Source organism: Haliotis rufescens, unplaced genomic scaffold, assembly GCF_023055435.1.
Source record: "Haliotis rufescens isolate VD_foot unplaced genomic scaffold, xgHalRufe1.0.p SCAF_20, whole genome shotgun sequence".
In the NCBI taxonomy this organism is placed as follows: domain Eukaryota; kingdom Metazoa; phylum Mollusca; class Gastropoda; order Lepetellida; family Haliotidae; genus Haliotis; species Haliotis rufescens.
The window spans coordinates 5,026,744-5,098,832 of NW_025963891.1; the positions used below are offsets into that span (position 1 = coordinate 5,026,744).

Below are 72,089 nucleotides of genomic sequence, written 5' to 3' on the forward strand. Positions count from 1 at the left end.
ATCAACATAGTGATGCTGTGGAAAAGGGTGGATAATTCAGATGTTGTATTTCATAACTACCCTATTTGACATAATAAGCGCCCAGGGCGCTCTCAAAATTAGAAATCGGGGGCTCTTATTAGAATATTATTTTGGTGAAAAAAAGAGAGTTGAAAGATAAATTTTGTGGTTTATGCTGACAGCCTGAAATGTTTATATGCGACAGATATATTTTTCCAGAATTTAATTGCCCATAATGAAGGGTGCATATAACACACGAGTGCGTATTATACACGAATAAATAAGTCTTTTGTACATTGATCAATCGGAAGGGCTTCCAATTGGGATTGTTCACTGGCCAATATATTAGCAAATATCGCCAAGATCGCTTATTAGAGCGGGGCACTTATTACTTCGAATACGGTAAGTGTCTTTCTCTAATAAATAAAACTGCAGGTGATCCCGTGGCATTTCATCAACTAACCAAGCAATTGGTTATGGGCAAAGCTGAAAATAAATTAGGCCACACCCACTGACTACTGTTTCTTGATTGGTTGATAATAGAATTGTCGGGGCTTGTGTTGCATTATTGTGCTGAACGTTGTCGCCGATTTCATATTGTTGTCTACAGTTTTGTGTGTTAATGATTGAATAAGCAGTCTGGGAAGTTATAACTGACATATTTATTTGTAAGAATTGACTTCAATATGATTTTGTGTTTAGGGAGTTACATTCGGAAATAACTGTGTGCATACTTTGTAAATTCACGTCAGCTCTTAAATATTCATAAATTAGCATCTATGCTATTTCCACTTAGACATACACCTACTGTGAGCCTGATGGTAATACCACTGAGTTAAAACTGAGCCTCCCTTATACAGAACTGTCCGGGTGATGGCTCTAGTTCAGTTGAAGTAGAATACTCTTCAGAAGTCGAGCCTCGAAAGCTACGGTGTTTCTCCCAGGATGCATCGGTTCTTCCTCCAAAGGCTGCTCTATAACAGCTTTCACGTCACGCCCATACACTGCAACAACAAATGTCACATTCACCATTCACCTATAAGCAGTCAACCACGTAGTGGAAACAATATTCATTAGTAAACAAATATAATGCAATGGTTCAATTGTTGGTCCTACTACACATTATATTTAATGGATCGCTGTGTCAGAGGCTATCAGTATGATCAGGCAGCACAACAATGGCACATTAGCAGGCCTAACATTATTATTGTTGTGGTTATTATATTATACATTTACATATCGTAGGTATCCAAGTACTAGTACCTGCTCAAATACGATTTTAATTGTTCCCCAACCAGTGAATCAGTTCGCATGCCAGTTATCATTCTCAACTCCCTGGGGAGTATACAACCCAAGCTGCCTAGGGGCGCTAGGAGGATTTAACATCCACTTCACAATGCCATGATTACTTCTAAACCCTATCCTGATGATGGTTAAAGAGGCAATCAGTATACATTTAATTGGGATAGTCCTCCAACTGATACTATGGACTTAGTGATGTGACGGACCAGTACTTACATTCACAACACTCCAGGAACTGGATGCACTCCTGAATGACCGAGTCCCGGATCATGATCATGTGTTTGGTCATGTTTTCTATGAGGGAGAGGAAGCAGCGTTTAGCGTAGAACCAAGTGTCTGTGCCCAGCTTCTTGTTGTAGGGCTCCAGGCTCTTGATGACACGAGAGATGCCGAACTCATAGTTGCCCTTGGCACAGTACAGAGTTCTGTAGGCAAGAAACGTTTCAGATTGTACATGTTGAACTTTCTATTGCTAGATCATCAATTGTTCAAACTCAAATGGAAAGACTGCAAATAATAGTTTTCCTCATCATGTACTTCTTAAGAAAATTAGCATAAGAAATTAGCATAATTAGGTAAGAAAAACTACAAACATATTTTACATGTTTTATCTGCTTGTCCTAATGTGACAAATCAGGCCCAGTTTCACAAAGCAATCGTAGCACTATGACATTCCTTTAACACAGACTTATAATAACAAGCACTGCCAGAGCTCTGTGACAGTCCTTTAACACAGGCTTATAACAAGCACAGCCGTAGCACCACGAGAGTCCTTTAACACAGGCTTATAACAATCACTGCAGCCCTTTTAAACCGACTTATAACAAGCACTGCCATAGCACCATGACAGTCCTTTAACACCGACTTATAACAAGCACTGCCATAGGACCATGACAGTCCTTTAACACCGACTTATAACAAGCACTGCCATAGGACCATGACATGATCAGGGTGGGATGATGTTTATAACTTCCTTGAGGACCATGACAGTCCTTTGACACCGACTTATAACAAGCACTGCCATAGGACCATAACATGATCAGGGTGGTATGATGTTTATAACTTCCTTGAGGACCATGACAGTCCTTTGACACCGACTTATAACAATCACTGCAGCCCTATTACACTGACTTATAACAAGCACTGCCATAGGACCATAACATGATCAGGGTGGTATGATGTTTATAACTTCCTTGAGGACCATGACAGTCCTTTGACACCGACTTATAACAATCACTGCAGCCCTATTACACTGACTTATAACAAGCACTGCCATAGGACCATGACATGATCAGGGTGGGATGATGTTTATAACTTCCTTGAGGACCATGACAGTCCTTTGACACCGACTTATAACAAGCACTGCCATAGGACCATAACATGATCAGGGTGGTATGATGTTTATAACTTCCTTAAGGGCCATGACAGTCCTTTAACACTGACTTATAACAATCACTGCAGCCCTATTACACTGACTTATAACAAGCACTGCCATAGGACCATGACATGATCAGGGTGGTATGATGTTTATAACTTCCTTGAGGACCATGACAGTCCTTTGACACCGACTTATAACAATCACTGCAGCCCTATTACACTGACTTATAACAAGCACTGCCATAGGACCATGACATGATCAGGGTGGGATGATGTTTATAACTTCCTTGAGGACCATGACAGTCCTTTGACACCGACTTATAACAAGCACTGCAGCCCTATTACACTGACTTATAACAAGCACTGCCATAGGACCATGACATGATCAGGGTGGGATGATGTTTATAACTTCCTTGAGGACCATGACAGTCCTTTGACACCGACTTATAACAAGCACTGCCATAGGACCATAACATGATCAGGGTGGTATGATGTTTATAACTTCCTTAAGGGCCATGACAGTCCTTTAACACTGACTTATAACAATCACTGCAGCCCTATTACACTGACTTATAACAAGCACTGCCATAGGACCATGACATGATCAGGGTGGGATGATGTTTATAACTTCCTTGAGGACCATGACAGTCCTTTGACACCGACTTATAACAAGCACTGCCATAGGACCATAACATGATCAGGGTGGTATGATGTTTATAACTTCCTTAAGGGCCATGACAGTCCTTTAACACTGACTTATAACAATCACTGCAGCCCTATTACACTGACTTATAACAAGCACTGCCATAGGACCATGACATGATCAGGGTGGGATGATGTTTATAACTTCCTTGAGGACCATGACAGTCCTTTGACACCGACTTATAACAAGCACTGCCATAGGACCATAACATGATCAGGGTGGTATGATGTTTATAACTTCCTTAAGGGCCATGACAGTCCTTTAACACTGACTTATAACAAGCACTGCCATAGGACCATAACATGATCAGGGTGGTATGATGTTTATAACTTCCTTAAGGGCCATGACAGTCCTTTGACACCGACTTATAACAAGCACTGCCATAGGACCATAACATGATCAGGGTGGTATGATGTTTATAACTTCCTTAAGGGCCATGACAGTCCTTTAACACTGACTTATAACAATCACTGCAGCCCTATTACACTGACTTATAACAAGCACTGCCATAGGACCATGACATGATCAGGGTGGTATGATGTTTATAACTTCCTTAAGGGCCATGACAGTCCTTTAACACTGACTTATAACAAGCACTGCCATAGGACCATAACATGATCAGGGTGGTATGATGTTTATAACTTCCTTAAGGGCCATGACAGTCCTTTGACACCGACTTATAACAAGCACTGCCATAGGACCATAACATGATCAGGGTGGTATGATGTTTATAACTTCCTTAAGGGCCATGACAGTCCTTTAACACTGACTTATAACAATCACTGCAGCCCTATTACACTGACTTATAACAAGCACTGCCATAGGACCATGACATGATCAGGGTGGGATGATGTTTATAACTTCCTTGAGGACCATGACAGTCCTTTGACACCGACTTATAACAAGCACTGCCATAGGACCATAACATGATCAGGGTGGTATGATGTTTATAACTTCCTTAAGGGCCATGACAGTCCTTTAACACTGACTTATAACAATCACTGCAGCCCTATTACACTGACTTATAACAAGCACTGCCATAGGACCATGACATGATCAGGGTGGTATGATGTTTATAACTTCCTTGAGGACCATGACAGTCCTTTAACACAGGCTTATAACAAGGACGGACGTAGCACCATGACAGTCCTTTAACACCGACTTATAACAAGCACTGCAGCCCTTTTACACTGACTTATAACAAGCACTGCCATAGGACCATGATATGATCAAGGTGGTATGAAGTTAATAACTTCCTTGAGGACCTGCCCAGTGGAAATGACAGAGATGTGGGTTTAGGATATGGGAGCAGTTGCTATGGAGACTTGCTTACCCTATAACAAGGTTGACAATACACAGGTGGTAGATCTTCTTCTCCGGATCTTCATACGCGACCTGCTCCTCTTCCTTCTCGATCTTCCGCATTAGTTCCTCCGCCTGCAGACAGGGGATTAGACAGACGTGAGGAACAAGGACCACTGTAAACAGGGCTATAGACACAAACAGGTGAGGTGTGGCAGACCTGGGATGTCTGGATCAGCTAACAGGCGACAACTTACACAGGTGCTTTGGATGAACTGATCATACTTATGACAGCAATAAAAAGGGTGGTGCCATATTATATATCTGTCTGATACATCTCACACAAATATGTCCCAGACATGGGGGTCTGGTGTGTTGTACTCACATATATTATCTCTTTGTACTCCTGTTTTGTATATGAGTACAATAAAACCTCTTGATCTTGATCTTGACACATCAGGTATGCTGTCTTACCTCCTCGTTCTGGCTAGTCATGATGTAGGACACGCACAGGTACACTGTCTTACCTCCTCGTTCTGGCTAGTCATGATGTAGGACACGCACAGGTACGCTGTCTTACCTCCTCGTTCTGGCTAGTCATGATGTAGGACACGCACAGGTACACTGTCTTACCTCCTCGTTCTGGCTAGGTGTGATGTAGGACACACACAGGTACACTGTCTTACCTCCTCGTTCTGGCTAGTCATGATGTAGGACACGCACAGGTACGCTGTCTTACCTCCTCGTTCTGGCTAGTCATGATGTAGGACACACACAGGTACGCTGTCTTACCTCCTCGTTCTGGCTAGATGTGATGTAGGACACACACAGGTACGCTGTCTTACCTCCTCGTTCTGGCTAGTCATGATGTAGGACACACACAGGTACGTTGTCTTATCTCCTTGTTCTGGCTAGTCATGATGTAGGACACACACAGGTACACTGTCTTACCTCCTCGTTCTGGCTAGTCATGATGTAGGACACGCACAGGTACGCGGTCTTACCTCCTCGTTCTGGCTAGGTGTGATGTAGGACACACACAGGTACACTGTCTTACCTCCTCGTTCTGGCTAGTCATGATGTAGGACACGCACAGGTACGTTGTCTTACCTCCTCGTTCTGGCTAGGTGTGATGTAGGACACACACAGGTACGCTGTCTTACCTCCTCGTTCTGGCTAGGTGTGATGTAGGACACACACAGGTACGCTGTCTTACCTCCTCGTTCTGGCTAGTCATGATGTAGGACACGCACAGGTACGCTGTCTTACCTCCTCGTTCTGGCTAGGTGTGATGTAGGACACACACAGGTACGCTGTCTTACCTCCTCGTTCTGGCTAGGTGTGATGTAGGACACACACAGGTACGCTGTCTTACCTCCTCGTTCTGGCTGGTCATGATGTAGGACACGCTCGGGTACGTTGTCTTACCTCCTCGTTCTGGCTAGTCATGATGTAGGACACACACAGGTACGCTGTCTTACCTCCTCGTTCTGGCTGGTCATGATGTAGGACACGCACAGGTACGCGGTCTTACCTCCTTGTTCTGGCTAGTCATGATGTAGGACACGCACAGGTACGTTGTCTTACCTCCTCGTTCTGGCTAGTCATGATGTAGGACACACACAGGTACGTTGTCTTATCTCCTCGTTCTAGCTAGTCATGATGTAGGACACGCTCGGGTACGTTGTCTTACCTCCTCGTTCTGGCTAGTCATGATGTAGGACACGCTCGGGTACGTTGTCTTACCTCCTCGTTCTGGCTAGTCATGATGTAGGACACACACAGGTACGTTGTCTTATCTCCTTGTTCTGGCTAGGTGTGATGTAGGACACACACAGGTACGCTGTCTTACCTCCTCGTTCTGGCTAGTCATGATGTAGGACACACACAGGTACGCTGTCTTACCTCCTCGTTCTGGCTAGGTGTGATGTAGGACACACACAGGTACGCTGTCTTACCTCCTCGTTCTGGCTAGGTGTGATGTAGGACACACACAGGTACACTGTCTTACCTCCTCGTTCTGGCTAGGTGTGATGTAGGACACACACAGGTACGCTGTCTTACCTCCTCGTTCTGGCTAGTCATGATGTAGGACACGCACAGGTACGTTGTCTTACCTCCTCGTTCTGGCTAGTCATGATGTAGGACACACACAGGTACGCTGTCTTACCTCCTCGTTCTGGCTGGTCATGATGTAGGACACGCACAGGTACGCGGTCTTACCTCCTTGTTCTGGCTAGTCATGATGTAGGACACGCACAGGTACGTTGTCTTACCTCCTCGTTCTGGCTAGTCATGATGTAGGACACACACAGGTACGTTGTCTTATCTCCTCGTTCTAGCTAGTCATGATGTAGGACACGCTCGGGTACGTTGTCTTACCTCCTCGTTCTGGCTAGTCATGATGTAGGACACGCTCGGGTACGTTGTCTTACCTCCTCGTTCTGGCTAGTCATGATGTAGGACACACACAGGTACGTTGTCTTATCTCCTTGTTCTGGCTAGGTGTGATGTAGGACACACACAGGTACGCTGTCTTACCTCCTCGTTCTGGCTAGTCATGATGTAGGACACACACAGGTACGCTGTCTTACCTCCTCGTTCTGGCTAGTCATGATGTAGGACACGCACAGGTACACTGTCTTACCTCCTCGTTCTGGCTAGTCATGATGTAGGACACACACAGGTACGCTGTCTTATCTCCTCGTTCTGGCTAGTCATGATGTAGGACACACACAGGTACACTGTCTTACCTCCTCGTTCTGGCTAGTCATGATGTAGGACACGCACAGGTACGCTGTCTTACCTCCTCGTTCTGGCTAGGTGTGATGTAGGACACGCACAGGTACGCTGTCTTATCTCCTTGTTCTGGCTAGTCATGATGTAGGACACACACAGGTACACTGTCTTACCTCCTCGTTCTGGCTAGTCATGATGTAGGACACACACAGGTACGTTGTCTTATCTCCTTGTTCTGGCTAGTCATGATGTAGGACACACACAGGTACGTTGTCTTACCTCCTCGTTCTGGCTAGATGTGATGTAGGACACACACAGGTACACTGTCTTACCTCCTCGTTCTGGCTGGTCATGATGTAGGACACGCACAGGTACGCGGTCTTACCTCCTTGTTCTGGCTAGTCATGATGTAGGACACGCACAGGTACGTTGTCTTACCTCCTCGTTCTGGCTAGTCATGATGTAGGACACACACAGGTACGTTGTCTTATCTCCTCGTTCTGGCTAGTCATGATGTAGGACACGCTCGGGTACGTTGTCTTACCTCCTCGTTCTGGCTAGTCATGATGTAGGACACGCTCGGGTACGTTGTCTTACCTCCTCGTTCTGGCTAGTCATGATGTAGGACACGCACAGGTACACTGTCTTACCTCCTCGTTCTGGCTAGTCATGATGTAGGACACACACAGGTACGTTGTCTTATCTCCTCGTTCTGGCTGGTCATGATGTAGGACACACACAGGTACACTGTCTTACCTCCTCGTTCTGGCTAGTCATGATGTAGGACACGCACAGGTACACTGTCTTACCTCCTCATTCTGGCTAGTCATGATGTAGGACACACACAGGTACGTTGTCTTATCTCCTCGTTCTGGCTAGTCATGATGTAGGACACGCACAGGTACGTTGTCTTACCTCCTCGTTCTGGCTAGTCATGATGTAGGACACGCACAGGTACACTGTCTTACCTCCTCGTTCTGGCTGGTCATGATGTAGGACACGCACAGGTACACTGTCTTACCTCCTCGTTCTGGCTAGTCATGATGTAGGACACGCACAGGTACGTTGTCTTACCTCCTCGTTCTGGCTGGTCATGATGTAGGACACGCACAGGTTGGCGAGGACAATGGCGCTCACACTCAGCAGCTGCAACAGGGAGGAACACAAATTCAGCTAGATATCCATGAACAGTGAACAGATGTCAGTGAACAAAGGTCAAGGAGGAACTCGCAACTCATCAATAACTTACACATAAAGGGTAGAAATGTTTGATGAAGTGAACTGTTAAGAAAGAAAGATAACAGCGACAGTTGTCAGTGACTCAGTGATGTATTTGGACATGTTGGAGGAGGATTCACTCACATTGTCGTAGTTCTTCTTGACAATGGGCTCATAGAAGCCTGTAGCCTCCTTGTATTTGTTCTCCTGCATGAAGAGCACATGCGCCACATTGAGCTTCCAGGCATCGTGTTCATTACAGAACTCCACTGACTTGCGGAATATCTTCTCCACCTGCTGGTAGTTCTCCATGTCCCAGTAGATCTTGGCCTGCTGCATCAGGATGGGAATGTACCTGCAACACCACCATCGGGATAACACACACACCATCGGGTAACACACACACCATCAGGGTAACACACACACCATCGGGATAACACACACACACACCATCGGGGTGATATACACACGCACCATCGGCATAACACACACACACACCATCGGGATAACACACACACACACCATCGGGGTGATATACACACACACCATCGGGATAACACACGCACACACACCATGGGGATAACACACACACACACCATCGGGGTGATATACACACGCACCATCGGCATAACATACACACACACCATCGGGATAACACACACACACACCATCGGGGTGATATACACACACACCATCGGGATAACACACACACACACACCATCGGGATAACACACACACACACCATCGGGATAACACACACACACACCATCGGGGTAACACACACACAAACACCATCGGGATCTCTCACACACACACACACACACACACACACACACACACACACACACACACACACACACACACACACACACACACACACACACACACACACACACACACCATCACACACACCATCACACACACACCATCACACACACACCATCACACACACACCATCACACACACACCCCATCTCAAACACACACACACACCATCACACACACACCATCGGGGTAACACACACACACCATCAGGATAACACACACACACACCATCGGGATAACACACACACACACACCATCGGCATAACACACACAATCGGCATAACACACACACACACACACCATCGGGGTAACACACACACATACACACACCATCTGCATAACACACACCATCGGGGTAACACACACACACCATCGGGGTAACACACACACCATCCGGATAACACACACACCATCAGGATAACACACACACCATCGGGATAACATACACATCATCAGCATAACACACACACCATCGGGGTAACACACACACACATATACACACACCATCGGGATAAAACACACACACACACACACACACCATCGGGGTAACACACACACACACACCATCGCCATAACACACACACCATCGGGGTAACACACACATACACACCATCGCCATAACACACACACACACACACCATCTGGATAACATACACACGATCGGCATAACACACACACCATCGGGATAACACACACACACACCATCGGGGTAACACACACACCATCGGGATAACACACACACCATCAGGATAACACACACACCATCGGGATAACACACACACCATCGGGATAACAAGCACACATACCATCAGGATAACACACACCATCAGGACAACACACATACCATAGGGACAATACACACACACACCATCTGGATAACACACACACCATCAGGGTAACACACACACCATCGGGATAACACACACACACCATCGGGGTAACATACACACATCATCAGGATAACACACACATCATCAGGATAACACACACATCATCAGGGTAACACACACACCATCGGGATAACACACACACCATCGGGGTAACACACACACACCATCGGGGTAACATACACACATCATCAGGGTAACACACACATCATCAGGATAACACACACATCATCGGGATAACACAAACCATCAGGATAACACATACATCATCAGGATAACACACACCATCGGGATAACACACACCATCAGGATAACACACATCATCAGGATAACACACACACATCATCAGGATAACACAAACCATTAGGATAACACACACCATCACGATAACACACACCATCAGGATAACACACATCATCAGGATAACACACACCATCAGGATAACACACATCATCAGGATAACACACACCATCAGGATAACACACATCATCAGGATAACACACACCATCAGGATAACACACACCATCAGGATAACACACATCATCAGGATGACACACACACATCATCAGGATAACACACACCATCGGGATAACACACACACCATCAGGATAACACACACACATCATCAGGATAACACACACCATCGGGATAACACACACACCATCAGGATAACACACACACATCATCAGGATAACACACACACACACACACATCATCAGGATAACACACACAAATCATCAGGATAACACACACACCATCAGGATAACACACACCATCAGGATAACACACACCATCAGGATAACACACACACATCATCAGGATAACACACACACATCATCAGGATAACACACACACATCATCAGCATAACACACACACACCATCAGGATAACACACACACATCATCAGGATAACACACACACATCATCAGGATAACACACACCATCAGGATAACACACACCATCAGGATAACACACATCATCAGGATAACACACACACACCATCAGGATAACACACACACATCATCAGGATAACACACACCATCGGGATAACACACACACCATCAGGATAACACACACACATCATCAGGATAACACACACACACATCATCAGGATAACACACACACATCATCAGGATAACACACACACCATCAGGATAACACACACCATCAGGATAACACACACCATCAGGATAACACACACACATCATCAGGATAACACACACACATCATCAGGATAACACACACACATCATCAGCATATCACACACACACCATCAGGATAACACACACACATCATCAGGATAACACACACACATCATCAGGATAACACACACCATCAGGATAACACACACCATCAGGATAACACACATCATCAGGATAACACACACACACCATCAGGATAACACACACACATCATCAGGATAACACACACACATCATCAGGATAACACACACCATCAGGATAACACACACACACCATCAGGATAACACACACACATCAGGATAACACACATCATCAGGATAACACACACACACCATCAGGATAACACACACACACCATCAGGATAACACACATCATCAGGATAACACACACCATCAGGATAACACACATCATCAGGATAACACACACCATCAGGATAACACACACCATCAGGATAACACACACACATCATCAGGATAACACACACCATCGGGATAACACACACACCATCAGGATAACACACACACATCATCAGGATAACACACACACATCATCAGGATAACACACACACATCATCAGGATAACACACACACCATCAGGATAACACACACCATCAGGATAAAACACACCATCAGGATAACACACACACATCATCAGGATAACACACACACATCATCAGGATAACACACACACATCATCAGCATAACACACACACACCATCAGGATAACACACACACATCATCAGGATAACACACACACATCATCAGGATAACACACACCATCAGGATAACACACACCATCAGGATAACACACATCATCAGGATAACACACACACACCATCAGGATAACACACACACATCATCAGGATAACACACACACATCATCAGGATAACACACACCATCAGGATAACACACACACACCATCAGGATAACACACACACACCATCAGGATAACACACACACATCATCAGGATAACACACATCATCAGGATAACACACACACACCATCAGGATAACACACACACATCATCAGGATAACACACACACATCATCAGGATAACACACATCATCAGGATAACACACACACATCATCAGGATAACACAAACACACCATCAGGATAACACACACCATCAGGATAACACAGACACATCATCAGGATAACACACACCATCGGGATAACACACACACCATCAGGATAACACACACACATCATCAGGATAACACACATCATCAGGATAACACACATCATCGGGATAACACACATCATCAGGATAACACACACACATCATCAGGATAACACACATCATCAGGATAACACACACACATCATCAGGATAACACACACCATCGGGATAACACACACACCATCAGGATAACACACACACATCATCAGGATAACACACACCATCAGGATAACACACACCATCAGGATAACACACACACACCATCAGGATAACACACACACATCATCAGGATAACACACACCATCGGGATAACACACACACCATCAGGATAACACACACACATCATCAGGATAACACACACCATCAGGATAACACACACCATCAGGATAACACACACCATCAGGATAACACACACCATCAGGATAACACACATCATCAGGATAACACACACCATCAGGATAACACACACCATCAGGATAACACACACCATCAGGATAACACACACACATCATAAGGATAACACACATCATCAGGATAACACACATCATCAGGATAACACAAACCATTAGGATAACACACACACATCATCAGGATAACACACACCATCAGGATAACACAAACCATCAGGATAACACACACCATCAGGATAACACACACACACCATCAGGATAACACACACACATCATCAGGATAACACACACCATCAGGATAACACACACACATCATCAGGATAACACACATCATCAGGATGACACACACACATCATCAGGATAACACACACACATCATCAGGATAACACACACCATCAGGATAACACACACACATCATCAGGATAACACACACACATCATCAGGATAACACACATCATCAGGATAACACACACCATCAGGATAACACACATCATCAGGATAACACACACACACCATCAGGATAACACACACCATCAGGATAACACACACACGTCATCAGGATAACACACATCATCAGGATAACACACATCATCAGGATAACACAAACCATTAGGATAACACACACACATCATCAGGATAACACACACCATCAGGATAACACACACCATCAGGATAACACACACACATCAGGATAACACACACACATCATCAGGATAACACACACCATCAGGATAACACACACACATCATCAGGATAACACACACCATCAGGATAACACACACCATCACGATAACACACACCATCACGATAACACACACACATCAGGATAACACACACCATCACGATAACACAAACCATCAGGATAACACACACCATCACGATAACACAAACCATCAGGATAACACATACACATCAGGATAACACACACCATCACGATAACACAAACCATCAGGATAACACACACCATCAGGATAACACACACACACCATCAGGATAACACACACCATCACAATAACACACATCATCAGGATAACACACACACACCATCAGGATAACACACACACATCATCAGGATAACACACACCATCAGGATAACACACACACATCATCAGGATAACACACATCATCAGGATAACACACACACATCATCAGGATAACACACACACATCATCAGGATAACACACTGTCAGGATAACACACACACATCATCAGGATAACACACACCATCAGGATAACACACATCATCAGGATAACACACATCATCAGGATGACACACACACATCATCAGGATAACACACATCATCAGGATAACACACATCATCAGGATAACACACATCATCAGGATGACACACACACATCATCAGGATAACACACATCATCAGGATAACACACACACACCATCAGGATAACACACACACATCACCAGGATAACACACACCATCAGGATGACACACACACACCATCAGGATAACACACACACACCATCAGGATAACACACATCATCAGGATAACACACACCATCAGGATAACACACATCATCAGGATAACACACACACATCATCAGGATAACACACACACATCATCAGGATAACACACATCATCAGGATAACACACATCATCAGGATGACACACACACATCATCAGGATAACACACATCATCAGGATAACACACACACACCATCAGGATAACACACACTCATCATCAGGATAACACACACCATCAGGATGACACACACACACCATCAGGATAACACACACACACCATCAGGATAACACACATCATCAGGATGACACACACACACCATCAGGATAACACACACACATCATCAGGATAACACACACCATCAGGATAACACACATCATCAGGATAACACACATCATCAGGATAACACACACACACCATCAGGATAACACACACACATCATCAGGATAACACACACACATCATCAGGATAACACACACACATCATCAGGATAACACACACACATCATCAGGATAACACACACACATCATCAGGATAACACACATCATCAGGATAACACACATCATCAGGATGACACACACACATCATCAGGATAACACACATCATCAGGATGACAGACACACATCATCAGGATAACACACACGTATCATCAGGATAACACACACCATCACGATAACACACACACACACCATCAGGATAACACACATCATCAGGATAACAAACACGTATCATCAGGATAACACACACACATCATCAGGATAACACACACCATCAGGATAACACACATCATCAGGATAACACACACACATCATCAGGATAACACACACACATCATCAGGATAACACACACCATCAGGATAACACACATCATCAGGATAACACAGATCATCAGGATGACACACACACATCATCAGGATAACACACATCATCAGGATGACAGACACACATCATCAGGATAACACACACCATCAGGATAACACACACACATCATCAGGATAACACACACACATCATCAGGATAACACACACACATCATCAGGATAACACACATCATCAGGATAACACACACGTATCATCAGGATAACACACACACATCATCAGGATAACACACACCATCAGGATAACACACATCATCAGGATAACACACACACACCATCAGGATAACACACACACATCATCAGGATAACACACACACATCATCAGGATAACACACACCATCAGGATAACACACACACATCATCAGGATAACACACATCATCAGGATAACACACACACATCATCAGGATAACACACACACATCATAAGGATAACACACTGTCAGGATAACACACACACATCATCAGGATAACACACACCATCAGGATGACACACACACATCATCAGGATAACACACATCATCAGGATGACAGACACACATCATCAGGATAACACACACCATCAGGATAACACACACACATCATCAGGATAACACACATCATCAGGATAACACACACGTATCATCAGGATAACACACACACATCATAAGGATAACACACTGTCAGGATAACACACACACATCATCAGGATAACACACACCATCAGGATAACACACACACATCATCAGGATAACACACACACATCATCAGGATAACACACTGTCAGGATAACACACACACATCATCAGGATAACACACACCATCAGGATAACACACACCATCAGGATAACACACACGTATCATCAGGATAACACACACACATCATAAGGATAACACACTGTCAGGATAACACACACACATCATCAGGATAACACACACCATCAGGATAACACACACGTATCATCAGGATAACACACACACATCATAAGGATAACACACTGTCAGGATAACACACACACATCATCAGGATAACACACTGTCAGGATAACACACACCATCAGGATAACACACACACATCATCAGGATAACACACACACATCATAAGGATAACACACTGTCAGGATAACACACACACATCATCAGGATAACACACACCATCAGGATAACACACACACATCATCAGGATAACACACACCATCAGGATAACACACACGTATCATCAGGATAACACACACACATCATAAGGATAACACACTGTCAGGATAACACACACACATCATCAGGATAACACACACACATCATCAGGATAACACAAACCATTAGGATAACACACATCATCAGGATAACACACATCATCAGGATAACACACATCATCAGGATAACACACACCATCAGGATAACACACACACACCATCAGGATAACACACACACATCATCAGGATAACACACATCATCAGGATAACACACATCATCAGGATAACACACACACACCATCAGGATAACACACACACATCATCAGGATAACACACACACATCATCAGGATAACACACACACATCATCAGGATAACACACATCATCAGGATAACACACACACATCATCAGGATAACACACACACATCATCAGGATAACACACATCATCAGGATAACACACACACACCATCAGGATAACACACACCATCAGGATAACACACACACATCATCAGGATAACACACATCATCAGGATAACACACACACATCATCAGGATAACACACATCATCAGGATAACACACACACATCATCAGGATAACACACATCATCAGGATAACACACACGTATCATCAGGATAACACACACACATCATAAGGATAACACACTGTCAGGATAACACACACACATCATCAGGATAACACACACCATCAGGATAACACACACACATCATCAGGATAACACACACACATCATAAGGATAACACACTGTCAGGATAACACACACACATCATCAGGATAACACACACCATCAGGATAACACACACCATCAGGATAACACACACGTATCATCAGGATAACACACACACATCATAAGGATAACACACTGTCAGGATAACACACACACATCATCAGGATAACACACACCATCAGGATAACACACACGTATCATCAGGATAACACACACACATCATAAGGATAACACACTGTCAGGATAACACACACACATCATCAGGATAACACACTGTCAGGATAACACACACCATCAGGATAACACACACACATCATCAGGATAACACACACACATCATAAGGATAACACACTGTCAGGATAACACACACACATCATCAGGATAACACACACCATCAGGATAACACACACACATCATCAGGATAACACACACCATCAGGATAACACACACGTATCATCAGGATAACACACACACATCATAAGGATAACACACTGTCAGGATAACACACACACATCATCAGGATAACACACACACATCATCAGGATAACACAAACCATTAGGATAACACACATCATCAGGATAACACACATCATCAGGATAACACACATCATCAGGATAACACACACCATCAGGATAACACACACACACCATCAGGATAACACACACACATCATCAGGATAACACACATCATCAGGATAACACACATCATCAGGATAACACACACACACCATCAGGATAACACACACACATCATCAGGATAACACACACACATCATCAGGATAACACACACACATCATCAGGATAACACACATCATCAGGATAACACACACACATCATCAGGATAACACACACACATCATCAGGATAACACACATCATCAGGATAACACACACACACCATCAGGATAACACACACCATCAGGATAACACACACACATCATCAGGATAACACACATCATCAGGATAACACACACACATCATCAGGATAACACACATCATCAGGATAACACACACACATCATCAGGATAACACACACCATCAGGATAACACACATCATCATGATGACACACACCATCAGGATGACACACACACGATCAAGATAACAAACACCCCATCAGGATAACACACACACCATCATCAGGATAACACACATCATCAGGATAACACACATCATCAGGATAACACACATCATCAGGATAACACAAACCATCAGGATAACACACACCATTAGGATAACACACATCATCAGGATAACACACACCATCAGGATAACACACACCATCAGGATAACACACACACATCATCAGGATAACACACATCATCACGATAACACACACCATCAGGATAACACACATCATCAGGATAACACACATCATCAGGATAACACACATCATCAGGATAACACACATCATCAGGATAACACACATCATCAGGATAACACACATCATCAGGATAACACAAACCATCAGGATAACACACACCATTAGGATAACACACATCATCAGGATAACACACACCATCAGGATAACACACACCATCAGGATAACACACACACATCATCAGGATAACACACACCATCACGATAACACACACCATCAGGATAACACACATCATCAGGATAACACACACACATCATCAGGATAACACACATCATCAGGATGACAGACACACATCATCAGGATAACACACACCATCAGGATAACACACACACATCATCAGGATAACACACACCATCACGATAACACACACACATCATCAGGATAACACACACCATCACGATAACACACACACATCATCAGGATGACAGACACACATCATCACGATAACACACACCATCAGGATAACACAAACCATCAGGATAACACACACCATTAGGATAACACACATCATCAGGATAACACAAACCATCAGGATAACACACACCATCAGGATAACACACACACATCATCAGGATAACACACATCATCAGGATAACACACACACATCATCAGGATAACACACACCATCACGATAACACACACACATCATCAGGATGACAGACACACATCATCACGATAACACACACCATCAGGATAACACAAACCATCAGGATAACACACACCATTAGGATAACACACATCATCAGGATAACACAAACCATCAGGATAACACACACCATTAGGATAACACACATCATCAGGATAACACACATCATCAGGATAACACACACCATCAGGATAACACACACCATCAGGATAACACACACACATCATCAGGATAACACACATCATCACGATAACACACATCATCAGGATAACACACACACATCAGGATAACACACATCATCAGGATAACACACATCATCAGGATAACACACATCATCAGGATAACACACACACATCATCAGGATAACACACACCATCAGGATAACACACACCATCAGGATGACACACACACGATCAAGATAACAAACACCCCATCGGGATAACACACACACACCATCGGGATAACACACACACCATCAGGATAACAACACATGCCATCAAGATAACATACACACACCATCAGGATAACACACACACACACCATCAGCATAACACACACACACCATCAGGATAACCATTAGATCAGCTACAAACTTAGTTATCTCACCTCTCCAGGGCCTCGTCGTACTCATTAACAGCTCGCTTGACTGCATCGTCGTCGTGATTCTGTCTTGCTTCCTGCACCTACATAACACAACATTCAACTCAGTGCCATCATACACATAACAAAGATTTCTTATAACTTTTCCATTTGTTTTAAAAAAAACAATAAAATCCTAAAAAAGAATTTGAACAAAATTAGTCATCATTAGGAGAAACATGCATGCCAAGGTTTAGCTTCCTCAGTCTGGCAGTTTCATAGGAGAAAACATATATACAGCCACAAAGGCAGTTCTCATGCATTCATTCTCTAGGACCTTCGACACATGTCAAGTTACTGTGCCTCTAACTTTGCCGCTCATTCTCTAGGACCTTCGACACATGTCAAGTTACTGTGCCTCTAACTTTACCATTCATTCTCCGGGACCTTCGACATATGTCAAGTTACTGTGCCTCTAACTTTGCCATTCATTCTCCGGGACCTTCGACACATGTCAAGTTACTGTGCCTCTAACTTTACCATTCATTCTCCGGGACCTTCGACACATGTCAAGTTACTGTGCCTCTAACTTTACCATTCATTCTCTAGGACCTTCGACACATGTCACGCTACTGAGCCTCTGACGTTCATGATAAGTATGTGTTATTCTAACAGAAAGGAAACTGATTCCTGATTTCGGGCTTTATTCCTGTTGTTACCTGTTTAGTTAGTTTGCGAAGTGTTTCCGTTTGTTTGGAGGCCATCTCGTCCAGCTTGCGATACGCCTCCTCCGGAGACGTCTGCCGTGTGATGACCGCCTCCAGGAAGTCATACAGGTACTAGCAGACAAATAATAAGTCAGGGAGTTCAATCTTAACATTGCACCCACAATCTTTAAGCTAAATAATAACATGGTTCATTACAGACTACGTATGACTCGTCTACACTACACGATACACAAGGAGCAGACAGCACTACACATCACATACAATACACATGGGACTATGCTTCTGTGAAACCATAGAAGCACATACGTACAAATGTCATGTGCATTACACAATATGATTGGTTTACGGGTGAGGTATTGTATGCGAGATGGACATTCTTGGCCATTACAAGACATATTTGTGATATGGGTGCTCTTAGCCACTATGAGACATGTACATGAGACAGACGTTCCCGGCTCGTATAAGGAAGAAGGACTTACCGGAGTGAGGTACTTGTACGTGAGATGGGCGTTCTCAGCCAAGACATCAGCTGCTAGATCATAGTACTGAAAGAAAAGATCATACTGCTGGTACACAGGGAGACAACATAGTACTGAAAGCTTTACAGCAGCACATTGATGAAGCATGTATTTACATACTCCCAGACATCATGTCTGCGGCACACAGTTGACACCACTGCAGTCTATCAATATCAGTCTTTTCCTGAAACTTGTAGAATTTTCCTATTCGGAATATTCTATAAGTAATACGTTACCACTGTTATACCGAGGCTGTTGTCTCCCACAACTGCTGCTATAGCGAAATCTACCACAGAGATCTCAATTACCTCATGCAGCACGTGCGTAGCCACCTAGCTGCCATGTGACACCCTTCACTCTTGTCTCTTGCGAGAGCAAGTGCTCGGGGGACGGACGGGCGGGCAGCAGCCCAGTGGTAACGTATTACTTATAGAATATTCCGAATAGGAAAATTCTACAAATTACATTAAGTAATACGTTACCACTGTTATACCACCGTTACCACAGTAAGCGGTGGGGAGCACCTACAACCCGAATCCTGACTGCTAGCGTTCCTTCCGACCAGCGGAAGTAAACACCAAGGCGGAAGCACTCGATGCGCATGCACCTAGCTAGGCGTTACCCTATAGGAATACCAAAGCACTGTCAAGCGCATACCGTAAGGCTCAATCGTCATTGCCAAAACGATTGGTGACTCCAAACGGCCCCACTGGATAGGTATTTCATCGCCGCAGCGGATGAGAACACTGTATCCGCGTGAGCTAAATACTAGATCAGGTTAAACAGTCGAAAAGAGGGAAATTAATTTCATTCGGACCGTATATCCCAGAGCAAGCCTACTGAAAGTATGCATTAGGCGCGTGACCTAATTCCAGTATTTCTAAGCATGCATCACAAGGTTGGGATACACGACAGACAATTAAATACATAATTGTGAAAATACAAATAAGGACAAAGCACACAAAAATCCGCCCTCACCTGTGGTGTGAGTGCGCTGGTTTGCGGGACCCCAACTCCTGTACCCACGGCAGTGGGAACATTGGAGTCGACCCAGATTGACCACCATGCAAGGTCTGACGCCTGAGGAGTTCGGAATTGCGCTGGGCACACCCCTTAGGCCCCGCGATCAGCGGCCCAAGATGGTGCACACTCCCAACGTCGTCATCAGCGACCTGTTTGAGGTAATGATTGGCAGAAACCAAGTCAGAACGCCAGTAACAACCTCGTAATATTCTGCGAACAGAGATATTCGAGTGTAGGGCAAATGTTGCCGCTAGCGCCCTGATCTCGTGCGGGTTTGACCCCGCTACCAGTAACCCCCGAGATCGGTACGCCAGATTGACGACAGAACGAAGCCATAACGCAATCGAGTTGCGAGTTATGTCAACAGTGCGATTAGGGTTACACGATATGAACAGATGGTCACGCCCTTGTCTGCGTTCATTCGAAGCCTTAAGATAATACTTAAGGGCCCTAACCGGACACAGCGATCTGTCCTCAGTATCAGCAGGATGTAAGATTTCCTTGAGTGATCTTACAGTGAATTCTCTCTCCGTTTGGCCCATGTCAAAGGAGAGGAGAAATGCTGTTTACCAAGTCACATGCCGGAATGAAGCACTACTCAAGGGTTCATACGGAGCTTCCGTAAGTGATTTCAACACTAAGGAAAGATCCCAGGCCGGTGCCCGAAGGCGGCCTTTCTGAAGATCTTGCTGTTTGAAACCCTTGATAATACCCTGAATCACCGGCTCTTATGAGAGACTGGTACCCATAGCAACGTCCCCTACCGTAGCAACGGAAGATACATAGTTGGCAATGGAACCCCCAGAGAGTTTCCGGGTCTTTCGTAAGTAAGACATGAAACGAGCAATATCCTGCACAGATACCTTATCTGGCGAATGAATGTGATGTTTGCAACACCACTTCGTGAAAATAACCCAACGTGCATTATACACCTTCTGGGTAGAATCACATGCATACTAACGTATGCTCGAGACACCCGACGAGAAAAACCTTTACTCCTCAGACGCTCGGTGACAACATCCACGCGTGCAGATTGAACTGCCCTGCGTTTGGATGAAGCTGACGGTGTGTGGGTGGATCAGGAGATCCGGTCTCACAGGCAGTGGGAGTGGCGACTGCATGACCTGGGTCAGCAAGTCAGGATACCACGATCCGTTCTGCCACATGGGCGCGATCAATAATATTCGACAGCGAACTCCGCGGAGCCGGCTTAGAATGAGTGGTATCAACGCCGTCGGTGGGTAAGCATAAGCGTCCATGCCCGTCCAGACTAACGCGAGGGCATCGTAATCGATGGCCCTCGGGTCCGGGACTGGTGATACAAACAACGGTAGTTGATTGTTGAACCCGGTTGCGAACAGGTCGACCATCAGACGACCCAAACGTTCGCACAGCCACTGAAACACTACTGGGTTGAGCATCCACTCTGTGGGGCTCGGATCCCGAGGCCTCGATAGAGCTTCGGCCAGTACATTCCGCACACCTGGGATGTGACAGGCGCGTACCTGGCACGGGACACTGTCCACCAGAGCGTAAATCTCGAACGTGAGATCGAGTAGCGAGTGACTGTGGGTTCCCTCCAGTTTGTTCACATAGGACACTACCGTCGTGTTGTCGGTCGCCAGCATGAGCCGGGCGTCGACGAGACGATGCTTCCAGTGATTGACTGCGTTTATCACTGCCTTGAACTCGAGACAATTGATGTGAAGACCTAGTTCTTCTACGCACCACAGCCCCGAGCTCACCTCCCCCTCTAGATGGGCGCCCCAGCCCACTAGAGAGGCGTCTGTATACAGGTTCAACGTGGCCCGGTAGGGCCGCATAGAGACTCCTGATAAGTCATTGTAAGGGACCGATCTACGAGGGCGACGGTCGCACTGTTCTCCTCCTGTGCTAACAACTGGATTGGAAACCGTTGCAGCGGGCGGAGTTGGAGACGACCCCGATCGGTGCAGTCCAGGGCGGACACAAGTAGCCCTTACAGCTGTTCCCAAAAGTGAACAGTCTGTGGCACCGCTAAGACTTTGGCAATCATCGCCTGAATCTTTTGCCACCGGTCTGGGGGGACAAAGAGGCGATGGGTCACCGTGTCGAACCGACCTCCGAAGAACTTCAAGTTCTGTGAGGGGGTTAACTCGCTCTTGGGGAGATTGACAATCCACCCCAATTGCTCCAAGAGCCAAAGTGCAAAATCAAGCTGACGAGACAGCACGTCCGTCATTCAATTTGCAACTAGCAAGTCGTCCAGGTACATGAAGTACCTGACACCCCTCCTGTGGAGGAACCCCACTATGGGGGTGGTGAACCGGGTGAACAGCCAGGGAGCGGACGTATGAATCATTTTGAGTTCGGCACTGTCCTACTTGGGAACAAGAAATATCCTGGAGCAAAACCCCGGTTTTATTTCTGGTAGAGCTAACTCCCGTACTGCCCCTTCTCCACCAACCTGCCAATGGCATCGGCGAGGATGGGAAGATCGGTTTCCGAATCGAAACCTGCCAACGGGGCAACGGTGAGCGGCGGATTCGCTTTGAGATCAAGCCGATAGCCGTACCGAATCGTGTTGACCACCCACGGGTCGTCGAACACTTGTTCCAAATTCTCCCAGTAAGTCTGGAGTCTGGCTCCCACTGGGGAAGGAGAGGGGGCCGGACAGGCTGCGGCAGGCGCAATTGTCCAGGGCCAAGTGACTCAGGTTCGCCTAAGGGCCAACCGAAGTTGGCGCTGTCGGCATACGAACCCCTCCAATGAGAGTCACCTGGAGGGGCCCTTGCCGTCCTTAGACGACTTGGGCTCCCCCAGTTCCCCGTCTTCCCGTGAAAGGGCAGCTGATTGCCCATACCGGAGGCCTCAGGGCAGGGCTTCTTCCGAGAGGAAGAAGAACCCGACCCCTCAGACCTACCGGCGGCAGCAGCCTGGGGCGCGCTCCGGTTAGGAGCGGCACCCAGGCGCCTATGCAGGGACCCAACAAGAGCAAGTGTGTGCCAAGAGTCCTCGGCAACGTACTCCAGGGAAGCATTTAAACTGAGCAGGCAGTTGTAAATGCGCTGGTCACGGTCCGTGGGAGAACCTTCGACCAGACTGGCCGCTGCAGCCAAGTAAGTGTCTCCGTGACTTACAGCACATACAGCCGGTAGCGCTCGCTTGCGGAACACCCCGCAGCTCCTGGTTGCGGGGTTAGAGGGGGTAGAGGACGGCGAAACATCCATGTCAGACATTTTGTTTGTACTATGAACCTAGAGCAAAACATGGTTACAACACACGCACCACAAATAGTCACAAACGAGTATTTTCACCAGAAAATAAACGAGCAATGCGAATATAGAACATACACATATAACATATAGAGGAATAAGTGATGTAAAAAACCCAAAACATGGTTACAACACACGCACCACAAATAGTCACAAACGAGTATTTTCACCAGAAAATAAACGAGCAATGCGAATATAGAACATACACATATAACATATAGAGGAATAAGTGATGTAAAAAACCCAAGATATACTAGAACAGGGGAACGTAAGACGCAACGTGCATACGAGACACCCCGCAAGTATGTAGAAAAAAAGGGCGGGAAAAATATTTCCTCTTGGCGGGAAAAATAATTCCAAGCGTAGTTAGAGCAAACACCCCGTAAAAGCACAGTTTATTAGAGAGAATAAACAGTAATAAATATCACCGTATGGTCGGAGAAACAGGAACGCTTGAGCAGTTTATTGTACGTCTTGCTAGAGCAAGCGAAGAGACAAGAGTGAAGGGTGTCACATGGCAGCTAGGTGGCTACGCACGTGCTGCATGAGGTAATTGAGATCTCTGTGGTAGATTTCGCTATAGCAGCAGTTGTGGGAGACAACAGCCTCGGTATAACAGTGGTAACGTATTACTTAATGTAATATCAAGGATTATCATTTGCTGTATGAAAAGAGTTGTGTAATGCAACAAACAAGTAATGTTTCTAATACCCTTGACCTCCTACTTGTTCTTGAAGTACTCGGTGCCGTTGTCAAAACAACCTTAGCTCTACGACTGTCCTAAGTCTATGTTAAGGTATGGGTGTTACGATAATCTTAGTGCTAAGATCGCTTTGTTCAATGGCACCCGGAGCTAGAACATGATGTACTGGCCTCTAACTTATTATGACTTTGTACTTGAAGTTCTGACCTCAAACTTGTTCTTGAAGTACCGACCTCATTTTCAAATAACTGACCTCCCACTTGAGGTACTAGCCTCCCACTTGAGGAAATAAATTCCCATTTGAAGTACTGACCTCCCACCTGAGGTACTGACTAACTTGAAGTACTGGCCTCCCACTTGCGGTGCTGGCCTCCCACTTGAGGTACTGACCTCCCACCTGAGGTACTGGCCTCCCACTTGAGGTACTGACCTCCCACTTGAGGAACTGACCTCTCACTTGAGGTACTGACCTCTCACCTGAGGTACTGACCTCCCACCTGAGGTACTGGCCTCCCACTTGAGGTACTGACCTCCCACCTGATGTACTGTCTAACTTGAAGTACTGACCTCCTAACTGAGGTACTGACCTCCAACTTGAGGTACTGACCTCCTACTTGAGGTACTGACCTCCCACCTGAGGTACTGACCTCCCACTTGAGGTACTGACCACCCACCTGACGTACTTAATAACTTGAAGTACTGACCTCCCACTTGAGGTACTGACCTCCTACTTGAGGTACTGGCCTCCCACTTGAGGTACTGACCTCCCACCTGATGTACTGTCTAACTTGAAGTACTGACCTCCTAACTGAGGTACTGACCTCCTACTTGAGGTACTGACCTCGCAATTGAGGTACTGGCCTCCCACTTGAGGTACTGACCACCCACCTGACGTACTTAATAACTTGAAGTACTGACCTCCCACTTGAGGTACTGGCCTCCCACTTGAGGTACTGACCTCCCACTTGAGGTACTGACCTCCCACCTGAGGTACTGACTAACTTGAAGTACTGACCTCCTACCTGAGGTACTGACCTCCCAATTGAGGTACTGACCTCCCACTTGAGGTACTGACCTCCCAATTGAGGTACTGACCTCCCAATTGAGGTACTGGCCTCCCACCTGAGGTACTGACTAACTTGAGGTACTGACCTCCCACCTGAGGTACTGACCTCCCACCTGAGGTACTGACTAACTTGAGGTACTGACCTCCCACTTGAGGTACTGGCCTCCCACTTGAGGTACTGACCTCCCACCTGAGGTACTGACTAACTTGAAGTACTGACCTCCCACCTGAGGTACTGACCTCCCAATTGAGGTACTGGCCTCCCACTTGAGGTACTGGCCTCCCACTTGTGGTACTGACCTCCCACCTGAGGTACTGACTAACTTGAAGTGCTGACCTCCCACCTGAGGTACTGACCTCCCAATTGAGGTACTGACCTCCTACCTGAGGTACTGAGCTCCCAATTGAGGTACTGAGCTCCCACTTGAGGTACTGACCTCCCACCTGAGGTACTGACTAACTTGAAGTACTGACCTCCTACCTGAGGTACTGACCTCCCACTTGAGGTACTGGCCTCCCACTTGAGGTACTGGCCTCCCACTTGAGGTACTGACCTCCCACCTGATGTACTGTCTAACTTGAAGTACTGACCTTCTAACTGAGGTACTGACCTCCAACTTGAGGTACTGACCACCCACTTGAGGTCCCGACCTCATATTCAAAGTACTGAACCCCTACTTAGGTACTGACCTCATACTTGATGTAGAGGAGGAGGAGGTTGCCGAAGGTCTCAGGGGGGAAGGGGTTTTGCTGCAGCAGGAACTGCATCTTCTGGAATCCCTGCGTGGCGTTCTGCTCCATGTTCATCAGCCCCTGGTTGTGCAGCGTCACTGCGTCCAACTCCTCCTCCGACCGTGGAGGCATATCCGTCAAGGCCTCACAGGCTGCCTCAACTACAACAGCAACTTTCAGTGCTGGAGAAAAGCATAACATGACAACACAACATATCACGAGATTTCTGATTTCTGTCTTCAATGTATTCTTCCAAACAGTCAATTCTTCTATTCTAAGCATACCAAGCATTATGTATTTAGGAATGTTATAGGCGAACGGGAATACGGAAAGTAAACACATACCCACACTATGACTAACTCATTTGGTGATAATTTTTTAACAAAATTACGCGATCACTGAACGTAATTTGCCAAATCACAAAACGCCCCTTTTCCAAAAAGCTGTATCGTTGCTTGCATGTATGCATGATGTGTACAGGTAACCTAACTCACAGTTCTTCAGTTGGTATTCAATGGCTGCCTTGAGGTTGAAGGCCTCGATCAGTGCAGTCTCATGAAGGGTAAGCGTGTTGCCGACGCTGCGTACATCAATACCCTCAGTTGTCATGCCGACGCTAAGTTCTGAAAAAATAACCAAACAATGAGAAGTCATCTGAGCCACCAGTACCCGCAACATAATGAGGCGGGACACTCTGTAACATGCTGTCATACAAGACTTGAAGTAGTTCCGTACCTGGGTGCTCCCTGATGCCTCTCTCTATGATGTCTGCGATGTGTTTGAGAGCAGGGGCGTACTGCTTCATCATGTAGTGGCACAGTGCTATGTTGTAGGACAGGTCTGGCTTGTAGCCTACAATCTGCATCGCAGTCGAGAACTTCTGACAGGCCTCCTCAAACCTCCCTTCCTGAAACATCATCATGTGAAGACTGAAATGTATACAATTGGCCAGGATCTGTCTCAGAACAAAGAACTACAGTTAAACCTTATTAACTCACAAGTCATGTAAATTGTTTTAAGCCAATGTCATTTTATGGTTCAAGCAGAATGTTTTTAACACCTTTGTTATACAGACTCATAGAGACAATTCCTGGGCCCACTCACCCTAAGCGATCTTAGCGCTAAGAAGATCTTAACTCCCATACATTAACATAGGCTTACGATAGTCTTAGCTCTAAGATCGTTTTTTGCAAGTGGGCCCTGGTCTTGAACTCTGGATAAGTCAACATCCAGTTGTGTGAAATTCCCCAGTTCTTGAGCAAACAGACTTTCATTGTACTTTGTAAATGCTCATTAGCTCGTAACTAGTTGTCCACTTTCCATTTTTTTATGGTGTTTACTGTTTTTAAAAAAGTAGCAAAAATGTCTTGATTTTGTCTTACCACAGAACATGCATAGAGGCTCATACACTTCACATATTATTTACTGGTACAATTAAAACTCTGGTCGACAATGAACTGAATGAGTCAAGGGATGAGACACTCACCTTGAACAGCAGACAGCCAAAGTTGACCTCTGTGTCAGGGTCGTCAGCTGGACACTGCTCCACCAGGCTCTAAAACAACCACGAAGACATCTCCACCTCAGTCACCAACACCCCAAACTTCTTTTTGTTAAAAGAAGGTAATGATGATTCAAAGAAACAACAGGCACAGATAGAGCATTTCTTAAAAGGAGCGGTTCACTTTACACACAAGCCAGAAGAATACAAATGTGAAATTGTCGTTGAAAACACATCACCCAATAATTAAGCTATAGAGTTGTCCTATGTTTACACATTGGTTACCAATTATATCCAGTGTGGACTAAAAAAAGTGGGGTGCACCCCCGAGCACTCCCTACCCAGATCAGTGTATGAAATTAAGGGTTTGTTGAGACATAGGTCTCATTACATGAAGAGGTTACCTTGGCTCCAGGCAGATCCTCCTCTCCGTACTTGATGGCAGCCTGCAGCTTGGTGATCTGTAAAAATAACAGTCACCATTCACAGCATGAGACTTCAGCATACCCATTTCAACTTGTAGAAAGCTTAATGAATGATAAATGTCCACATTTTTAAGCAAAGGCTATCATAGAGGACACAAGCTAAGCTTAACCGTATCTTCTATGTTAGCAGTGTGTGTGAGTTTGGTTTGAACAGTATTTCAGTCATATCATTGCATGTCAGCTTGATGTGAGAGGAAAGCTGAATTGATGCAGGTCTCAGATGTTTACCACTTTGATGAAACCCATGAGAGGGTATGGTGCAGACAAACCTAGAAACCTAATCAGGGGGAATCTGGATGTAAACCACATCACAGGTTCCCGGCTTGCTGAAGGGACGCAACTCCGTATCACAGATAGATGATTTAGATGACTGGGCCCCACACTATCTTAGCAGGAGAGACACAATAGTCAGTACCATATTTGTGTATTAAGTTTAAGTGGTCAGTATCTGAATGATTTAATTTCACTAATTTCAGTCACCAATAGGTATGAATTAACAAAACAACATTTTCACAGTGTTCCTTTGCATTTTGCATGATAGACTGGGCCGATACTCTGACAAAAGGCAATTGTCTCCCTTTAACTGCCACACATTGTGACAACCCACCATCCCTGGTCACTGAGAGTGAACCTGTCCCTGGTAGACAAGGTGGGTTATCAATCTGACCAACCAATACCCCCTTACCCTTTAACTTCTCCCCCACCCACTGAGAGTTAGAGTGTACCTGTCCCTGGTAGGCCGGGTTGTCGATCTGACAGGCCACCTTCATGGCCTCCTGGTAGAGACAGGCTTTATGAAGGGCCTGGGCATAATACAGGCGATACTCCTCCACATCCGGCTGCATCAGGGTCAGCTGCTCATAGCTGTCAGCTGCGTTCACAAAGTCCTGCATCTGGTAGTAGCAGTAGGCCAGCAATGACAGCGCTGACCGAGACTGGCAACAAAACACTTAGAATTATTTAGTGTACAGAGAATTGGGATGCATTCTTGATCCATATTAGATAGCTTTTACTGATAAATAAAATATATGCTCTAGGGATTGTTGGAGGGATTAACTTGATGAGAGAATATCCCCAAACATAACACAGTTTTGTTTGACAGCTTATACTGCACTATCGAGACATTCGTACCTTCGGATGACTCTGCAGCTGGTTGTTGAGCAACTGAACAGCTTCATTATAGCGCTGGTCTTTGATCTGCAATACATGTTTGGTGATAAACTATGTTACACTATGCTAAATATAGGCTGACAGCAATTACAGTACAGCATGTATGTCACTGACCATGTTAAAACACACAAAAAAGAACATGGAAACTTCCTACTGAATGCAGTTAGTGTTCCATTCATTACCTTGACATACATCTTTGAGACACTGTTTTCAACAGTACACACTTATAATTAATATCGCTGCATTTCAGCTTAATGTGGTAGTGAAGCCCAAAGTGATGCAGGTCTAGATCATTGGTACTAGGTGCTTACCACTTTAGGTGAAAGTTCAAACCCACAAGCATGGGAATGGTGCAGACAAACCAGTTAACATAATCAAGGTGAATTTGATATTCAAAAATAGAAACTATATGATTCTGCTCAGCTGGGGGATGCGACTGGTGAGTCGAGGGAAAATCGGGCTCAACGTTGTGTTTAAGATTACTACACTCATGTATCAATGTTCATGCACTTGTTTATGAGTGGCTGCTGGTACCAGTTTGGACTTATGCTTGTCTTATAGTGCTAGCCCACTGAGATATCATTTTGCAGTTTCAGATGCATACCCCACTCAGAAACAGTATGTAGACTCTAAGCAGACCAGTCCTTGTTTTATCCCCTAACACTGAGCGCCAAAGTGAGCCTTCCAGGGTGAGGCTCTATCACAATGATGATCCACAAGCTGTAAGGGTGTGCGGTATTACCGGTATTTCGGCTTATTGAGGTTCATTTCTTCCAGGATACTTATCATGCTTATCACAATATCATATTTTCATGCTCGATATATCGGGTGATATCAAATAGCAGTTTCCATCATGTGTTTAATGTTACATACTTGAATGAGTCAACATTATGTTGTACCAGCATCTTGTTCCATTTATGGACTTCAATTCATACTTTAATGTAACAGATTGCTTCTGAATTCACAATTAAGAATTATACAGTGTATCGTGATATGTATCGCAATACGGCCTTGTGCATAACAAAATATTGTGATACACTTTAAACCTCCACTACCCATCCCTATTACGCCAATGAGGATGTACATTCTTACATAAAAGGTTGTTGTATCTGGTAACTACCAACTGTCACTTTTCTGTGTTTATAACTATTATTGGCTCTGCTCCCCAGGCTACACTTTGACATAAAGATAAAGATAGGCAGAACAGATTCAAGTATTCTGGTTTGTGTCGGCAGTGAAACAACAAAAGCTTCTTGTTATCAATACTGGTTGCCCAGTGGTTGGCAAGGCATGCATGAAAACCAAAATCATGAAATGTTTGAAAGTGGATTTAAATATTAAGCAAGAGTAGAGTCGATTTACACTTTCCACATGTCAAGTAATGTTTTGAAAGAATCGAACATCTGTGGTTATCAGCATGAAATAAATCTTACCGTTATTTTACTTTTAAGAAGTATCTGTGGATGCATTTCTACAATCTGTTCAATCTAATAACAAGATATATATGTAAGGCCTTCTAACGGTGAAAGCAACTATCTACATATCAACTACAAATCGCAAAAATGCTGCGTACCGTCACTTGTCACCTTCATACATCTTCTTAACACTCATACAATTCGGATGAAAGTTTACATGAACTGTTTACCTTGGTTACAGACACTTACCAATCCATAAATAGTTGATGTATACTCTCCCTCTTTGAGCTGAAGATGAGCCATGACTAGGTTGTGTTGTGTACTTGTCGTGTCTTATCCGCTTGACCTGTTAGAATTTCTTGCTGTCATTTATTTTGACAGTCTACTGTCAAACTTTACCTACCCGAAAGTATGCACGGTTATGCGCATGTCCCGAAGATGCGTAACTCTTGTAACTTCCGTTTTCCTCATGAGCTGGTTCCCGGCTCTTTCTGCGCATCACCAACTTACATACCGTTATGGTGATTTGAAGAGACGGGACCCAGCCTACAATATCTGCAGATATTTTAGAGCTGCTTTTCCCGCATTTTGTTGTGAAGAGAAAATAAAAACGCGACGGGACGTAAAAATCTCATTCTATCCTTCATTTGCAATAATAACAATTACATGTTCTTTTTTTTTATTAATATTATCCCACAGACATGGAACTTTTTCTGGCTAACAATTTCTTAATTGTTTGAGTGCTTGGGATCACATGTAAGAGTGGGGAGAATTATATTGGAGATATTTTACGCCTCATAACCACCAGATGAAAATGAACACAATACCTCCGTTGCCAATTCCTATATGAAATCTGCCCACGCGGAATATGTTATCAATAATTCTGACTACGATATTTCCTGGCAAGAATTAAAAAATATCTCCATAGCCATATCAATTACTGGAAAAATAGGAATCTTCAAGAAACCACAGAAATCCAAAGAAACAAAACAGACATAAACAGTTACCAGGACAACTAACCACCCAATTAAACTCGTCGGTGCCATCGACAATCCTTACGCCAAATGGACATACTATTTTCCCGGTCAGCTTTTTGTCATCACTCCTTGCCCCATAGCACTGTTGCCAAAACGGCTTAATTTGACTCACTCCCATTAATCCCCTAATTTCCCCCATTATATTGTGTAAACATATCAGCATATATATTAACACACAAACGCTTACTCAGGGTATTCACGTCTCATGTCTTCATGTTCTTCCACATTCTAAAAGCACACAAAACTATTTTTAAATGCTTTCAATTTAATTGCATGCAACTACCCCTCAAGAGTAACGTGTCAATGTACATTCCACATCTCATTCGTATCAATGTATTTTACCGCCCTTCATACGTATCAATGTATTTTACCGCCCCTCATACCTATCAATATATTTTACCGCCCCTCAAACGTATCAATGTATTTTACCGCCCCTCATACGTATCAATATATTTTACCGCCCCTCATACGTATCAATATATTCTACCGCCCCTCATACGTATCAATGTATATTACCGCCGCTCATACATATCAATGTATATTACCGCCGCTCATACATATCAATGTATATTAACGCCCCTCATACGTATCAATATATTTTACCGCCCCTCATACGTATCAATATATTCTAGCGCCCCTCATACGTATCAATGTATATTACCGCCGCTCATACATATCAATGTATATTACCGCCCCTCATACGTATCAATGTATATTACTGCCCCCCATACGCATCAATGTATATTACCGCCGCTCATACGTATCAATTTTTATTACCGCCCCTCATACGCATCAATGTATATTCCCGCTCCTCATACGCATCAATGTATAGTTCCGCCGCTCATACGTATCAATGTATATTACCGCCCCCATACATATCAATGTATCTTACCGCCCCTCGTACGTATCAATGTATTTTACCGCCCTTCATACGTATCAGTGTATTTTACCGCCCTTCATACGTATAAATTTATCTTACCGCCCCTCATACGTATCAATGTATTTTACCGCCCTTCATACGTATAAATTTATCTTACCGCCCTTCATACGTATCAATGTATATTACCACCCCCACCCCCCCTCTTATACGCATCAATGTATATTTCAACCGCTCATGCGTATCAATGTATATTACCGCCCCTCATACGTATCAATGTATATTACCGCCCCTCATACGTATCAATGTATATTACCGCCCCTCATACGTATCAATGTATTTTCCCGCCCCTCATACGTATCAATATATTTTCCCGCTCCTCATACGTATCAGTGTATATTCCGCTCCTCATACGCATCAATGTATACTACCGCCGCTCATACGTATCAATGTATATTACCGCTCCTCATACGCATCAATGTATACTACCGCCGCTCATACGTATCAATGTATATTACCGCCCCTCATACGTATCAATGTATATTGCCGCCCCTCATACGTATCAACATATATTCCCGCTCCTCATACGTATCAGTGTATATTACCGCTCCTCATACGCATCAATGTATACTACCGCCGCTCATACGTATCAATGTATATTACCGCCCCTCATACGTATCAATGTATATTACCGCCCCTCATACGTATCAATGTATATTACCGCCCCTCATACGTATCAATGTATATTACCGCCGCTCATACGTATCAATGTATATTACCGCCGCTCATACGTATCAATGTAATTTACCGCCCCTCATACGTTTCAATGTATTTTACTGCCGCTCATACGCATCAGAGTATATTACCGCTCCTCATACGTATCAATGTATTTTACCGCCCCTCATACGTATCAATGTATATTACCGCCGCTCATACGTATCAATGTAATTTACCGCCCCTTATACGTTTCAATGTATTTTACCGCCGCTCATACGCATCAGTGTATATTACCGCTCCTCATACGTATCAATGTATTTTACCGCCGCTCATACGTATCAATGTATATATCTCCGCCCCTCATACGTATCAATGTATAATACCGTCCCTCATACGTATCAATGTATATTACTGCCCCTCAAACGCATCAATGTATATGCCGCCGCTCATACGTATCAATTTTTATTACCGCCCCTCATACGCATCTATGTATATTCCCGCTCCTCATACGCATCAATGTCTATTACCGCCGCTCATACGCATCAATGTATTTTACCGCCCCTCATATACGTATCAGTGTATATTACCGCTCCTCATACGCATCAATGTATTTTACCGCCCCTCATATACGTATCAATGTATATTACCGCTCCTCATACGCATCAAAGTATATTACCGCCGTTCATACGTATCAATGTATTTTACCGACCCTCATACGTATCAATGTATATTACCGCTCCTCATACGTATCAATGTATATTACCGCCCCTCATACGTATCAATGTATATTACCGCCCCTCATTCGTATCAATGTATATTACCGCTCCTCATACGCATCAATGTATATTACCGTCCCTTATACGTATCAACGTATTTTACCGCCCCTCATACGTATCAGTGCATTTTACCGCCTCCCATACGTATCAATGTATTTTGACCCATGAAGATCCGGAGTAGAATAGATCTTTAGCAACCCATGCTTGCCGTAAAAGGCGACTATGCTTTTCGTAAAAGGCGACTAACGGGATCGGGTGGTCAGGCTCGCTGGCTTGGTTGATGTATGTCATCGATCCAAATTGCGTGGATCGATGCTCATGATATTAATCACTGGATTGTCTGGTCCAGACTCGATTATTTACAGGCCGCCGTCATATAGCTGGAATATTGCTGAGTGCGGCGTTAAACAACAAACCAACCAACCAAATCAATGTATTTTACCATCTCTCATACGTATCAATGTATTTTACTATCTCTCATACGTATCAATGTATTTTACCACCCCTCATACGTATCAGTGCATTTTACTGCCCCCATTCGTAACAATGCATTTTACTACCCCTCATTCGTACCAATGTATTTTACCACCCCTCATACGTGTCAGTGCATTTTACCACCCCTCAAACGTATTAGTGCATTTTACCACCCCTCATACGTATCAATGTATTTACCAACCCTCATACGTATCAGTGCATTTTACCGCCCTCATTCGTTTCAATGTATATTACCGCCCCTTATACGTGTCAGTGCATTGTACCGCCCCTCATACGTATCAGTGTATTTTACCGCCTCTCATATGTATCAATGTATTTAACCATCCCTCATTCGTATCAATGTATTTTACCGCCTCTCATGCTTACCAATGTATTTTACCATCTCCCATACGTATTAATGTATTTTACCATCTCTCATACGTATCAATGTTTTTTAATATCTCTCATACGTATCAATGTATTTTACCGCCCTCATACGTATCAGTGAATTTTACCACCCCTCAAACGCATCAATGTATTAACCAACCCTCATACGTATCAGTGTTTTTTTACCGCCCCTCATACGTATCAGTGTATTTTACCGCCTCTCATATGTATCAATGTATTTTACCACCCCTCATACGTATCAATGTATTTACCAACCCTCATACGTATCAGTGCATATTACCGCCCTCATTCGTTTCAATGTATATTACCACCCCTCATACGTGTCAGTGCATTGTGCCGCCCCTCATACGTATCAATGCATTTTACCGCCCCTCATACGTATCAGTGTTTTTTACCGCCCCTCATACGTATCAGTGTTTTTTACCGCCCCTCATACGTATCAGTGTATTTTACCGCCTCTCATATGTATCAATGTATTTTACCATCTCCCATACGTATTAATGTATTTTACCATCTCTCATACGTATCAATGTATTTTAATATCGCCCATACGTATCAATGTATTTTACCGCCCCTCATACGTATCAGTGCATTTTACCGCCCCTCATACGTATCTATGTATTTAACCATCCTTCATACGTATCAGTGCATTTTACCACCCCTCAAACGTATCAATTTATTTTACTACCCCTCATACGCATCAATGTATTTACCAACCCTCATACGTATCAGTGCATTTTACCGCCCCTCATACGTATCAGTGTATTTTACCGCCCCTCATTCGTACCAATGTATTTTACCACCCCTCATACGTGTCAGTGCATTTTACCACCCCTCAAACGTATCAATGCATTTTACCACCCCTCATACGTATCAATGTATTTTACCACCCCTCATACGTATCAGTGCATTTTACCACCCCTCAAACGTATCAATGTATATTAACGCCCCTCATACGTGTCAGTGCATTGTACCGCCCCTCATACGTATCAGTGTATTTTACCGTTTCTCATATGTATCAGTGCATTTTACCGCCCTTATTCGTTTCAATGTATATTACCGCCCCTCATACGTGTCAGTGCATTGTACCGCCCCTCATACGTATCAGTGTATTTTACCGCCTCTCATATGTATCAATGTATTTTACCATCCCTCATTCGTATCAATGTATTTTACCACCCCTCATATGCATCAGTGCATGTTACCGCTTCTCATACGTATCAATGTATTTTACCGCCCCTCATACGTATCAATGATAAAGAGGTTATCACGCGAGTGTGTTTGGGGATGGTTAATATCCTGCATTAGGAATAAGCATTGTATTTAGCGAGCCTTGGCGAGCTAAATACATAGTGTTTATTCCTAATACAGGATATTTACCATCCCCAAACAGACAAGCGTGATAACCTCTTTATCATTTAATGTCTTTCTTTAAGTCTGTGCTTCAAAATCGCTTTCCCTCTCTCACAAACATTAGCGAAACATTGCGAGTTTTCCTGGAATGCGCGCATTAATATTTATTACGTCACAGGGTAAGTGATGTGTCAGACGGACAGTGACAGTAGCCATTAAAGTTCCAACTGGAATCTGTTTCTTATACAGTGGCGAAGCAACATACACGCAAAACAACAATTGTTTTTAATTGCCTTTCGCGGCAATCCATCAGTCTGTCCGCTAGAGTAACTGCCCTTTGTCAAAGGGAAGCTACTCTAACCCTAGTATCTGAGACGTCACGGCCACGTTCAGACGTTGTTGACAGTCGGCCTGTTTTGTTATAACGTTAGACGTGCAGTCAAATGTACACACAGTGACAAAACGAACAAGATAACAATTCGAACATATTTCGGCCAAACCCAACTGTTTCAATTTGTGGAAAAAGTTCCAACCCGCCCCATATACGTATCAATGTATTTAACTGCCCCTCATTCGTATCAATGTATTTTACTACCCCTAATACGTATCAATTTATTTATCCGCCGCTCATACGTATCAATGTATTTTACCGCCCCTCATACGTATCAATGTATTTAACCGCCCCTAATACGTATCAATTTATTTATCCGCCGCTCATACGTATCAATGTATTTTACCGCCCCTCATACGTATCAATGTATTTTACCGCCCCTAATACGTATCAATTTATTTATCCGCCGCTCATACGTATCAACGTATTTTACCGCCCCTCATACGTAACAATGTATTTAACCACCCTCATACGTATTTCTTTTACCATGTCTATTATGTATCAACTATCAGGGATGGTGGGGTAACATAGTTGTTAATGCGTTCGCTCGTCACGCTTAAGGCCTGGGTTCGAATGCCATTTCTAGCGTAAAATCCAAGGACAAGGCTCCCTCGAGCTCTTGACTTTGAGATAAGCCTACTCTCAACACTGCAACAACATTAGTGTGCTAACTGAGAAATGAAATAATCTAGATGACAAATTGACATCATAATTAAGTTGTTATCGTAACCACCTGTGGATCTGTTTACACAACACATGTTGGCGCAGATTCAATAGCCTAGTCTAAGTTAAGTTGTATAATGTCTTCTTGAGTCGTATACTGTCTAGTGGAGCTGTTGCCAGTCTAGTTGGGTTGTATACTGTCTAGTTGAGTTTCTGCCAGTCTAGTTAAGTTGTATACTGTCTAGTTGAGTTTCTGCCAGTCTACCTGAGTCGTATACTGTCTAGTTGAGTTTCTGCCAGTCTAGTTGAGTCGTATACTGTCTAGTTGAGTTTCCGCCAGTCTAGTTAAGTTGTATACTGTCTAGTTGAATCGTATACTGTCTAGTAGAGCTGTTGCCAGTCTAGTTAAGTTGTATACTGTCTAGTTGAGTTTCTGCCAGTCTAGTTAAGTTATATACTGTCTAGTTGAGTTTCTGCCAGTCTAGTTGAGTTGTATACTGTCTAGTTGAGTTTCTGCCAGTCTACTTGAGTCGTATACTGTCTAGTTGAGTTTCTGCAAGTCTAGTTGAGTCGTATACTGTCTAGTTGAGTTTCCGCCAGTCTAGTTGAGTTGTATACTGTCTAGTTAAATCGTATACTGTCTAGTTAAATCGTATACTGTCTAGAAGAGCTGTTGCCAGTCTAGTTGGGTTGTATGCTGTCAGGTTGAGTTTTTGCCAGTCTAGTTGGATTGTATACTGTCTAGTGGAGCTGTTGCCAGTCTCCTTTGGTTGTATACTGTCTGGTTGTGTTTCTGCCAGTCTAGTTGGGTTGAAATTTTTAGTTTGGCTCTTTACTGTCCAGTTGAGTTGTATACTGTCTGGTTTAGTTTCTGCCAGTCACGTTGGGCTATATGTTGTCTAGTTGAGTTTCTGTCAGTCTAGTTGATGTGTATACTGTCTAGTTGATTGTATACGGTCTAGTAGAGCTGTTGCCAGTTAAGTTTGGTTGTATAATGTCTAGTTGAGTTTCTGCCAGTCTAGTTGGGTTGTATACTGTCAAGTTGAGTCTCTGCCAGTCTAGTTTGGTTGTATACTGTCTAGTGAAGCTGTTGCCAGTCTAGTTGGGTTGTATGTTGTCTAGTTGAGTTTCTGCCAGTCTAGTTGGGTTGTATACTGTCTAGTTGGGTTGTATACTGTCTAGTGGAGCTGTTGCCAGTCTAGTTGGGTTCCTCAGGGTTACCCCCAAGTGGTCGCTAGGCGTCGCGGATGTTACAGAACCCTACAGAGAAACATTCTTTTGTCGAAAGAATATTTTAATTTTGAATTGCCTGTACAGGTTGCAGGTACCTCGATGCAGAGTGGCTTACTGCGCCATGTCCCAATTAGGTCACAGTGACCTAGGTGCATATTCAACACAATGACGACAATACTCTATAGGTAGGATGATAACAAAGTATGTCAATGGACTACACACAGTATTCGTTTGAACAGAGTTCGGTTTTCCTTCTTCTATTACGTAACGGCACTTGCCACTAACCCTGCAAGCATTGAGGTCGTGTCAAGAATGCATGAAGCGATGGTCTCGAAGTGATAATAAGAATTTAACATGGACAGAGTGTTTTCATTTACCTACAGTGTATGAACTAATATATAGAAAGATACTATTACTGTATATTTATATTTTTTAATAAGCCAATTAACATTTACAAACCAGCATGCTTTGACATAGTGTCATGACAGTGCTGGATGGATGTCTGGTCACTCAGGATCTGGCGTCAAGTCAACCTACAGGGCGTTATCAAGCGGTCTGCTGGGCGTTATCAAGCAGTCTGCAAGGCGTTATCAAATGGTCCGCAGGGCATTATCAAGCGGTCTGCGGGGCGTTATCAAGCAGTCTGCAGGGCATTATCAAGCGGTCTGCAAGGGCGTCATCAAGCGGTCTGCTGGGCGTTATCAATCAGTCTGCAGGGCATTATCAAGCGGTCTGCAGGGCGTCATCAAGCGGTCTGCAGGGCATTATCAAGCGGTCTGTAGGGCGTTATCAAGCGGTATGCAGGGCGTCATCAAGCGGTCTGAACTTTTTCTTTCCAGGCGGCAGTCGTCATCCGGCATTCAGCAGCATGACCGGGATTTCTGTAGTATTTTGTTCTTCTTGATCACATCAATAAATCTGAACAGGTTTGGATAGCTTGACCCCGCTAATTAAAACTAGAAGGGAAGCTTTTGCGTGGTCGGAAGTTCGGATCTTATGGTGTTTCCACGTGGGCTGGTCGCCTGCCTCCATCCAATAGTCTGTGAAGGCGCTGATCTTTGGATTGACTGTATCAGCTTCTTCCAAGGCGCGAATCCAAAGGTCGCCTTCACCACACTGTCCCAACAGAGGACAGCAGCACGTCGAACGAAGAGGTTAACACTAGTATTGTTTTTAAAGTTAATACCTCGGATCAACTCATTGTTGAATCATAGGTACCGTGTATTGAAAACGCGAAACTATCTGACCAACTTTCTCATTTGACTTGATGTAGAAATTATTACATAACATTAATAAACAGAACAAAAACATTTTCTTCTTTAAATCTTTAAATTCAATAAGATGAATTTACTTCATCCAACTTGTTTTCCCGATATCCTGTAATACCGGGGTGGTGTTATCGTCGACCATCTACTTCATCTCGGACGGGGAATTGCCATGCACAACAATGATCTTGGCATCCATCAGCAGGACGATTGTGGTCAGAACCGTGTCTGGTGACAAGGTCATCTTTGGTCTTGATAGATTCGGCACAACCTGATGTAGAGCAAGTCCAGTGGATACTGCTTGTGGGCCTACCTTGATACAAAACTTGTATCGTTCAAAGACCATTGTTAAGATGAACATTAACCATAAAGACACGAAGACGGATTCTGAACGTCAAGCTAATATACTAGTACCGCAACTGAGTGAATGTCATTAATGAAATTTGAGTTAATTCTCTCGGACTCGTCACTATCTACGTGAATGGTGCCTTCTTTTGTTCGTTGTTTAATGCCGCACTCAGCAATTGTCCAGCTTTAGTACAGCAGTCTGTAAATAATCGAGTCTGGACCAGACAATTCAGTGATTGACATCATGAGCACCGATCCACGCAGTTGGGATACGATGACATGCATCAACCAAGTCAGCAACCCTGACCACCCGATCCCGTTAGACGCCTCTTATGACAAGCATGGTCGCATTTTACGGCAAGCATGGGTTGCTGAAGACCTATTCTACCCCTGTTCTTCAAGGGTCTGGTACCTTCTATACATATCCAGGTGTATGGCTTCAGGTTTGTGTAGTCCACTGCTTAGTGCATGACCTCATGTATCCCGTTGTCTGAAGCCTGCATCCACACAAGTCCATGTGACAGACCATTCCAGCTACTTACAGATGCTGCAGTTGGAACTGAACCATCTACAGAGCTAATCCAGACTGACTTTGAATCTGCTGCCATGCGAGCTGCAGAAGAAGCCTTCTCTGACGTTGACATGCGTGGGTTTATTTCCTCTTTTCACAGGGGATACAGCTCCGTGCAGCACAAGAATGTCTAGCAGAATACAAAATAGTCCAGCTATTCTTTACATAGGGTAGACTTGAGACTATCAGAGCGTATCTACACGGCCACAAGACCATAACTTGCTGTTATAAAACTGTAGGAAAAGTGGAATGTTGGCGATATGGAACCAAATCCTATCATCAATGAATTGTAACTTCATTTAATTAGTTCACTTGTCAGTTCCTTTAAAATTCGGGTGAACATAGTTCACCATCGTTAACTTAGCTAACTTGCCTATGAGACGACCCCTGTTATTATCTATTATACACAATTGAAGTGTATTCCGGGAAGCGCCCGCTAGGCCGCAGTTAGATAAAAGGTTCTCTATTCTTAGAACGTGGTGTAATCTAAGAAAGAAAGGACGGTTCCTGTAAAAGAACGATAAACAGCCGACCGACCCGTACCCACATTTGATAACATTTCAAAAACTGTTCGCCCACATTGGATAACAGTTCACAAACTGACTGTCCTGTACCCGGTTGGATAACAGGTCACATGATTAGCAAATTATATTATATTAATCGTTTAACTGTTGTTTGGAATACGTTAAGATCATGATGATATCAGATTTTATAATCGCTTTGACTTTCGTATTCAATATCAACATCGGCCACAAACATAGAAATACATATCCATATAGTCCATCTCCCAGTGAATTACAATATACATAATGATAATCATGACTAGAGACAAATGTACGAATGCCATGGGATATTATGTTGTTTGTTATCGGTATTGTAAATACTGACTTGTGTAAACCAAAAAGGAATTATTGGAAATGTATTTTGCTGACAAACGTGAATGTTCATTCTGTTAAACCAAAAATGAATCGCTCTTATATATTTACATAAATAAAAAACAACAAAATCCTTTCCATATTCACAGGAAATCTCTGTCAAAAGCAGCGTCGATTGTAAATTCCGATAACATCATGAATACCAATGACATCACGAAATGCCAACATGTTAGAGGATTTGGGACAGAATTAGAACATTTTTTAAACACTCCTTCCACATACTATTCAATTTGATATTACCTTCTTTCTGTTTTGCTTTACTCCAAGATTTAATAAGGTAATACGTCACATTACCATAGCTTGTGAGAGATATATTTCTAAATTTATTTAAAAAATGAAAAAACAAAAACTCTCTATCATTGCTTTTATAAAGATTCCAAAAAATGTTACCATTATCTTAATTTTGTCTTTCTGAGGAAGTGGGAACTTTTAAAATGTGTATTAGAGCAGTGTGTACTATGTACTGTCCATTGCTGTCCATCATGTACTCACCGACACGAATAAAGAAAGCTGATAAAAATGTTGTATTAATAAACTGTTACCTCTGGTATCATCAAGCACCAGTACCCGGCAGGGTCACGGTAAACCCTAATGAGATCCCGTCTACAAGGTCACGACCTGTCAAGAATACAAATCCTACAGCCCCTATATAGTCAAGCAACACGACAGTGTACATTCGTGTCCAATATCCTCTTATAATAAGTGGTTAATGTCAGAAAACACCTTCTGAAACTTCCTCTTATCAATTCTCACAAAAACAACAACAGTGAGATGTGGGAAATGTTACGGGAAATATCTGGACCCAATATATGGCGACAAGAAGAGAAAATACAACACACATGGCACTGTAAGGTTACATATACGAGTAGATATGTCACTGGCTTGCTAGTTGTTTAAACACGTTTGCTGTTTAAAATAGATCTATGAAAAAATCGCATAATATCTTGGTCTCAACAGCACTATATTCATGTACGAATAGTACATTGAGACAGTTCGTATGTTTTGTAAAACTATTCATATGTCCGTCAGTTTGTAAAGAGTGGACGCATAGATATCTGTTGATAGGGATCCTCGAAGTCGTGACCCCATGTACAGGGGGTATATCCTGATGTGGAATACAACAATTTGTATTAGCACAGTAACTTACGTCTCAATATGCACAAATAGTTACGAAACAGACAGACAGACAGACAGACAGACAGGTTTACTCAGTATTGTGACCATATGACCTGAAGTACAATTGATACTAACTCATAATATGATGTCACGTGCATATACAGAAATTAGATCTTCTTGAATCTGATATGCTTTATATAAGTAGCCCCTCAAAAGATAACATGTTCATTTTGTGAGGTAATAACATTTATCATTTACATTTCAGATTTATAGTCATTATTCAAGAAAGGAAGATATGTACATCTTAACTTAAATAAGACATAGAATTCATTTTCAATTTCACGTCTGTCACAATGGTTCAGTCACTATTAACAGTATCAATATCTTTCGATTTACAACACATATTTACAACTGAAATTATGCAATGAGAATCTAAATTTACAAAAAAATCTTATTAATGATTTTTTTTCTGGTAAGACAGATAAATATATTTCAAGTTGAAGATGTGACTTTAGTTTACTATAATTGCTACGATAATGCGAAGATGAAACAGTTTCGTACCAGTTTTGTGCAAATATATCTTTAAATCGCTGCACAAATATTCCCATAAACACTTGAATGTTACCAATGTCCATTGCAATCCACAAAAAAGAAAAAAACACATGTAAATACCAGATTTCTTACTTCAGATACCAAGTTACGTTTACCTTTATCATCCCACTGTTCTAACAATTTATAACATTGAAGAGGATATCTACATTCTTCCACTCTTAGTAACTTTATCCAGTATTTAACTACTCTTACTTGGCTATGCACAAACATATTGTAGCGTCCAGCTTCAACTAGAATTGCTTTATTTGAGGCATATTTACCAATACCAAAAAACGTTTGAAGTATGAGGTATGTATTTTTTCAATGTCAGCATAATATTTTGTTCCCAATATTTCCGATCCACATAGTAATATAGGTGCAATTTTACAAATATATAGTTATTTTGTTTAAAAAAATTATACACAGACATACATGCTCTTGAAGCTTGAATAGCAAGTTGTTTATATGCTACTGACCACATTAATTTAGAAGACAACATGACAGCCAAATATTTATAGTAAGTTTCAACCTTGACCGAAGCATTTCCATAAGTCCATTTTTTTCCCTTTTGGCAACTATACGACCATTTCTAAAGACAATTGTGTTTGTTTTATTCAAATTTACCCCTAATCCCCATATCAAACAAAAAGATTGTTATACATTTAATTGTTTTTGTAAACCACCTACTGCAAATGAAAACATTACAATGCCAACAGCAGACAATATCAACAATATATTGATGCACAAATATACCATGATAACATTGTTAATGAATTTCAATAACAAGTTCATTGATAAAGAACATGAACAAAACAGGACTCAAAATACATCCCTGTCTTACACCCTGGACGTTGAAAAACACAGTTTGTTTTACCCTTGTCAGCCATAATACATGCTTTTAGTGATGAATACATACTTTACAGAACATTTAACATTTTCCCATGACAACCCTTGATTACAATAACTTTTGCCTATTCACAAAATCGAAGGCTTTCTTAAAATCAACGAAAGCACAGTAAAACGGCCCTTCGATTTGCACATATTTCGAGAACAATGACATATTATCAATGGTAGAATGAGAACGAAAACCAGCTTGGGATTCCGATATAAAATCATTGATTTCCAGCCATGTTCTCAACCTAACACAAAAGTAAATAACTTGCCAATTATATTTAAAAGAGAAATACCTCTGTAATTATTTAGGTCCGCCTTTTATCCAGATTTGTGTAACGGGATAAGCAATTTTGTTCATAATTTGTTTGTTGTTTAACGCCGCTCTCAGCAATATTCCAGCTATATGACGGCTGTCTGTAAATAATCGAGTCCGGACCAGTCAATTCAGTGATTGACATAATCAGCATCGATCCACGCTACTGGGATCGATGACATGTATCAAGCAAGTCAACGATCCTGACCGCCCGATCCCGTTAGTCGCCTCTTACAGCAAGCATGGGTTGCTGAAGACCTATTCTACACCGGATCTTCACGGGTCTAAGTTCCACGAAGAAGGGAAACCCCTGTATCTAATACTTTGTTATATAGTAATTTCAAAAAGGGAATGAGAAAATGTCCCGGTAACTCTGGAGGTAATCCGTCCTCTCCAGACCCGTGAAGATTCCGGGGTAGAATAGGTCTTCAGCAACCCATGCCTGTTAACGGGATCGGGTGGTCAGGCTCGCTGACTTGGTTGATATATGTCATCGGTCCCAATTGCGTGGATCGATGCTCATGATATTAATCACTGGATTGTCTGGTCCAGACTCGATTATTTACAGACCGCCGTCATATAGCGGGAATATTGCTGAGTGCGGCGTTAAACAACCAACCAACCAACCAACCAACCGTCCTCTCAAGGTGATTTGCCGAGTCTCAGATTGGATATGGCTTCTTCTATCTCGTATGAAGCGATTTCGCCTGATAAATCATCAATAAAATATATACTACAATTTTCACAATAACGGTTATCAAGGAATTGGGAAACCGAATGATCAAATTCAGAACATGCTTCTGTAGTTGCGGGGTTCAATAAATTTTTACAACAGGGTGCCCAAACGTCAGGTGATATTGTATTACTAGAGTACTTGTTTTGAAAAGCATGTATAAGTGTATCCCAGAATCTCTTACAGTCATTGTCCTTCACTGCTGAATTTATCTCATCACTCATTTTCATTCTATAGATGTTCTTCTTTCTTTCACAGCACATTTTAAAAAATCTGCCTTAGCTTTAATGTATTTTCGAAAATTTGGCGCACAGTTATATTTTCTGAGCTTGTTCAGTAGTCTATATTTCTCTGATTTGAATTGGACACAGTCATCACCAAACCATGGAGGTTGTGATATTCTAGTTTGCTTACATGCTGTACCATAAGCTCCTCCATTTAGAGCACTATGAATCATAATTTCGGATAATTTATCAACGGCTTTGTTAATGTTAACATTCTGTAATTTACATCTACAGTCCCCATTGGATATCCCGAGTAACTTCACTTTTGTGTCACTTTTGTGTCCGAGATCGTGTTCTACCCTTTGTGCAAATGCGAGGACGTAACGTAGCGCTGCAGCAGGGTAATGCCCGCCCACATGTTGCACGTATTGCAAGGATGTGGTTGCATATGAAAAACACTCGTATCCCTTTACGCATCAATATAGATGATTGCATGTGATATCTATATATACTGGTAAAACATGTCACGAAAATATCCTGAATATGACAATACCTGGAAAGTAGTGATAAAGTATTGTTTTACGCCGGTTTTTTTTCAATATTCTCCTAATATCACGGCGGGAAATACCACACGTTGTACCCACGTAAGGATTCTAAGGAATCGAACCCAGGACCTCGGTGTGACGGTGAAGCTACGTACATATATAGTCAGTATTCATTATGTATTGTAGGCCACAGGCCCATTATACATTACAGAGTATACAGTGAGAGAGAAACATTATAATACAAAATTTTAGGTAATTTACACAAGACGTAGTTTCATTGCTTTGTAAATGAATACGGATAGATTTTGAATGATTATTACATTGTTTGATGCCATTAAAATATTAAACGTATGTATGGAGGGGTACAGGTAAAACTTTTTGTGTATATATTTTCGTCTTAAATGAACATATCTATCACAAATTATTATAAAATGAAATTCATTTTTGATTGCAAGCTAGACACAACCTTTCAGATTTTAACTCATCTAAATTGCGCAAGGGCACGCCTATATTTAAAGATTGATCATTCTTTTAAATATGTTTCTAAGCCGAAATTTGTTTTGAATAAACTGTAAAGAGTTGATTTTTAGCTTGATGAAAGAGCTGCGTGCAAATTTTGTTCATAAGATAATTTTAGACGGAGTATAAATTCCGACAGAAAGCTGGAGATATTAATTGTAAATTGTTGGTCCCATATGCAACCAAAACCAGTAGAGAAAAGGATGTGTTTTACTCTTGATGCCCAGTTAGTTTTACCATTACTACAATAATAAGTTATAGCATTTCTTTACCAAACGTGATTCAGGCATATTAATTATTTTCCACCAATACTTAACAACACGTTTAAATGCAAATATGTACATTGGGTATCTTCCGCATTCTCCTCTAACAACGTGATTTGCGGATGACTGCTTAACACATAAAAATCTTTTTACAGGTAAACATTTGTACAACTTCTATTTCTTCGTAATTATGAACACCCCAAACATCAGAGCCATACAACAGAATTGGGCTCATTTTGGAATCAAAGATTTTAAAAAGTAGATCATGAGGTAATGGATTTCACATATATAATGATTTAATACTTCCACACAGAACCGTTTTTTGCCTGAGTTGATGCACTATTAACATGAGCAGACAACAGTTGTGATCTAGAGAATAACAATCCCAAGTATTTGTAACATGAAACACATTCAAGCTGGTGCTGGTTAAAGTACCACTTTTCGACTCTTGATAAACTTCCACCATTTTTAAAAACAACGATTTTAGTTTTTGCTAAGTTAACAGACAGGTGGTATTTATCACAAAAAGAACTTAAAACATTAATTCGTTTTTGTAGTTCATAGACAGTATCTGCAAAAAGGACGATATCATCTGCAAATAACAGCAAACATACCTGTATGTTATCAGGATGCAGTAGCACCCCTGGCGCACATGAAGATTCTATTGGTTCAGCAGAGCTCATTTATAGAAATAGAAAATAAGAAGGGGCTTAACACGCAGCCTTGCCTGAGGCCCGAAGGGCAATCAAAACTTTCAGATAATATGTTATTTGATTTAACACATCCCTTCACACAACTATAGATAGATTCAAGTGCATTTAACATCTTGGGTGAAACTCCCCTGTATTTTAATATAAACCATAATTTAGATCTATTAACAAAGTCGAAAGTTTTTTGAAGTCCACAAAAAGCGCATAAAACTTACCACGCTTTTTCAAAGGTAGTGTTGAATAATAGTTTGTAAAATGAAAATATTATCTATTGTGCTATATCCTTTTTGAAATCCCGCTTGCGACTCCCTAATTTTGTCGTACGAATTTGCCCAAAATACAAATCTTGCATTAAGAACTGATGTATAAAGTTTACTTAAAGTGCTTAAAAGAGGAATACCTCTATAATTATTAGGATCAGACTTATCACCTGACTTATACAAAGGGACTATGATACCTGTACTCCATGATTCAGGGAAATATGATGATTCAAAAATGACATTAAACAACAATTCCATGTATGGCAACAATATATCGGAGCAGGATTTGAAAAATTCTGAGATAAGGTTATCTTGCCCTGAGGACTTAGAATTTCTTAGCTTATAGATTGCTTCTTGTCTCTCTTCTGGAGTGATCGGAGAATCCAGTACACAGACGGCCGTATCATCAGCATACTAGTCAGTATCAGAGTTTTCAGTCTGTTCTGGCAAATTAGCGTATTAGTATTATAATGTTTCTCTCTCACTGTATACTCTGAAATGTATACTGAACAGCATTGAAAACGCACCACCATGAAAATGGATGTATTTGTATCCGGGCTTATGTCATATGAAAATATATAATTGAATGAGTAATATACGACGTTCTGGACGAAGCATGAAGAAGAACAGCTCGTCAAAACACATTCCTAAATTTTTTGTGAGCGGCAACGCCCAAACGCAACAAATTGCGTGCGCATCATGGAAAACGTGTTTTGTTTCACGGGAAGCATGCAGAATAGGGCTATAAAAGACAGACTTTTAAAAGCCAAATCACTTGTTGCTGCATACGTAAAGGGTACTGACACAAGAAATGCCAAGATTAATAGCAGAGGAACGTGAACGTGCCTTGGGCATGCTTCAAGTTGGTACGTCAAGTTGAGTCGTGGCACAACGGTTTCAATGCAATCATTCAACAGTTCTCAGGCTACTGAGTAGATACCAGCAGACAGGAACCACGTCGACCACGTCCGGGTCAACGTCGTGTAACTACACCACGTCAGGATCGCCATATTGTTCGTCGGCTACCAGGACTGCAGCAACCGTACAAGGCCGACGGGGTTTGATCAGCGCTGCTGGGCTACGTGCTCGACGTCCATATGTTGGACCCATACTCACTGATCGACATCGAAACGAACGTCTGCGTGAGGTCGAAAGGCATCGTCACTGGAGATTGCGGCAGTGGCATGGTGTACTGTTCTCTGATGAGTCCCGTTTTCATTTACGGAATGCTGACGGTCGACTGCGAGTGTGGCGTCGACGTTGAGAACGTTACCACAATGACTGCGCTGTACAGACAGATCGATGGGGGGGGGGGGGGGGGGGGAGGGAGTGTCATGGTGTGGGGCGGCATCAGTCATAACCATCGAAAAGAGCTCCATGTTTGTCGTGGAAGAGTTAATGCCCTTTACTACAGGAATAACATATTTGCAAATCACGTCATCCCATTCTTTCATCAGCCAAGACGGGCCAAAGTGTTACTGGCTAATTACTTCATTATCGGCGACCATACCTACATATTATTGATGCAACATACACATATGACATTAATGAACAATCACCAAACAAAAAAGTGCACCATGAATAAGTTATTCGGAGTAAATCGCTTGAAAACCAGAAAATGGAGCAGTGTGTAAGCGTCGCTGATCTTGGTAACATGTAAAAGAGCAATCGTTAAACGAAATAAGATTTGAAACGTATCAAATACTTCTAGCTATCGTGATACAACGTTCCATCTGTGCGCATAGTGTTTATATTTATAGGAACGTTCTATATATCAGTAAATACCACTTTATAATGTCACTGATCGTCGTATTTAAAGCAGACACGTTGGTTAAAGTAGACCTCTTCTCCCTACACTCTCAACAGTCACACAGGTGTTCGGTCCGACTTGGCCCGGGCTGTCAAAATCAACTTTAAACTCACATATGTATCATCAAATGGATTCACATCTATAAACTAGTATAATATCTACCTAAATACCACTTTATAGTGTCTCAGATCGCTGTACTTAAAGAAAACAAGATGCTCAAAGTGAAGCATTTTTACTGTATTATCTTTAGAAAATCTCTGTCAGAAGTGTTCGGTCCGACTTGGCCCGGGCGGTCAAAATCAACTTAAACCTCACAGATGTATCATCAAATGGATTCATATGTTTAGATTAGTATTAAATCTACCTAAATACCACTTTATTATGTCACGGTACATCGTATTTAAAGAAAACAAGGTGCTCAAAGTGAAGCATTTTTACTGTATTTTCTTAAGAAAATCTATGTCAGAAGCGTTCGGTCCGACTTGGCCCGGGCTCTCAAAAGCAACTTAAACCTCACAGATGTATCATCAAATGGATTCACATCTCTAGATTAGTATTACATCTACCTAAATACCACTTTATAGTGCCTCAGATCGATGTACTTAAAGAAAACAAGGGGCTCAAAGTGAGCCCTTTTCCCTCTACATTCTCAACATAGTCTCTATCAGAAGTGTTTGGCTTGTGTTGGGTCCGACTTGGCCCGGGCGGTCAAAATCACAATTAACACACAGATGTATCTTCAAATGTGTTTACATCTATAGATTAGTGTTATATCTACCTATATACCACTTTATAATGTCACGGTACACAAGGTGCTCAAAGTGAAGCATTTTTACTGAATTTTCTTAAGAAAATCTCTGTCAGAAGTGTTCGGTCCGACTTGGCCCGGGCTCTCAAAATCAACTTGTAGCCAGGACATTTCCTCGAAACTATGGGCGGCCATGTAGCTTCAATATTATATCACTGAACATAGGTCAAGGTGTATTCAGTAAACACAGATCTGAAGGGCTGTATTTCCTTCATCGAACACACTATGCGTTCATCACAGTTTGTGACGGATTACGGATACGAATGAACTAGCACTTGTTTGGCAGGTAGGTTTTGTTAAGATTTGTTATCTTGTTCTCTCTCTACCCTCTACTTCCTTAATCACAATTTAAATCCTAAATAGACTTTCGGGCCTAACACTGTGGCAACTTTAGACCCTCTGTTTCTGTATTTACTTGAGCTCATTTCCCCTAAGGTGGGTTACTTTTTATGTATTCTGTGCGAAGCCAGGACCTCAGTGTGACGGTGAAGCTAAGTTACTTTTTATGTATTCTGTGCGAAGCCAGGACCTCGGTGTGACGGTGAAGCTGGGTTACTTTTTATGTATTCTGTGCGAAGCCAGGACCTCAGTGTGACAGTGAAACTATGTTATTTTTTATGTATTTTGTGCAAAGCCAGGACCTCGGTGTGACGGTGAAGCTGCATTACTTTTTATGTATTCTGTGCGAAGCCAGAACCTCGGTGTGACAGTGAAGCTGCGTTACTTTTTGTGTATTCTGTGTGAAGCCAGGACCTCGGCGTGACGGTGAAGCTGTGTTACTTTTTATGTATTCTGTGCGAAGCCAGGACCTCAGTGTGACGGTGAAGCTGTGTTACTTTTTATGTATTCTGTGCGAAGCCAGGACCTCGGTGAGACGGTGAAGCTACATTACTTTTTATGTATTCTGTGCGAAGCCAGGACCTTGGTGTGACAGTGAAGCTGCGTTACTTTGCATGTATTCTGTGCGAAGCCAGGACCTCGGTGTGACAGTGAAGCTACGTTACTTTGTGTATTCTGTGCGAACCCAGGACCTCGGTGTGACGGTGAAGCTGGGTTACTTTTTATGTATTCTGTGCCAAGCCAGGACCTCAGTGTGACAGTGAAACTATGTTATTTTTTATGTATTCTGTGCAAAGCCAGGACCTCGGTGTGACGGTGAAGCTACGTTACTTTTTATGTATTCTGTGCGAAGCCAGGACCTCAGTGTGACAGTGAAGCTGCGTTACTTTGCATGTATTCTGTGTGAAGCCAGGACCTCGGCGTGACAGTGAAGCTGTGTTACTTTTTATGTATTCTGTGCGAAGCCAGGACCTCAGTGTGACGGTGAAGCTACGTTTCTTTTTATGTATTCTGTGCGAAGCCAGGACCTCGCCGTTACTTTTTATGTATTCTGTGCGAAGCAAGGACCTCAGTGTGACGGTGAAGCTATGTTACTTTTTATGTATTCTGTGCGAAGCCAGGACCTCGGCGTGACGGTGAAGCTGTGTTACTTTTTATGTATTCTGTGCGAAGATAGGTCCTCGGTGTGACAGTGAAGCTGGGTTACTTTGTGTATTCTGTGTGAAGCCAGGACCACGGTGTGACAGTGAAGCTGCATTACTTTTTATGTATACTGTGCGAAGCCAGGACCTCAGTGTGACGGTGAAGCTATGTTACTTTGTGTATTCTGTGTGAAGCCAGGACCTCGGTGTGACAGTGAAGCTGCATTACTTTTTATGTATACTGTGCGAAGCCAGGACCTCAGTGTGACGGTGAAGCTATGTTACTTTGTGTATTCTGTGCGAAGCGAGGACCTCGGTGTGACGGTGAAGCTACGTTACTTTGTGTATTCTGTGCGAAGCCAGGACCTCAGTGTGACGGTGAAGCTGCGTTACTTTTTATGTATTTTGTCCGAAGCCAGGACCTCGGTGTGACAGTGAAGCTAAGTTACTTTTTATGTATTCTGTGCGAAGCCAGGACCTCAGTGTGAAGGTGAGGCTACTTATTTTTTTCTCTATTCTGTGCGAAGCGAGGACCTCGGTGTGACAGTGAAGCTGCATTACTTTTTATGTATACTGTGCGAAGCCAGGACCTCAGTGTGACGGTGAAGCTACGTTACTTTTATGTATTTTGTCCGAAGCCAGGACCTCGGTGTGACAGTGAAGCTACGTTACTTTTTATGTATTCTGTGCGAAGGCAGAACCTCAGTGTGACGGTGAAGCTACGTTACTTTTTATGTATTCTGTGCGAAGCCAGGACCTCAGTGTGACGGTGAAGCTACGTTACTTTTTATGTATTCTGTGCCAAGCCAGGACCTCAGTGTGACGGTGAAGCTAAGTTACTTTTTATGTATTCTGTGCGAAGCCAGGACCTCAGTGTGGGGGTGAAGCTGCGTTACTTTTTATGTATTCTGTGCGAAGCCAGGACCTCAGTGTGACGGTGAAGCTACGTTACTTTGTGTATTCTGCGCGAAGCCAGGACCTCGGTGTGACGGTGAAAGCTAGGTTACTTTGTATATTCTGTGCGAAGCCAGGACCTCAGTGTGACAGTGAAGCTGCGTTATTTTTTATGTATTCTGTGCGAAGCCAGGACCTCAGTGTGACGGTGAAGCTGTGTTAATTTTTATGTATTCTGTGCGAAGCCAGGACCTCAGTGTGACGGTGAAGCTGCGTTACTTTTTATGTATTCTGTGCGAAGCCAGGACCTCAGTGTGACGGTGAAGCTATGTTACTTTGTGTATTCTGTGCGAAGCCAGGACCTCGGTGTGACGGTGAAACTACGTTACTTTGTGTATTCTGTGCGAAGCCAGGACCTCAGTGTGACGGTGAAGCTGCATTACTTTTTATCTATTTTGTGTGAAGCCAGGACCTCGGTGTGACAGTGAAGCTACGTTACTTTTTATCTATTTTGTGCGAAGCCAGGACCTCGGTGTGACGGTGAAGCTACGTTACTTTTTATGTATTCTGTGCGAAGCCAGGACCTCGGTGTGACAGTGAAGCTGCGTTACTTTTTATGTATTCTGTGCGAAGCCAGGACCTCAGTTTGACGGTGAAGCTGCGTTACTTTTTATGTATTCTGTGCGAAGCCAGGACCTCGGTGTGACAGTGAAGCTGGGTTACTTTGTGTATTCTGTGTGAAGCCAGGACCTCGGGGTGACGGTGAAGCTAGGTTACTTTGTGTATTCTGTGCGAAGCCAGGACCTCAGTGTGACGGTGAAGCTACGTTTCTTTTTATGTATTCTGTGCGAAGCCAGGACCTCGGCGTGACGGTGAAGCTGTGTTACTTTTTATGTATTCTGTGCGAAGCCAGGTCCTCGGTGTGACAATGCAGCTATGTTACTTTGTGTATTCTGTGTGAAGCCAGGACCTCGGTGTGACAGTGAAGCTGCATTACTTTTTATGTATACTGTGCGAAGGCAGGACCTCAGTGTGACGGTGAAGCTATGTTACTTTGTGTATTCTGTGCGAAGCGAGGACCTCGGTGTGACAGTGAAGCTACGTTACTTTGTGTATTCTGTGCGAAGCCAGGACCTCAGTGTGACGGTGAAGCTATGTTACTTTGTGTATTCTGTGCGAAGCGAGGACCTCGGTGTGACAGTGAAGCTACGTTACTTTGTGTATTCTGTGCGAAGCCAGGACCTCGGTGTGACAGTGAAGCTACGTTACTTTGTGTATTCTGTGCGAAGCCAGGACCTCAGTGTGACAGTGAAGCTACGTTACTTTGTGTATTCTGTGCGAAGCCAGGACATCAGTGTGACGGTGAAGCTACCTTACTTTGTGTATTCTGTCTGCGAATACTAAACAATTATTTCGCCAAACAGCTCTGATCGTGTCTTGATTTCAGGGTATTGTGTTCTTCGAGACTAAGAAACACTTTGTTCAGTTTCGAGCACCTTCTTTAGGTTTAACCTGGTAGACGAGTCATATACATACAGAAGCACATATGTAAAGAGCCTTCCTATAGACATCTATAGAACGTGTGTACAATACTTCAGCATTACAATGTCCTAACAGCCAACAGATCAAGGGGATCATGGATTCCTGACGCTACTGTGACAGCGTCAGCAGGGCTTTCCTTGTTGCTGTACGCGCACCGAACAATGCAAGCATGCATGACTACAACTGTAACCACGGACGGGGGCCTACATAGCTCGGCCTTTAGAAAATGAAATTGAAATTGAAAGTATATCCATTTACTGAGAATAAACCATGATAGGTGGTCTACTTCCAAGAAATATCCTGATATCAAATATTCTAAGGCCACACGCTCTAAAACGAAGTGTTAACTATTTTGCGCATTCTATACATGTTTAGATTGTCCCATTGTGGAATAGATACCTCTTTATCTTAATTTTGAACTGAGCGCTTTAGTGCTGTACACTGTGGAGTGACTGTCAGTATTCTCGGAAGTTGCGAGAGAGGTCATTTCTTGGAAATCGAACATGCCATCATTTCTATTAAAAATTTGGACTCGTGGAAGCCCTACTAAACGAATATATTTCTACAACAAACTTTTTGAATTAACATTCTAATACACATTCAACAAGTGTAAGTGTTATTAGTAAGTTAGCAATTACCCCAAGTAAAAGGAAACCTCTTTTTAACCAATCAGAATCAAGCATTCATCAATGTTATGGTAGAATTCATCATTACGATTACTACTCTATTAGGGTTACACGGAATTCAGGGACAGACATGCCCATATATGGACACGGCTTGAAAAAGGTGAAGGTTATTGTGCTAATTCTTAGAACCGAGTTGGCTGATTATATATAAGGTGCTCGTGGGGCGTTTTCAGACACACACTGTGGATCTCTTTGTGGAACTCTTGCACAACACAACTCTATCTATACCTGCGACACACGACAACTCTCCAAACAGGTAACATAGGACCTGAATACCGCAATGTAGGTTTGGGGTTAGCCTAGCATAGAACAGTACAAGTGCAATATTCGTGAAGGCGGCGTTGAACCCCATTTCACCTCATAATTGTAACGGTTACCTGAACATGATTTCTATTACGTGGGTACGCTAATCTTTGGGGTAGTTCTATTCTGTAATCTGTGTATTGCTGTTTACAAACTGAAAAAAGTTGGATGATTGATGTTGAATAATTAATAGCATTTCACCTTGTGTCATTTTATATTATCGATAACAGTTTAAATCACAGCATTATAGATCAGTTTTGATGGGAAAACTTTGTCTTCTTTAGAAATAAGTAATATTAAGATATTTTGGTCTTTAGTCTCGGAAAGGACTTGTGCCCCTTTTAATCGGTTAATCAGTGGATTAAACATTTCGAGTCAGTGTTTCAGGGTAGCCGAGAAAGTGCAGATTATTTTTAGTTTAATCAATTTGTAGATGACTTTGTCAACTCCATTGGTGATGAGTTGATAGATAATACAGTTGTTCCCGAAATTGAGCTAGACACTGTTATTACTCTAGAGGAACTGGTACAAGTTCGTGGAGACATGAAGTGTGGTAAAGCTCCTGGTAATAGTGGGATACCTGTGGATTTTTTTAAGAATGCTTCTCTAAATGTCTTGGCATGTTATTACAATTATTTAATGCAGTATTCATAAGTGGCTCTTATCCAGATCAGTGGTGTTATGGCGTTATACTTCCTATCTTTAAGAAAGGTAATCCAAATGATCCCTCTAACTATATACCTATAACACTACTAGAAGTAGCAGGCAAATATTTTGCAGAAAATGTTTGAAACAGACTAACAAAGTGGTCTGCTCTTAAACATTTTATTACTAACGAGCAAGCGGGTTTTAGACAGGGATTCCAAACTTCCGACAATATGTTTATTAATTAATTAGATAAATATCTGTCTCCAAATTGTGGCAGGACGTATGGGCCTTCATAGATTTGAAAGGAGCGTTCGACTTTGTGTATAGGAATGGCTTACTCTATAATTTGTGGAAAGGAGGTATTAATGGTCGAATGTTTAGATTAATTCGTAATATATATAGATCTGTAATTTTTGTTTTCATGCTTCATCAAGGATATTGTGGAATTTTTCAATTGTGAGAGAGCTGATGGTGTAACTTTAAGTCCCTTGGAATTATTTATTCTGTTGTTTTCAGATGACATAATCTTGTTAGATGTAACAGCTAATGGCCTACAAAAACGTTTTGACCAATTTTCTTTATATTGGGATAAATGGAAATTGACTATTAACATTCAAATAAGCAAAGTGATTGTATTCCAGAATGGAGGCAAACTTAGATATTATGAAAAGTTTAGGATTGGAGATTCTGTCATTGACAATTTGACATAGTCCCTAGTTATAAATATCTAGGTGGGCAGTTATCGTCCTCTGTTTCTTGGTACCTTGCTCAAAAGACTTTGGCACAACAGGCATGGACAGTAGTTAGAATACTACAATCAACACTGGGAAAATTCTCAACAGTCCCAGCTAGTGTCTGTTTTCCTATTTTTGATTTACAAAAGTACTGCCAATTTCAAATTATTGAGCAGAGGTTCGGTGATTTCATCCTTCACCCGATTTTGAAAATGTACACGATCGTTTCTGTAAACTTGTTCTGAACTTGAATAGAAACACCCCTAACATAATTGCAAGAGGTATTGTGAATAGAACATCAATCAAGGTTTTGAATTATATATAAAAATTATAAAATTCTGATTCAGGTTATTGTCACAACAGATTAATGTTATCATGAAAGGTTCTTATGATTTTCAGTATGGAAGGGCAGAAAATGAGAAAGCTTGTTGGGCGACTAATGTTAAATCATTGCTATATACATAGTTTGGTTTGGTTACAGCAATGTGTTGGAAATATAAATGCATTTATACAGTGTTTTAAGCAAAGATGTAAAGATATCTGCCAACAAACATGGAATAATAATCTAGAATGCTATTTTAAGCCGGAATATCTTTGCTCTGTCAAGGGAAATTGTAATTATGGACATCTGACCAATTGTATTGGTATAGCCATCTATCAAACAACACTTGTTAGATTTAGCTCTCTTAATCATAATCTATTAGTAGAGGCAGGCAGGCATTATACAATACCAAGACTAAAACGTCTTTGTCCCTTTTGTATTGTCCCATATATAGAAACTGAATTCCACATTTGTCTAGAGTGTCCATTCTACTCGAATTTGAGGGATCAGATACTTCCTAAATATTATTGCATATGTCCAAATCTGGATAAACTAAAACAAGTATATAGATGCAACCTCTATGTTATGAGAAGATATGCAAAGTATGTAATTCTCGCTCTCAAGAAAAGGAACACTCTTCTTAAAGATGTGCCTGTTATGTAGTACTATGCCATTGTAACAATGTGAGACTGATTGTTGCCAGTGTGTGTAGCACGTGTTGGGACCCGATACACGGGGCGTTTGTGGGTTATGATCGGCCTCAGTAACCTTTTGTGCATCCTTCTCAGCACTCCGATGAGTGTTGACCACTTGTTCGTGGCTTGAGGGTGCTTTGTGAATCGATTCCCTGATGTAAAAGTCAGCGCTCTCTGTACATGTGAACTGATCAATCCAGTGTACCTTTTATGATGGGCCGGTGGTCCTTTTACGGAATAAACTCACTCACTCACTCACTCACTCACTCACTCACTCCAGATATCAGCTTATGACATTACTTTATTTGGAAGGTGACTTTGCTTGTCGGAAGAGGCGACAAACGGGATCGGGTGGTCAGGCTCGCTGACTTGGTTCATGCATGTCATCATATTGACATATAGAAATCAACTGCGTGGATCGATGCTCATGATGTCCATCTCTGGATTGTCTGGTCCAGACTCGATTATTGACAGACCGCCGTCATATAGCTGGAATATTGCTGAGAGCGGCGTTAAACAACAAACAAACAATTATTCGTCAGTAGTAATTTGAGGCAGTAATTTCTCTATTAGCCCAGTATAAACAAATGTTTTGTCTCTCTTAAATGTTCCAAAGTGACAAGCTGGGAAGGGAGGGCTTTATTATTATATTTTATTTCTTCGGTTGGTTGCAAAGCTTGATTCTAATAACCTTTTCTGGCCATATCACCCTGCGAATCGGACACAGTATAAATAACATGTCAGGAACAGATTAAATTGCCGTGCGAAAACGAAATTTAATTTGAAAGTGCAATTTCTTTAAAGTACTTAAAATATAAACAAGAATAAAAGGCTTTGGACAGTGTAAAGGACAGGTGGTCATGAGAAACAAGACATTTATGTTAGCAAGCCTTATTAGCATCTGCAGTGAGTCCCTGTGTAAATTAGTAACGATAAAATATATTTTTACAGAAAAAAAATGTCTGACAAAGGTGGTCAAAAAGGTTACTCCGGGACTGGCACAAAAGCTGACCTTGGCAACCACTCCAATCAGATGAACCCCAACAACCCCGTGTTTGGAGGGGGTTCCAGTCAGTACGGTGGGACTGGCACAAAAGCTGACCTTGGCAACCACTCCAATCAGATGAACCCCAACAACCCCGAGTTTGGAGGGGGCAAGCCTGGAGGCAAGAAGTGATGACGTGTCACCTGATGATTGGCTTGCACAGACAATATAGACACATCACGTGACATTGTGTCAGTAAGGAAACTTCTGTGCCATGATTGTCCAGTCAAATGCTTAGCAGATAAAATTGTATACGTAAAATAAATACGTTATAACTACCTACAGTGTTGTGTTAATGTATGAGTTCCTTGACTGGTCTACGTAGCGAGACCTGGCTCCGGAAGATGATCCTGTTGAGAAGGTCTATATATGCTGTTATATGGCAGTGTATTCTATTGTTTAACAGTGATTGTAATGGTATTACATTGTTCCTGTTGAGATTCGGTAGACGCTCATTGCATTGTATTTGGGCAATGATTAGTCGTCAGGGACTGAGTGCTATTTAATCTAAGCAGTCGCCAGGAAGTTACTATATTTAGATACTTGTGTGATGTGTAAACTACCCGACCGCCCCCACGCAACTTGGAACAGATTGCAACAGAATTTATTTCAGCACTATGCATTTCTACAAGGTCCCCAAAACACCATACTAAAAATCCCAAGCAATCCCAGTTTGGGAAATATTGTCTAATTTGCATAATCCAATATGACCACTAATTATCAATATATCTTCCACACTTTCAAATGTTGTAAGTTTAAAACAGTGTGCTTGGACCAATATGGATATAAATTGGCACGCTAACTCACGCATATATAGTTAACACATTTAGATAGAAACTCCGTCACCAGAGCCCCCTGGTGGCCCAAAATTCCAAGATGGCCACCAAGAGATTGATAACTAGATATAGGTTATCAATACACTGTAGGTCTCTGATGACATATTTGAGTGATTTGAACTTCTACATTGGGGTAAACATACCCAATGGTGTATGTAGAATACTCAATCATTTGTATAAATCCAATATAACCACCAAATATCAATATTTATCTCTTAAATGGCGTGTTTTGGCGAGTTTAAAGTTCAATGTTGATTGTTATTGTCCTAATCAACTTATTGACATGACAATAAATGCTATAACAAGTTTCGTTTTCATTCATGTAAATACTTGTTGGAAATAAGTTTGACCTACATGAGGTCCTCTCAGAATAACACTTGATATTTCTCTACAGTGAACATAACACTTGGACGGAATTTCTGTCATACAAGAGTTACTTCCCCTTTAATTCACTCCCTTTATCGTATGTGTCTAGCCCGTACACAAACTGTTGACGTCCTTTTTACGTTAGTTCCAGATTGACAAGGCAAGATAATGAAGCATGGTCATTTATGGAGTTAATATGACTTCTTGCCGTTTATTCTTCTCTCAAGATTATTTCGTTATAAACTGTAAATCTCTCATTGAACTCGTCAATCGAAACTCTGCGTTTCGCAAAGCGCCATTTTTTGTTACTTCTTACGTGTATTCTTTCGCTTCTCTCAGCGGTCTTCTAGTTTTCAAGAATATTTTTTGTTGAAGTTGATTTTGTATTGAATGATATCGAAATATATGAGAAAGAATTTTTGTGACCCTTAATGTTTTTTTCTTTCCTTTTGTTTATATTTTTAAGATTTTGCAAACACGAGCCTACTTTTTAAGTCGCAAATACAAGGGGTGATGAACCGTCCCTGTGTGTTAGGTAGGGAGAATTTACGTTTCAAGGTTTTACATTTGAAATGAAATAGAGTAATTTTCCGGTAGACAACTACACAAAAAGTATATTACAAATAGGATCCAGTATGTATTGGTCAAAATATGGTGCTTAGATTCTCACTTGGCGTCTGGTATTACGAAGGGGACTTGAGTGTCGGATCTTCAAAGTGAGTGAGTAAGTGTATGGTTTAACGTCACTTTTAGCAATATTCCAGCAACATCACGGCGGGGGACACCAGAAATAGGCTTCACACATTGTAACCCAAGTCGGGAATAGAACCCGGGTCTTCGGCGTTACGAGCGAACGGATCTTCAAGGGCACTGCGCAGAGTTACGTCCCGAGGTCGGACTGGGGATGTCATGATGTATGAACACCTACTTGAGTGTTCAGCAAAGTGTACTTGTGGGTACCCCTTAATATCATCATCTAGTCATTCCTGATAACTAAAACTGTTTTACTATAATACAAAAGTTGATGGTGGTGGTATTTCAACAGGGCGAATACCGGCAAAACAAAACATCCACCTCGTGGACACCGGATGGTTTACATGGTTTACGTACGTTCGATTATTTAGGTTTGAGTAACTGATGTTACCACATTTCTGGCAACAAGATTCAACCTTGGTGAACCAGTGTTTACAAATGATGCCTGTCAGGATGTTTTGGATAAAATTGATTCCTATAACAACCTTGGTGTTATCTTTCAAAAAAATTAAAAATTCACGTTAACAAAAAAAAAAGCTAACAACAAGCAACGAAAGCTATGTTCTATGTTTTAAGCCAAGGACGGAAGTTAAATATGTCACTTAAATGTCAACTGCGGCTTTTTGACAGTATGGTTGTACCAGTCCCTCTATGGATGCGAAGTATGGGGATTTGAAAACATCTCAGCTCTAGAAAGTTTACATTTGCGTTTCCTAAAATATCTTTTATCATTAAGAAACTGTACTCCAAATTTCATGGTACATGGGGGAACTTGGAAGACTCCATCTATCAAACATCGTCAAAATGAAAATGATAAGTTTTGGGGCAACAGTACATCCCGGGAAATCATCTAAATTATCTCAAATGTAAACATAAATGGATTATATATATCAAACGAACTTTTGATGAACTTGGACCTAGCTCCATTTGGTTTTCACAAAGTTTAAAAAATGCCACATACATACATACATAAAACATCTATTCCATGAAAAATTAAATGACATTAACCTACAGTGTTGGACCAGTACAAGTGATAAGTCTTTAAAAGGCACAATGTATAGTATCATCAAAAATGATTGCCTTAATTTTGAATATTATTTAAACGCACTGCAGGAAAACGCTTGGCAAGTCTTACTTAAGTTTAACTTGTAATCATAATCTACCTATTGAAACTGGGAGATGGAGAAAGGAAATGCCAACTTTGCAAATTGTCTGACATAGATGATGAATTCCATTATTTATTTGTCCATCTTTAGAAAACGAAAGAAAACATTTTTTACACAGATTCTACTACATTAAACCCAATATGCATAAAATGAATTTACTTTTCAATAATTCACGACGAGGAACATTGAGAAAAATGTCCAAATTCTGTTAAATCATCATGTCTTTGTTAAAACCTATCAAGTAACTCTCCCTCTTAATGAATTGCACATATATTGCTACCCTAGTAAATCTGTATAAATATGCATGCATGCTCGGCCAAGATGTTTTTGTATCAATTCTATATGTATATGTATATGTCTTATGTTGTTGAAATAATTTGGTACCTCTGATTCCGCTGATAGCGGCCTGAGTGTAAATAAAGTTCAGTTCAGTTCTTAGGGCAGTACTCGAAATATAACGCATCAAATGCAACCTTAGATATATAAAAACACATGACTCTGAGGAGGAGACACAACTTGGAGAGTTTACCAAGTTGTTCATTGCTTGTACCTCATCTATTCAATGCATGTAAAACGACAATAGCGAGTAGACCATCAAACAGAGATGCAAGATCATCGTCAAAGTTGCATTGTTCATTTTAAAGTACTTCTATAAACAATCGATACGCATATTGGATCACATTTATACTATCAATAACTTGCCAATTATATTCTTAAAACTGTTTTCATGTATGATTGAACCAACAAATGAAAGTGAGTATAGCTTCAGGGGTCCAATGGGTTCGGGCAAACATAGGACAGTCGAAGTATGAAGCAAATCAGGTAACATTGGTCAACAAAAGTTAACTTGGGTTATACCTCGGGCAGAACGGATTCACCCGGGTCGTCCAGGCTTTTGAAATGGAAAGCTGTCATACTTTAATTAATTTTTAGTGTTCTTGTGATAAAACGAATACCCGATGTCCCTATGCTTGTCGTAAGAGGCGACCAACGGGATCGGGTGGTCAGGATCGCTGACTTGGATGAAGCATGTCATCGTATCCCAAATGAGTAGATCGATGCCCATGATGCCAATCACTGGATTGTCTGGTCCACACTCGATTATTTACAGACCGCCGTCATATAGTTGGAATAGTGCTGAGTGCGGCGTTAAACAATTACCAAACAACCAACTAGATGTCCCATCCGATAATGATTTTTTTAATACGCATATCTCGAATAGATTCTCAACTCGAACTAACTGAATGTTGCATTGTGGATGATGGATATGCTAAGGTAGCTGTTGTGGCAGTCGTGTACAGACCTGACACATTAACACGCCCCGATCTTAAAAAAACAAGGTAATGTGTATTCCTATCTCAAATCCAGTGTATTGCACCTTGTTCAGTAACCATTCAGTCGTCCGTCTCTGCTTGGTGTGATTGTGCCAGTATTGTTGTACAGTACAAATACAGTGAGTGAGTGAGTGAGTGAGTACGGTTTTACGCCTCTTTTAGCAATATTCCAGCAATATCACGGCGGGGGACACCAGAAATGGGCTTCACACATTGTACCCATGTCGGGAATCGAACCCAGGTCTTCGGCGTGACGACAAATACAGTAACTAGGTAACGATGCATGATCGATCAACAGCTGCACAAGGTAGGGAGTGGCTTTACAGGAATATGTCGGGTTTTCCAGCAATGTGGGTTTTTCCATGAACCGAACTATCGTATTTGAACATGAAACACATCAATAAGCTGATTAAAGTTTCGATTCGTGACGTACACGGATTTAAAGACGGATTGGCCTATGATGATATTTGGGCCCTGGCTGGCCTTTAATGGAAATTGAAATAACGCGTGATCGGAGACAGACTAGGTCACGTGATTGGTCGATGATATTAAGTGTCCGCGCGACACGGGTATGTGCTACAGTCGGAAAGCGCACGTTAAATCTCCTATATTAGTCAGTCAGTCAGTCAGTCAGACGCACATACGCACATGTCGGAAAGCGCACGTTGAATTCCCAATGCCCGCAGGTAGATAAATCAGATATACGTACTGCACTTAGTCAAAACTCAACGTGAGGACCGTTGTCCACCTAACTCTGCAAACATGTGAGTGCTGATGTAAGTGTCTTGTTAGTAGTTACTGTAACATTAGTTCATATCCGTTAAGGTACAATCACATTTTTGAATCTTATTATTGTTATAACTTAAGGTGGAACATTTTTCACTTCGTGCACAAATATATTGCGCAGTTACCCACTAATCACTATTCTAAATATGTTAACAAAGCGTGTTTCAAAGTAAGTAACACTGCTCATTCTAGGAGAAAGGAGTCCTCTATAGGTTTAAAAATCTTAGATATATAGGTGTTATTCATTGGGATCGTTAGCAATGACCAATAACCTCCGCGTGTGTTTCTTGCATCTTCTGATAATCCAGTAGACTTAGACTACGACACCTTTAATCCAGACTGGAAAACGGTTAATCCACACAGTGACATTCCAAGTGGGGTTGTGGTGAATGACGAATTTAAAGAATAATCATAACTTAATTATATTCTATAAAAATAATTGCTGTAAATAAGGTTATTTTTTTTATATTTGTGCTGACATAGTAATCTTACTCAATACGTAATGATTTCTAAGTTTCATTGTTCACTTGGTCAGTGAAAACAGTCTACAACACCATGCCGTAATGTATTCCGAGGAGGTTCGTTGGAAATGAAATATTCTGTTTGCAATGTTCAAGATACAAGAGAGACAGACAGTGTACTTGGCATCCACGATGCATAAACAATCTGACTATTTATATTTTTTAAAGTAAAAGTAAAACGATTTTCTGATTTTCCTGAGTGCGATTATTGTTTCCTGCACTCCAGCGAAGCGAACTGGGCATGGAATAGACATTTCACCAATATTCAAAGAGCTCACATCCATATTTGTTAGCGGTATTAGTAAATGGTATCGCTAAATTTACAACGTCAACGACAGGGAACGACAAGTCTCGACTATCTGCCAAACAGGTTCCATTTCACAATGTCAAATAAAAATGTCAACGTGTATTTGTTGCTAAGAAATTAATCTTTTTTTTTTTTTAAAGCACGGTTATGATAGATCATAAACAAAAATGGCTGCTGGTTTTGTACAGCAATGGGTTTTGTTTCAATTCAATCTCATTAAAATCAGATCTTAGTTCTCGCTACGGCTAAACAAAGATCTGAGGACATCCCATTACGGGTCACGTCTGACCGACCTTGCGCGAACTTTGACCGACCAACGGAATGACCAATCAGAAGGCAGCTTTCTCGTGCTTTAAGGCAGTAATTTCAAACTGGCGACTTCGCTTCGAAACATATTTTGACAAATTCTCGATTACAAATTTGAAACCTGAACAAAAGAACATTGTGGAAGGGCTAATTGATGGACTAGATTGTATGTAAATATCGTTCGGAGTTAAAGTTTTCGAGGTTGCATGATTAAAAATCACATTACGACTGTCACTTTCATAATCTGGTAAGCGATGCTCTGATTGGTCGGATGAAAGGTCGTTCTGACGTGACCCCTAATGGGCTATCCTCAGATCTTCGTTTAGCGGCAGCGAGAACTGAGGTCTGATTTTATTGAGATTGGTTTCAAATTGGTTACTGGCTTTGTTTGACGATGGATTTTGTATGACCACTGGCTTTGTTTGACAATGAATTTTAATCGACTATATAGTTTATTTGGTCATTGGTCCTGTTTCACGATGAGATTTATTTGGCTATATAGTTTCTTTGGCCACTGGCTTTGTTTGGTGATGGATGTTTTGACCACTGGCTTTGTTTGATATGGTTTATTTGGCCACTGGTTTATCTTGACGATTTTTTTCCCGGCTATATGGTTTATTTGGCCACTGGCTGTGTTTGACGATGAGTTTTATCGGGCTATATGGTTTATTTGACAACTGGCTCTGTTTGACGATGAGTTTTATCGGGCTATATTGTTTATTTTGCCACTGGTTTTGTTTGGCGATGAGTTTACATCGGCTTTATTTTTTTTGCCACTGTTTTTTTTATCGATCAGTTTTATTTATCTATATGGCTTATTTTGCCTCTGGTTTTGTTTGACGATGATTTTTATTCGGCCAGATGGTTAATTTGACCACTGGATTTATTCGGCGATGAGTTTTATTCGGCTATATGTTTTTTTTACCATTGGTTTTTTTATCGATCAGTTTTATTCAGCTATATGGCTTATTTTGCCACTGGTTTTGTTTGACGGTGACTTTTATTCGGCTATGTGGTTTATTTGGCCACTGGTTTTGTTTGACGGTGGATTTTGATGATGGTTTATTTGGTCACTAGTATATTTTGCCGATTGTTTTTTATATCTTTTATTTGGCCACTGGATTTGTTTGACGGTGGGTTTAATGTTGCCACTTGCAAACACTGAAGGAAACTGGCTGAAGATTTCCTTCTGGGGTTCGAAGTGGGTGACTTGTAATATCTGTAACATGAATAGTTAGGAAGTTATTTTGTTACTAAAGGTATTATATACTATTATTTGGACATTTCAGATAATTGGGATCATTCTTTTACATAGATAAATAAATTAATCTTTGATAAAGGTAAAGTAAATTATATAGTGTGTCGGTTATCAATAAAACTTCTATTTTGTACCCGTAAAATACCTACATTTAAGTACTGTATAAAAATAAAAGTATATATTTAAGTACCGTTTAACAGTTAAAAGTATATATTGAAATTCTGTTTAACAGTTAAAAGTCTTCATTTCAGGACTGTTTAACAGTTAAAAGTCTATATTTAAGTACTGTTTATCAGTTAAAAGTCTATATTTTAGTATCATTTAACAGAAAAAGTACACACAAGAGTATTGTTAAACGGGTTTGAAAGGTTTATATTTGAGACCAGTTTCACAGTTAAACATTCTTATGTGAACGTATTTTTCAGTGAAGGGTTTACACTTGTTCAATAGTTTCTACTTCCTGTTTGTTTCAATTTGCATCAAAATGTCTGACAGCGCAGATCAAAAGGTTGCCGACAACCGAAGCTACCAGTGCAACCCCAACAACCCGAAACATCAGGGGCACGAGAAGGGGTACACCGGAACTGACACGAAATCGGACCTGGATAACCATGGCAAACAATTAAACCCAACACTCCTGAACATGGAGGAGGCACGGCAGGAAAAGAGAAGTGATGGTCATCCCTGATTGGTTCGCACAGGAACTGTAGACACTAAGGTGCCTGACAAACTTAGTAATTAGTACGGTTGTCCGCCCAAATCTTCATAGATTTCAAGAAACAAAATAAGTGTAATAATATAACAAAATTACTGTCAGTGTGGTCTTGAAAGTGTTCCAACATTATACGCGACATATCGATAAAAAGGTCGTTTATCATAATGTTGAGAGTGTGGGGCCTAGGATGCTGCCTTGGGGTGTTCCATTCCCAAGTGGACACTGGTCCGACTGTCTTTGGTCGATACCCACGGTTATTATTTGGCCATTTAGTCCTATTTTTTAATTTTTGTATTAGCCCATTAGTGCCAAACCAGGTCAAAAGCTTTGGAGAAGTCTAGGAATATGACTACTGTGTATTGGCGGTCCAGTTGGCCCGTTTTGATATCTTGCTCCAGGCTAGCGAGGTCATCTAAGGTTGAGCGTCAGCGTCCTGGGGTGAAGCCACTCTGGTCCTGGTCTATTATATTGTTTTGATCTAAGTAGTGCTGAAGCCGGTGTTTGACCATTGCCTTCTTAGTTTTAAAGAGATTGGTCTGAATGAGTTGGCCTCGTCAGCCGGTTTTTTGGCTTTGGTATATGGTTCCAGGATGTAGGAACCTGGCCTTTTTGGTAAATGTGATTGTGGAGATTTAATAGGGTTTCCCAAAGTTTTGGCGGGAGCTGCTTAATTATTTGGTATGAAGTGCGGTCAAGCCCCGGGGATGTTCTTTTTTTTCGATGATTTAGATATATTTAAACCATGGCTGCTTTGTCTTTGACCGTGGTCTAACTGAATTGTTTGTTAAAAACCACTTGGCAATGACGGGACTTCTTTTTTTCCCTATCTTTTGTCTTGATGATAGAACAATTTCGTGAAAAACGTTTGTCGCCAGCGGGATTCGCACCCGAGAAGCCATCACTGAAGGCTGACGAAACTTACTCTTAGCATTCTAGTTTTTGTACAGTACTTGTGATTTTGTAGCGTTTTGTTCAACGAAACGAACACATAGAAAAGAAATTACTATTATCTTGATCAGGGCTATATATGCTCTTAATAACCATTTCAATGATTAGACACTGTCCTCGTGGTCTAACCTATACTTAGTACATGGAGCAGTTCCTCCATTTTGGATGGGTGATTTATTTCGAGATGGTCCTCTTTGGGAAATTTGGAGAATTCTTTTTAATTGATTTTGGAATAACCTCGCTGAAGCTGCTATTGCTCCTTACTCGCGCATGTACGTCTCTATATATTGGAAATAATCTTGGAAGCGACGTTAATTCACCTCACAAACTTACCTCACCTCAACTCACCTCACCTCACCTCGACTCAGCTCTCTTCACCTCACCTCGCCTCACCTCAACCCAACCCACCTCACCTCAGCTCGACTCACCTCACTTCACCTCGACTCAACTCTCTTCACCTCACCACCTCGCGTTACATCACCCCACAATATAAGAATGTGGCGTTTTAGTGGCCCGTTCGTGTATAAGGCGCCAGTGTTGCGTCCCCTTGGCGTCCAGTATCGCGTCCTCCAACTTTAAAATGATTATGTGATCACCCACATTACACGCGGGTGCGGGAGGCGACTCAATTCGCCCTGACGGTGGGTTTCAGGCATCCAAGACCAGTATCACTTTCCTCCTACATCAAGCTGACATCACTTGATAAAACTGGAATCATGTTAAAAAACCTCATTCACCAGCTAATACATGATGTGGCTAGGAAGGTGTATCCTTCAATGTTGTATCCATGTGGGGAATCTAACCTGGGATATAGCATAGAGTAGGGGATATAGGAAAGTGTGACTGTGACCAGAGACCATATATCTGTTATATGGTCTCTACTGTGACGTAGAATATCATCATCAACACCTGCCGTGGAGTAGGGGATATAGGAATGTGTGACTGTGACCAGAGACCATATATCTGTTATATGGTCTCTACTGTGACGTAGAATATCATCATCAACACCTGCCGTGGAGAAGGGGAAACAGGAATGTGTGACTGTGACCAGAGACCATATATCTGTTATATTGTCTCTGCTGTGACGTAGAATATCATCATCATCACCTGCCGTAGAGTAGGGGATACAGGAATGTGTGACTGTGACCAGAGACCATATATCTGTTATATGGTCTCTACTGTGACGTAGAATATCATCATCAACACCTGCCGTGGAGTAGGGGATACAGGAATGTGTGACTGTGACCAGAGACCATATATCTGTTATATGGTCTCTACTGTGACGTAGAATATCCTCATCAACACCTGCCATTGAGTAGGGGATACAGGAATGTGTGAGTGTGACGTAGAATATCATTATCAACACCTGCCATTGAGGAGGGGATATAGGAATGTGTGAGTGTGACGTAGAATATCATTATCAACACCTCCTATTGAGTAGGGGAGATAGGAATGTGTGACTGTGGCGTAGAATATCATTACCCACACTTGTTATTGAGGAGGGGATATAGGAATGTGTGAGTGTGACGTAGAATATCATTATCAACACCTGCCATGGAGTAGGGGATATAGGAATGTGTGCGTTTGACGTAGAATATCATTACCAACACCTGCCATGGAGTAGGGGGTATAGGAATGTGTGAGTGTGACGTAGAATATCATTATCAACACCTGCTATTGAGTAGGGGATATAGGAATGTGTGAGTTTGACGTAGAATATCATTACCAACACCTGCCATGGAGTAGGGGGTATAGGAATGTGTGAGTGTGACGTAGAATATCATTATCAACACCTGCCATGGAGTAGGGGATATAGGAATGTGTGAGTGTGACGTAGAATATCATTACCAACACCTGCCATGGAGTAGGGGATATAGGAATGTGTGAGTGTGACGTAGAATATCATTATCAACACCTGCCATGGAGTAGGGGATATAGGAATGTGTGAGTGTGACGTAGAATATCATTACCAACACCTGCCATGGAGTAGGGG

The 72,089-nt window shown here is 42.1% G+C and overlaps 1 protein-coding gene and 1 long non-coding RNA gene across 2 annotated transcripts; one reads left to right on the top strand and one right to left on the bottom strand.

Moving 5' to 3' along the window:
• Positions 1-282: 282 nt before the first annotated feature.
• LOC124118932 (tetratricopeptide repeat protein 30A-like) lies at positions 283-33,046 on the bottom strand. The gene is made up of 16 exons (XM_048400766.1): positions 32,866-33,046; positions 31,163-31,228; positions 30,757-30,966; positions 29,951-30,007; positions 29,532-29,600; positions 28,781-28,952; positions 28,540-28,668; positions 28,004-28,206; positions 21,229-21,294; positions 20,741-20,860; positions 20,049-20,125; positions 8,786-8,996; positions 8,498-8,569; positions 4,716-4,819; positions 1,519-1,727; positions 283-1,004 (listed from the first exon to the last, which is right to left on the bottom strand). The coding sequence occupies exons 1-16, from the start codon at positions 32,917-32,919 to the stop codon at positions 880-882; spliced, it is 1,944 nt and encodes a 647-aa protein (XP_048256723.1). The 5' UTR covers positions 32,920-33,046; the 3' UTR covers positions 283-879.
• A 21,528-nt stretch (positions 33,047-54,574) lies between these two features.
• LOC124118935 lies at positions 54,575-61,078 on the top strand. Its single transcript, XR_006858557.2, has 2 exons — positions 54,575-57,309; positions 60,707-61,078. It is a non-coding gene; the product is annotated as an uncharacterized LOC124118935 (long non-coding RNA).
• The last annotated feature ends 11,011 nt before the right edge of the window (positions 61,079-72,089 follow it).

Excerpts from the sequence above, each read along its gene's own strand:
- LOC124118932 (XM_048400766.1), bottom strand. The coding sequence starts at position 32,919 with ATGGCTCATCTTCAGCTCAAAGAGGGAGAGTATACATCAACTATTTAT. Across the intron at positions 28,953-29,531 it reads TTGGCTGTCTGCTGTTCAAG|GAAGGGAGGTTTGAGGAGGC; the intron begins GTGAGTGTCTCA and ends ATGATGTTTCAG. Across the intron at positions 28,669-28,780 it reads AGGCATCAGGGAGCACCCAG|AACTTAGCGTCGGCATGACA; the intron begins GTACGGAACTAC and ends TTATTTTTTCAG.